General features: G+C 40.3%; 3 protein-coding genes across 8 annotated transcripts in view; 2 read left to right on the top strand and 1 right to left on the bottom strand.

Annotated features, from left to right (window-relative positions):
- The window catches only part of NFE2L3 (NFE2 like bZIP transcription factor 3), a 31,275-nt gene extending 4,037 nt beyond the window's left edge, over positions 1–27,238 (top strand). The window contains exons 2-4 of the mRNA XM_068973005.1: positions 16,627–16,794; positions 24,781–24,864; positions 25,627–27,238. Of these exons, the coding sequence (XP_068829106.1) occupies positions 16,627–16,794; positions 24,781–24,864; positions 25,627–26,874 (1,500 nt within the window). The 3' untranslated portion in view covers positions 26,875–27,238. The remainder of the gene's footprint in view (positions 1–16,626; positions 16,795–24,780; positions 24,865–25,626) is intronic.
- A 3,428-nt stretch (positions 27,239–30,666) lies between these two features.
- Positions 30,667–40,427, bottom strand: HNRNPA2B1 (heterogeneous nuclear ribonucleoprotein A2/B1). 6 transcript variants are annotated; one of them, XR_011144943.1, is made up of 13 exons: positions 40,224–40,427; positions 37,461–37,496; positions 37,253–37,363; positions 36,940–37,086; positions 36,513–36,723; positions 36,266–36,367; positions 36,110–36,190; positions 35,546–35,608; positions 34,281–34,400; positions 33,919–34,041; positions 33,259–33,341; positions 31,747–31,882; positions 30,667–31,203 (listed from the first exon to the last, which is right to left on the bottom strand). XR_011144943.1 is itself a non-coding variant. In XM_068973187.1 (12 exons), the coding sequence occupies exons 1-11, from the start codon at positions 40,227–40,229 to the stop codon at positions 33,280–33,282; spliced, it is 1,062 nt and encodes a 353-aa protein (XP_068829288.1). In that variant the 5' UTR covers positions 40,230–40,427; the 3' UTR covers positions 30,668–31,203; positions 33,259–33,279. The 6 variants fall into 6 exon arrangements, 5 of the variants coding, with proteins under 5 accessions (XP_068829288.1, XP_068829289.1, XP_068829287.1 ...); XM_068973187.1 differs by lacking the exon at positions 31,747–31,882 and having other exon boundaries at positions 30,668–31,203; XM_068973188.1 differs by lacking the exon at positions 30,667–31,203 and having other exon boundaries at positions 31,223–31,882.
- A 991-nt stretch (positions 40,428–41,418) lies between these two features.
- Positions 41,419–52,291, top strand: CBX3 (chromobox 3). Its single transcript, XM_068972816.1, has 6 exons — positions 41,419–41,532; positions 42,673–42,724; positions 45,538–45,680; positions 47,768–47,930; positions 50,380–50,474; positions 51,031–52,291. Exons 2-6 carry the CDS (start codon positions 42,701–42,703, stop codon positions 51,155–51,157), a joined length of 552 nt encoding a protein of 183 aa, XP_068828917.1. The 5' UTR covers positions 41,419–41,532; positions 42,673–42,700; the 3' UTR covers positions 51,158–52,291.
- Positions 52,292–71,713: the final 19,422 nt, after the last annotated feature.

The following is a 71,713-nucleotide window of genomic DNA, read 5'->3' as shown; positions in this document are numbered from 1 at the left end:
GCTGCCCTATGGACTGAAGCCTGCCAGGCCCCTATGTCCATGGGATTTGCTAGAATACTGGAGTGGGTTGCCATTTCCTTCTTCAGGGGATCTTCCTGACCCAGGGATCGAGCCCATGTCTCCTGCATTGGCAGAGGGATTCTTTGCCCCTGAGCCACCTGGGAAGCCCATTAGTATCCTAGGGCTGCTGCGACAAAGTAACATGAACCAGGAGACTTAACAGGAATTTACTGTCTCACAGTTCTGGAGGGAAAAAGGTGGAGAAAGGGTCTCAGCAGTTCTGAGGTTCCAGGCTGTGATGGTGAGGCTGAAGGTTGTGAGGGAGAGGTTCCAGGCCTCGCTCCTGGTTTCTGGTCATTTGCTGACAGTCTTCAGCAGCCCTTGCTTTTTACTGCATCAGCCCAGTCTCTGCCTTCTTCACATGGCGTTGTCCCTGTACGCATGCCTGTAGCCAGATTTCCCTCTTTATAGGAAAGTATAAAGTACTGTATTCCCTCTATATACCAGTCATATAGGATTAGGGGCCCACCTTCTCATCCTAACCAATTGCATTAGCAATGGCTCAGTTTCCAAATAAGGTCACATTCTGGGGTACTGAGGGTTATGACTTCAAGCACATCAGTTTTGACGGACTCAGTTCAATCCGTTATGCGGTCACCATCTCCCGTTTCTGGGAACTCTTGGGGGTGTTCCACTTGCTTACCAACGAGGTACCAGTTGTTGAAAGTCCATGGTGTCTAGAAGCAGCTGGACTACGTGTGGGACCATTTGCAACAAGACTTGGTGTAAGTTCTTGAGCAAAGCTGGTTTTTGGCTGGCTTGTTGTGCCCCAACCCCAAGGAACCCCAGACTTCTTCCAGTCTGCCTTTGACCTAAAGTGGTAGGTTACAGAGACATCATCTCTGCAGTGTGTGAGTCTCCCCTTCGCTCACCCTGCTTCTCAGCTCCACTTGGAATTGGAGCGCAGGGCCCAGGCCTGCCCCTGTGGGCGACTCAGGCAGGCTGCTCTCGTGGTCAGTGTGCTGGCCCTGGAGCCTCACTGCTGACTGGTTATATGATCCGGAACACACTTGTTAACCTCCCTGTTCCTTGGTTCCCTTATCTGTGAAATGGGTTGGTAAGAGTCCCTTCAGGAGGATTAAAGAGATCACATGCGTTCTTTGGGGTTGGCACTTGGTAAGCCCTCCATGTTAGCAGCTGCTGTTAACTCAGTGGGGGCTGGAGGCGCTCCAGTGCCCCTTCCTAACTTATTCCTCTGTGCTTCGTTGCCACATACAGGTCTCCAGCGCATGCCTTGTTCTTTTCCAGTTTTCATCTGGGAAGTCCCCCAGGGCTCCTCATTGCCTGCCAGTTTGCTATTTTGTTATTCAAGGCTCCCCATCTGATGCAGCTCCCTGTTCTGAGTTCATCTCTCCAGCTGGCCCACACCTGTAGCCTACTTGGCTACTTTGACTTTCTCCCTTCCTCTTCCCCAAATAGCCGGTTCTTTCCTGCCTTTGACTCGGTTACCTTTGCCCAGAACGCATCCTTTCATTTCTTTCAAGTCTTTTGCTGTTAAGTTCTGACTTCTCTCCACTATTACCTCAAGCATTTCCTGTTCTTTCCTTTGTGCCCTACTGCATTTTGTGACATTTCTTCTATGGGACTTGCGTTCTCTACTTTGAACTGCACTGCCTTAAGTGTGGAAACTGGGTCTTCACTCTAATGTGCAAGTGGCACCCAGGGACAGGATTAGGAGCAGAAGCCCGTTCAATCAGCGTGTGTTGAGCTCCTCATTCATCCTCCATGTTGACTCTGCAGAGCTGCTCAGGTGCTGAGAGCTCACATGTCTTGAGACCTTCCAGGCCAGAGTCCCAACTACAAATATACAAAATATACGAAATCTTGATGGGCTATCTGACCGCTTAATGCTGATTTGAGTGGATGGGGCAGTGGAAAGTAGACTTTCAGGTTGGCATATAATTAATCAGGTGGTGAAACTCAGGATTGCCTAAAGTATGATCTTGCCCAGAATAGACAGGTTACTGTTCTTAAGTGCTGAGGTAGACTATGCTGCCCCCCTCAACACCCACTAAAAAATTGAAACATAAAAACAAGCTTCTTGCATTTGTGGTAGCCTTTCGATATAAATAGTTTATTCTCAAAATCTAATTAAAGATGTACAGTAATATTCAAATACACTTCTGGGCAGCTGAAGCAGGCTGAGGCTCCAGTACACACCTGGGTGGTTTTTGGTTGAGTTGCAGGTGGTGGTTGGCAGATCATGGTCAGTATTGTAGAGGCAAGGAAGGCATGGCCTTTTGTGATTGTGTGTGTGTGCCTTTTGTGGTTGTGTGTGTGTGTGTGCTAAGTAGCTCCAGTCGTGACCAACTCTTTGTGACCCATGGACTGTAGCCCTCCAGGCTCCTCTGTCCATGGGATCTTCAGGCAAGAATACTGGAGTGGGTTACCATGTCCTCCAGGCGATCTTCCCAACCCAGGGATCAAACCCATGTTTCCTGATGGAGGTTTGAGGCAAAATTTCTTCCCCAGGGAGACTTTAGTTTTGTTCCATTTTGTCCTGAAAGACTTTCAGTTGATTGGATGAGGCCCACTTGGATTATCAAAGACACTCTCTTTTACTCAGTCACCTAGTTGGGGGCCACTGTTACCCACATCTGCACAGTACCTCAGTACCTTCACAGCAACACTAGGTTAGCATCTGATGGAATTCTGGGTCCTGTAGCTTGGCCACACTGACATGTAAAACCAGTCATCACCCCATCCCAGCTCCGTATCTTCCTGGGCAACCTCCATGAGGCTTGGTGTCCAAATTGTAAAAGAATATTAACTTCTTTCCAGAAAAGTTCCTTGAGCATTAAATTATACTGTATGTTAAAGGGCTAGTGCAGGTTTTAGCATAGTAATAGATACTCAGCAAGTGATTTACTCTCATTGCTCCAGAGCTGGGGAATGTTGAACTCCCAGGAAACCCCTGACATATGGAGGAAATGGTAGATGACTGCCAGGTCTTGCAAGGAGGCCTTGGGCTTGTTGAGGAGGCAGAACCCTTAAGCTCATCTGAAAAAAGAGCTGCTTAGACTGAAGTGACTTAGCAGCAGCAGCAGCAGCCGCCTTACTTTAGAGCTGGGTTTCTCATCCCAGTGACTGTGTCAATTACCCAGTTGCTTGATACAATGTAAATTTCAGGGCCCGCCTGAGACTGGCTGAATCAGAGCCTCTCAGATGGGGCTTGGGATGGGTCTGCAGTTTCTCAGACTTCCACATGATTCTTCTGCCACCCCATCTTGATCTTAGCCACGGTTTTACTGCCTCAGGGCTTTTTGATGCCCAGCAATGTAGGAATGGAGGGAGGAGGGGGGTGGGTGGGGGACGGTGCCTGGTTGAAAACTATCCTTCTGAATTTAAAGCCCAAAAGAGCTCATAGACTGAGCCAAAGTTACCTGCTTGAGCAGCAGGACCTGGGCTAGAGCCCTGGTTTGCCAGGTGTTGTTTTAAAGTTAAAGCTTGACCTGTCTAGTTCCTTGCTGGGGATGAGAAACTAACTTGCAAAAATAACTAATAATGAATGCAGAACTAACTTGCAAATAAGTGCAGTTCAAAATTAACTCATGCTTAAGTTCTAGAATAGGTGAAGCTAGGGTACAAATGTGAGAACTTTCTGGGAGTGTCTGAGAACTTTAAATGTTCTTTCACAGTTGAGGTCCAAGTTAAATGGGTGCCTGCATTTGTCAGAATTGTGCAGTTAAGGTTTATACAGTTCTGGCCAGGTATACCCTACCTAAAAACTATGAGAGAATGATTGAGTAGTGTGGAGGGGAGGGGTGGTGGGATTAGTGATATAAGAACAACAGGTAAGAGACTTCCCTGGTGGCCCAGTGGTTAAGACTGCGCTTCCAACGCAGGGGGCTTGGGTTCGATCCCGTCTCTTCCTGGTCTCAATCCCTGGTTGGGAATTAAGATCCCATACCTCAGGGTGCAGTCAAAAAACAAAACCAAAAAAGAATAGCAGGAAATTGTTGATAATTTTTGAAACTGGATGATGGGTTCATGGAGGGCTTGCTATATTGTTTTCTGTTTATTTTGTGTGTTTGAAATTTTCCATTGTGAAGAAAATACAAAAACATCATGCATGTTGAAGGCCACTTGGCCTGTCCTGCCTGCTGGAGTAATGTAGCATTACATGAATCTCTCCTGCTCTCCCCTCCCCACCTCCCCTCTGCTCTGCCCTGCCCTCTCCTGGTCCCTCTGCTCCCACCCCCCCGACTGCCCTCTGCCCTCCCCTCTCCCAGGCCCTCAGCCTGCACCTGGGGATTACATGTGGGAGAAGCAGTTCCTTTTAAAATCAAAGCCTGCAGGTTGGAGTTCATGCCCTTGTGTCCCAGGTGTTGAGTCTCCTGTTTGGAAACACTGGCTGTTTTCATACCTGGCTTCTCCTGGTGGGCAGTCACACTGAACGGCTTAGTTTCAGCCTCGTGGAGGATGCTTGCCAATTTTTTTAGCTGCTTCCTCTAGGAGCCTTCAGAAGTGAGTTTAGTCTATAGCACATGTTAGGGTGAGCAGTTTCCAGAGCATAATAGCAAATGGAGAGAATGGAGATTGGATAATGGAGTCCTGTACTCCATCCTTGTCACCAGCATAACAGTCGCCAGTGCAGGGCCAGTCTTGGCTCATCTGTCACTCCCCTTGTCCCTCCCCCCATTAGTTTGAAACAAATTCCAGACATCATTTCTTGTGATTCTTGTGCCAGCTCTTTGCAGGGACTTAGTCAAGAGGAGAAAAAAGCCTGGATTTGTTCCTTTCCTGTTCTTCCCACTACTTTCATCAACTCAGAAAATCTTCTAAAAATACTTCAGGGTATATATCCCTAAAGGACCCTTCTAAACATTGACACAATGCCAAGACCACACCTCAAAAAATCAGCAAAAATTTGTTATCACTGAAGGTCCAGTTCGTATTCAACCCCAGTTATCTCATGATAAACTTTTTCACAGTTGGTTTGTTGGACTCACAATCCAAATAAGATCAGTACAATGCATTGTAGCCAGCTGTTCTGCTTGATATTCAGAGAGGGACTTGCTTTATTTGTATGGAGCGAACTCTTCCCATGTCTGCAGTTCTTATCTGTGTGAAGCAAGTGGGAGCCATCGTGGGTGGTGGTGCAGAAGGCACCCTTCTTCCTACAGAAGAGGAAATGAAGAGTCTTCAGTGAATGACTTCTCACAGCAGCAGACAGGGGTGTTGGGACACCCAGCGACTACAGTGAAAGGCGGAGCCCTGGGTAGGGGGAGAAATGTCCAGGCCTCTCCTGTTCCTCATCACCCCCTCCAGCCTCCTACTGTACCCTCTCACCAGTGAATCCTGTTGGGAGCCCCACAGTGTTCGGGGCTCAGCTTCTGGGGGACACATGGGGACCTGGGGGGCGGCAAACAAGAACCAGGACAGTGTCCATAAGCAGGCTGTCAAGTAAAAACACCTGCAGCCACACCCTGTTAAGTCACTTACCAGGTCTGTGACTTAACAGCAAGTTGCTTAACCTCCCTGTGCCTCAGTTTTCCCCTTCGTAAAAGGAGAAAAGAGCAGTACCTGGGATGCCAGGCAACTTCAGTGAGATCATGATTGTGATGCCTGGCCCAGAGTGAGTGCTCAATCAGTGTGAGCTATAATTATTATAAACAGCTGCAGCAAACCACCCAGGCCAGACAGGACACAGTCTCTCTTTATCTGGCTCCTCGTTTCTCTCTAGACCTGATGACTCCAGCTTGCCTCCAGCCTAGAGCCAGGGCCTCAGAATTCTTTGGCCTTCATCCCTCTCCCTCTGATGTCATTCTTCTCATAGGCCCCACACTGTTCTTGGTCTTTGAAGGTTCTTCCAACCCTAAAGGTCACAGCAGGTCTTAGTCTCTCCTCCCCCAGATCACTAAATGAAAGGCCCAGCCAGTGAAGCCCGCCGGAACTGTTCACAAAGAGTGTTTTCAGGGTCAAACTCTCCGTCGTCCTCTTCCGGTCCCAGCACAGGATAGTAAGTACCAAGTCAGAAATCATGCTGCCGGATACCAGAACTTCTAAGACTCAGCAAAGAGAAGAGGCCAGCTTTGCTTCTTTCTCCCCTCTCCACTATCCTTCATTGTCTCTGAAAACCTTCCTTTGAGGCTCAGCTCTGCTCCCTAACTCATCTGTGGTGGCAAAGATGAGTTAACAGCTGGAGGACAGGTGTCAGAAGGGTACAGCCCTTGTTACCAACAGGGAAGGATGTGGGAGAGGGGTAGTTAGGAATTGGGATTGATATGTTCACACTGCTGTAGTTGAAATAGATAACCCAACAAGGACCTACTGTATATAGCACAAGGATGTTTAGTTACTCAATATTCTGTAATAACCTAAATGGGAAAAGAATCTGAGAATGAATAGATACATCTATAGAAAAAGTGAAAGTGTTACTTGCTCAGTCATGTCTGACCCTCTGCAACCCTCCAGACTGTGTAGCCCTCCAGACTTTCTGTCCATCGGATTCTCGAGGCAAGAATACTGGAGTGGGTCATGATGTCTTTCTCCAGGGAATCTTCCCGACCCAAGGAGATACATGTGTCTTGCTGCCACCTGAAACTGAGACAAACATTGTTAATCAACTAAACTCGAGTATAAAATAAAAAAAAAATTATTTACAGCCCAGTAGGTAAGAAGAGACCCAAATAATTGTAATTTTACATAGAATAGAAGCCATGTCATAGGAGAAACCCTACAGGCCATGGGATTTTTGAGACAGAAGAAACCAGTTTTAACTAAGGGGCCCAAACTGAGAAGGTTTGGATCCATGCAGAGGATGGGGTGGCTAGGCTGCCAGCAGTCGGGGCTGTGGTGGGAGGGCCTGCCTTTTCAGCAGCTGCCAGTTCAGTGCGAGTCCCTGGGGGTTGTTGAGCACCCCAGCTCACAAGTTTACGATGGCTTCCTGTGGTGAGCATGGAAACTTTCTTCTCCTTTTTTTAAAAATTGAGTCCCAGCCTGAGAGTAAAAATCACCTACCTACACACAAATAAAAAGTAACTTAATGATGGGTTTTGCTTACCCATTCTTTAAGAGCATGGACCATAAATCTCCAGTATATACAACAATGCTTGTAAAACACTTGTACTGTCGCTCCTTGTCGTTGAGTTGAGGAAAACAGGAAAAGAAGAAAGCAAAGAGATAGTAATTACTGGCTACTAGGGGCTGGGGTCGCTTTCTCTTGGGGTTCTGATTGAGTTGTCAGCGGTTAGTCATTAATTATAGCTCTTCAGAATCAAAAAGCAGTAGAAAGTACTGATTAATGTTTGCATAGTATTTTAAAATGTATAAAGTGCTTTTCCTCAACCACTTCCTTAAAATATGAATTAAAACTATTACCCTTCATGTCACAGACAAGGAGACTGAGAGAGTGGCCCAAGGTCACAGCTGGTAGGATTAGGAGTGGCCTCTTTTACTCAGCTGTTTTTGGACATGAGCTGTCCTAGCCAGGAGGCTTTTGTGGTACCTTGTGGACTATGCAGAGTATACAAGTGCAGTAGCCCTTTTTCACTTTCTAAATAGAAATAATATTGGATCTTCCTCTCCTGTCTTGCGTTCCTGGTGTCTCCACCACCACCCCCCACCCGCCCCCTCCCCAAGATAGAATTGCTTAACTGTCACAAATCGGTCCCTGGGAAGAGGACTCTCTCTGAGCCCAAGTTGAGTGGGCAGGATGTTTCTAAGGGAGTACATTTCAAATTTACAGCTGTGGAAGGGAATACAAGAAAGCAAATTTGGACAGAAGCAGGAGTCAAGCTCTGGAGCAGGTTGGCAGTGCCAGGAGCACTGGGGCTTAAGTGGCCCTTCACAGTTGTCCCACGATGGGTGAGGTGGCCAGGCCTTTGTGCTCTCTCTGCTCAGTCCTGGGATGTAGGTGCCCCAGGAAGGGTGTGACCTTAGGTGAGGGGCCCCTATGTAGGTGAGGCATTCTGTGAAGGCCCAGCTGGAGGCTCTTCACTCCCAGGTCAAGGAGAATTCTTTCAAACTTTCCAGTGAGGAGTTCTAATGTTCCATAAAGCTTCCCAATTCTTTTCTCTTCAAAACCAGCATGACAATGATACCAAAAAAGAAAGGAAGAATCCAGGAATTACTCTTATGCATATTCCTGCAAAACATTAAATGCTAGCAAGTCATACAGAAATATAGATGCATAAAGCATTTTTTTAAATGGATGTATTAGTTATCCATTGCTGCAGAGGAGATTGTTCCAAAACTTAATGACTTAATACCACATTTATTATCCCATTTATTATGTGAGTCAGAAATTCTGGAGTGGCTTATCTGAGTGGTTCTCCTTCCTGGTTTCAAGAGGTTGTAGTGAAGATGGTGATTGGAGTGCATTTATCCGAAGGCTGAACTGGAGCTGAGAGATCCAGTTCCAAGGTGGACCACTGACAGCTGTGGTCAGGAGGCCGCAACTCTGTGCCAAGTAGAGTTGGAAGGGCCAAGGCCTCCGTAAAAAGCTTGAATGTCCTTGCAACGTGAGTGCTCACTTTCATCAGGACAAGTCATCCGAGGGAGAGCAAAGAGGAAGCCACGGAGCTGAACCATTACGCCCACCTAATAACATTCCTTTTGTTAAAAACCACTCATTTATTAAGTCTGGCCCCAACTCAGGAGGGGGGTTAATCTTGAAGAAGAAGAAAAGAGTGTTATATATAATTTGTGGATATTTTTGAAACACCTTAGTGTTCAATATCCATTTCTACTTTTAAAAATGCCCTTCAAAAATAAGGATAGAGCGTCATACTACCAAATCCTCAGATACAGTTTTGTATCCACTTTCTACTCCTTATCCTGAAATGAAGGTTTTATTTCTCTTTCTTTCAAACTCAGTCCTGCCATTTGTCCTTTGGAGTCTTTATCTACAGCTTTCTGAATGTTATCCTTTCTCCTCAGTCATTGCCTTACAAACATATTCCAGCGTCTCATCTTTAAAATATTGCTCTGACCCACTTCCCCACTCACTTCATAGCCGAAATTCTTGAAAGAATGGTCTGTATACTGTTCCCAACTTGTTATCTCCCATTTACTCTTCAACACAGTATCATTGGGCTTCTACCCTAAATTTTCGAAGGCCACCCACTGCTTTCTTATTCCCAAATCCATTGGATACTTTCCTGTCCTTACTGTGTGCAGCCTCCAAGCAGCATTCAACAGTGAACCACTCCATTCTTATTGAAACAGTTTTGGATTCTGAGACACTGCTATTCTGTCTGCTCTTGCGACTCATTTCTTGTCTTGAGTCTTTTCTCACCAGCTTTTCTGCTTGACCTCTGAATGTTTCATTTCTGCAGAACCCTGTCCTGAGCCCCTTCTTGCTTTGTGCTCACTTGTTGGAATCTCATTAGTTCCTGTGTGTGTGTTTATGTTGATGTGTTCCCAGTTTTTACTTCCAGTGCAAACCTTTGCTCTAACTTCCAGATTCTCATTTCATTCATGCAGATATTTCTGCTTGACTTTTTACGTCTCAAATTTGACATTTCCAAAATGGAAGACCTCCCACTTTCCCTTTTTAATGGCTGTTGTAAATATCCACCATCTTTATTCAAGCCGGAAATCTAGTAGTCATTCTAAATTTTCTTCCCTTTCCTTGCTCTCCCATTTCCAGTCCATCAACAAGCCCTGTCTCATTTTACACAGTGTATCATGGATTCTTCCGCTTCTCTGTCACCACCACCTTTTTCCAGACTCTTATTTCTGTGTGTGTGTGTGTGTGTGTGTGTGTACTAAAGTCACTTCAGTCATGTCCGACTCTGTGCAACCCCATGGACTATAGCCCGCCAGGCTACTCTGACCATGGGATTCTCCAGGCAAGAATACCGGAGTGGGTTGCCATGCCTTCCTCCAGGGAATCTTCCCAACCCAGGGATCGAACCTGGGTCTCTTATGTCTCCTGCATTGGCCAGCAGATTCTTTACCACTAGGCAATCTGGGAAGACTGTTACCTACTGTCAATTAATTATTGTAGTAACTTCCTAACTGGTCTCCCCATGTCTACTCTTGGATTTACTCTGTGGTTGCAGAGGAAGAAGAAATAACCTGTAGCTCAGATTCCTGCTCTGTGACTTTTCCTGCCTTGGCCCTTTTGCTCCACATGCTTCCGTCCTTAGGAGAACTCAGGCTTTCTCTCCTGTCTCGAGTCTCTCCCCTACTCCTGGCTAGGACTCTTCCCTTACTGTCTTCATAGTCACCACTTGTTTCATACATACGTTGATCGGAGACTGAATGGGAGAAGGTGAGTGAAAATGCTACTACTGTTCAGTAGTAGACCCCAGTAGAAAAGACCCCAGAAAAATGGACAGAGACCACAAAGACTTCACAGAAAAGGAAATACAAATGCTTTTAAACTTGTGAAAGATGTTCAACTTCACTCATAATAAGAGGAATAGAAATTAAAACTACAGCGAGATGCCAGTTTTCATCTATCACATTGGCACGTTTACTGGTAGGAGTGTAAGTTAATTACCAGAAACATTTTCAGAGGGCCATTGGGTAGAATCCATCAAATTAAAAAATGCATGTATGTGTTGACCTAGCATACATTCTAGGAATTTATTTTACTTAACACATGTGCAAAGAAGTATGCATAAGGACATTTAATTCTTTTTCTTTTTTAAGAAAGGATTGGAGACAAATACCCATCATTAAGAAACTAATCAAATCCATTGTGGTGACAGGAATGTATTGGTTGCTCTTTTCTGTACACAGCTCTTTCTGTTTTTAGAGCTCAGCTAAAATATCACTCCCTTGAGAGGTCTTCCCTAACCACTTGTATTTGGGGCTTCCTCTCCCTTCAGATCTATCTCTGAAGAGGCAATCTAGACTTTTTCACTGTTGTATCCCCAGCATCCAGTATACTATTTGGCATTTAATATGTATTGATTGAATGAGTGAATGAATAAGGAAAGCTGCATGATATCCTTATTGATGAAACATTATGAGTAAAAAATAAGAATGGCAGGTGACAATGTGATGTAATATGTATTTAGTCCTCATCTGCCCCCACCCCTGACCCCTATGTTGCAGAGCTCCCAAAGACCTTGGCATGAGACCTAAGCATGAGAGTGATGGGAGCATCTTTTATTACAATATTTGGTCTCTCAGTCCTCAGTTCCTGAAATAGTTCCAGAGCCCTGAAGGTGAAAGGAAGCTTTTCCTATTTATAACATGCCCCTTCTAACCACACCTGACTTACAGGGTTGTTTTTTGTTTTTTTTTTTAATATTTATTTGGCTGTGCCAGGTCTTAATTGCAGCATGTGGGATCTAGTTCCCTGACCGTAGATTGAACCTGAGCCCTTTGCATTGGGATTGTGGAGTATTAGCCACTGAACCACCAGGGAAGTCCCTTCATTCTGTTGATGAGGTAGCTTTGGGAAATCCCCCTAAAGATGGGGGCTGTTGCCAGGGGAACCAATCACATGATGAGAGGATTAGAACTTTAAATCCCCCACCCTCCCACCCAGACCTCCGGGGAAGGGAGGGCAGCTGTAGATTGAGTTTAGTCACTAACAGCCAATGATCAATCAACCATGCTTGTGTAGTGATTCCTCCATAAAAAGCCAGAAGGAGGACTTTGGAGATATTCCAGGTTGGTGACCACATGGAGGTGCTGGGAGAGTGGTGCAGGGCATGACAACTTATGACCTTTCCACAGTCCTTGCTTTTAGGCATCTGTTTGTTTCTGAGTTGTGTCCTTTTGTAATAAAATGGTAATCTAGTGAGTAAAATGTTTTCCTGAGATCTGTGAGCCACTCTAGCAAACTAATCACACCAGAGGAGGAGGAGGGTTATGGGGACCTTTAATTTATAGGCACTTGGTGGGAAGCACAGGTAACCACCTAGACTTGGAACTGACCTCTGGAGGGAGAGAGAGAGCAGTTTTGAGACTGAGCCTTTAACCTGTGGGATCTGATGCTGCCTCTAGGTAGGTAGTGTCAGAACTGAATTAAGTTATAGAACACAAAGGTGGTGTCACAGAACTGCTAGGTGTATGAACAGCCCACACATCGGGTGTCAGAAGTGAAATAGTAGACCATGGAGAGTGGAGGGACGACACTGTTTTCCTTTACATCCGATATCATCATCATTATTGAGCAGTATTCTGAAAGTATGAGCAAAGCAATGAGACGAGAAAATGAAATCAATTTAAATTGTGAGAAGGAAGAGGTGAAAAACAGTAAACCAATTGACATGACTGTATATATTTTTTGGGGAAAAATACAGATTAACAGGAATTATAATGGAAGAATAGTTTTTCTGAGATTACCTTCTGTGGTTGCCTTGGACAAAATGAGTTTGCCATGTAGGAATTTTAGGGGATAACTTTAGTTAGATATAATTTCAAACTTTAAAAAAAGTATATATCCTTTACTCAGATTTGTCTGTTGTTTACATTTGGCCCCATTTGAGTTACCTGTTTATAATTACATCTATATACACATACATTTCTTTCATTCTGAAACATCTAAGAAAGAATTGCAGCCATTATGTATAGGACTTCCTAGTATGGTCTATAACCAGTTAACCAGAATCAGGAAAATTTAACATGAATCTAAGACTATAATCTATTGTCCATACTCAGATTTCATCTATTGCCCTAGTAATATCCTGTGTAACTACTTTTTCTCCTGAGTCTGCATCTAACCCAGGAGTACATGTTGCATTTACTGTCAAATCTCTTAAATCACCTTTAAGATGGAAAAGTTCTTTCAGTTCTTGACCTTTAGATTTTGGAAGAATATCAACCAGTTATTTTGTAAAGTGGCTCCCAATTTTGAATTGTCTGATGTTTCCTCATTACATTGAGATTATGAACACCACAGAAATGGTATTGTATCCTTCATATTGTGTCAGGAGGCATCTTGGTTTATCGCCATATTGTGATGATAGATTTGACCGCTGGTTTATTTTTCTTTTGAGCTTATTTTGTGTTGGGGTGCAGCCAGTTAACGATGTTGTGATAGTTTCAGATGAACAGCAAAGGGACTCAGCCATACACATACATTCTTCCCCCAACCCCCGCCGTGACCCCATTCAGGCTGCCGCATAACATTTGACCACTTGGTTTAGATGGTGTTTGCTGGGTTTCTCCTAAAGGGTTATTATTTTTCTCTTTGTAATTAAAAAGTAATCTGGGGTGATACTTTGAGGCTGCTTAAATATTTTTATTTTTCATCAAGTTTTTATTCCCTAGTTTCAGCATTCATTCATGATTTCTAACTCCATCATTCTCCTTCTATATTTATTAGTTGCATTCTACTCTAAGGGAGATATTTCCCTTTTTCCTCATTTACTTGTTTATACTGAAATGAACTTGTTGGTCCTTTTATTTAACACATTTATTGAATTATGATCCATTATTATATGACACAATAGGATTTTTAACCTGTTTTCTGCTTCTTGCCATGTGATTTGTGGTCATACAGAATTTCTCTATCTTCCATTATTCTCCCGAGTTTTAAGGCAGGGCATCTTACAGACTTTTGTTACCGAGCTCTCATACACTGAAAGTTTCCTTATGGGCTTGATCTCGTTAGGTATTAGCCACTGGTTTCCTCTGTTATTGTTTATTTATGTATTGTTATAGATAACATTCTCATGTTTGCAAGTTTATGTGTCTCTCTACATGTGTTGTATTAATTCTGATATTACAGACTAAGGAGACCTTGCTTCATGGTTCTAAAATAGATCCTGTGATTTAGAGGTTAGACGCTCCTATGCCCACCAGCAGCAAATTTATTTGTAAACAAAGTTAACTGCCTCAGGAATCTAGAATTTTGAATTAGATTCTCTTAAGGCTTAACAAAAGAAACCTTGGCAAAAGATTGAGGTTAAAAGAGTGATGACCAGTCTTATCTTTTCCCTTTTTCCCTGAATTTAGATGGGAATCAGTGTTTCACTTGCAGAAAAGAGCAAGACTATGGAATCTCACTCATCAGAAATTGCATACAAACTCAGGATGTTGTATCTAGGAGTTCATCTGTTCAACAGCTATTATTAAGGGTCTGCTGTGTGCCAGGCTGTGGTGTAGGCAGAGGGCATACAGCAGGAATCAAGCAGAGTCCCTGCCCTCAGGAAACTTGCATTCTAGTGGGACAGATTAGACAATAAACAAATACAATAACATGTTCGATTCAGTCACTCAGTCTTGTCCAGCTCTTTGCAAGCCCATGGACTGTAGCACGCCAAGCCTCCCAGCCCATTGCCAACTCCCAGAGTTTACTCAAACTCATGTCTATTGAGTCGGTGATGCCATCCAACCATCTCATCCTCTGTTGTCCCCTTCTCCTCCCACCTTCAGTCTTTCCTAGCATCAGGGTCTTTTCAAATGAGTCAGTTCTTAGCATCAGGTGGCCAAAGTATTGGAGTTTCAGCTTCAGCATCAGTCCCTCCAATGAATATTTAGGACTGATCTCCTTCAGAATGGACTGGTTGGATCTCCTTGCAGTCCAAGGGACTCTCAAGAGTTCTCCAACACCACAGTTCAAAAGCATCAATTCTTTGGCCCTCAGCCTTCCTCATAGTCCAACTCTCACATCCATACATGGCTACTGGAAAAACCATAGCTTTGACTAGACGGATGCTTTGTTGGCAAAGTAATGTCTCTGCTTTTTAATATGCTGACTAGGTTGGTCATAACTTTTCTTCCAGGGAGCAAGAGTCTTTTAATTTCATGGCTGCAGTCACCATCTGCAGTGATTTTGGAGCCCCCAAAAGTAAAGTCTGTCACTGTTTCCACTGTTTCCCCATCTATTTGCCATGAAATGATGGGACCAGATGCCATGATCTTAGTTTTCTGAATGTTGAGTTTTAAACCAGCTTTTTCCACTCTCCTTTCACTTTCTTCGAGAGGCTTTTTAGTTCTTTTTCACTTTTTGCCATAAGGGTGGTGTCGTGTGTATCTGAGGTTATTGATATTTCTCCCGGCAATCTTGATTCCAGCTTGTGCTTCCTCCAGCCCAGCGTTTCTCATGATGTACTCTGCGTATAAGTTAAATAAGCAGGGTGACAATATACAGCCTTGATGTACTCCTTTCCCCGGAACCAGTCTGCTGTTCCATGTCCCATTCTAACTGTTGCTTCCTGACCTGCATACAGATTTCTCAAGAGGCAGGTCAGGTGGTCTGGTATTCCCATCTCTTTCAGAATTTTCCAAAGTTTGTTGTGATCCACACAGTCAAAGGCTTTGGCACAGTCAATAAAGCAGAAGTAGATTTTTTTCTGAAACTCTCTTTTTCGATGATCCAACAGATGTAGGTGTTAGTTACTGTGTGTTCGAAGGCTGATGGGAATTATCCAGTAGACAAGGAAGTATTGTTGACACAGAAAAGAGAACAGGGTAGCAGAAGCAATGTCTTGAAGCACACGAGCTACTTGTGATAGAGGATGTGAACAAGAGATCATTGAGGTAGGAAGACCAACATCTACAGTGTCAAGAGTTTGGTACAGTGAACAGAGAGGCAAGTAAAACCAAGTGGGCCATCAGCACATTAACCTCCTTTTTCTTCTGCTCTTGCTTTGATTTCTCTCCTTATTTTAGCATCTGTGTATTTACATTTCTTTGACTTTTGTTTTCTTTTTAAAGATGAACATTCCTATGGTTTAGAGTAGGGGGCAGTAATGCTGTCCTTGAGTTAGTCCAGTATGTTTTGTTGCTGGAAGAGAGAAATTAAAAACAGATCCTTGGAAAGAATTTAAGAGGCCTTGATGTTATTGGGCCATTGGGCTTCCCTGTGGCTCAGATGGTAAAGCGTCTGCTTGCAATGCAGGAGACCCAGGTTCAATCCCTGGGTCGGGAAGATCCCCTGGAGAAGGAAATGGCAACCCACTCCAGTACTCTTGCCTGAAAAACTCCATGGACTGTCGCCTGAGGAGCCTGTTAGGCGACAGTCCCTCAGGTGACAGTTCATGGAGTCGCATAGAGTTGGACACGACTGAGCTTAGTGGGGAAACAGTATACAGAGAATTTTTAATGTAATTGGAAGTATCCGAATATATATTATATGCTAAATGGCAACTGTTTGAATGTTCAGAAGAATTCTCTAGCCTTTTAATTATCTGTCTCCTTTTAATTATCTGTCTCCTAAGTTAAAGGTGAAGGACTCATCTGTATAAATAAGCATAGTTGAAAATATCAATGGAGATGTTAGTTTAAGCTTTTATCATTAAATTTTTTTCAAAATAAAAATTTATTTACCTTTTTCCTGATTGTAAAAGAAATACATGTTTGTGGTAAAACATTCAAACAGTATAGAAATGTATAAAATGAAGTCAACTCTCTTTACCCTCCTTGAAGTCAGGGGGTTTATAAATGCAAATAATTTACATTATCCAGATCAGAACAGCCTGTCTCACAGTGAGTTTTTGAAAAGGACAGGACACAAAACTGACCTTTGTTTCAGAATTAAAATGTTTCTTTGATACCAAAATAATGAAATGTCAGTCTTAGCTTTAGACTTGTGGGTTTTCCTTTTTCCTGATCACTGAGCAGTAAGTACAAAACAGTTTTAAAGATTTTACTTATTTAATAAAGTGTGGATTTGTACTTAGCACAGTTTGGGGTTGGTCCTTTTTATAGGAGAATGAGGTATTAAGAGGTGTGAGTCACAGTCCCCAGCATGAAGAAAATGAGCAAAGATCATCAACCCAGAAGGAAAAATCACTACAGCAGAAGAACGAAGATGAAAATAAAGTAGCAGATAAGCCTGCCTGGGAGGCAGAAAAAACCACTGAGTCTAGAAGTGAGGTAAGCATGTCGGAATATTCCAACCATACTATTTTGGCTTTAAGGTAGATTTTAGGACTTTTGACAATTTGTGTTGAGAATGGATTTTATATGTGTGCCTTACTAGAAGTAAATTTGATATATGAAAATACATATTTTTTAAAATTGTGGATGTGGTTATTTGGTTTAGAAAGGAATCAGCCATAGACCATTATATCTGGTTAAACTCTCACTCACCCGTCTAGAAACCTGCTAGCAGGTTTAGTTGTGTTTGCAAGGGATGTAGAGATGGCTGGCATCCTGAACCCTGGAATCTTCGATCAAGACCAGCCACTTTCAGAAGTAGTAGACAGGTTGGCTAGGTCTGGGAAAGTAAGGACAGGGCCCTACAGGGACATCACCCTGAATCCGGTTGGAACTTGGGCTCACATCCTCGCTCATTCTCCTGGTGCACCATGCTCACTTTGCATCTTTGGCCTAGGTGGAGTTGGATAGCCTCACTGACTCCTTGCAACTAATAACCACACTCATGAATAGCGGAGAGAGTGGAGAAAGGTGAACTCCAGGAGCCAGGCTGAACTCCTTCCTTCTTTAACATGGGACCTAATCTGGGTTCTACTCAGCAGTGACAGGTCTGGAATTCCAGAGAGCTTTAACCACTTGGTACTTCCCCTGGCAGGTGGCACCCTTGCAGGTCTTGCCCTGATGGGGCTCCCCGCCCTGCACTGCCCCAGGTGGAATTTGGGGCTGTGCCTTGAACACCCATGGAGGGTAAAGAGTACTATGCCTTGGCCCTTCTCAGGCAGCCCATCATCACTGCAGCCTTGACTTTCTAACATCACCCTGAATATAACATGATTGGCAGAATGAAGCCTGAAAACAGTTCTGCTCCCTCTGTTCACCCACCACTCCCCCTCTCCTCCAGCCTGTTCTAACCTGTTTTAGGGAACTAGTTCTTCCCTGCATGCTGGGTGAAATCTAGGACAGGCCATATGCTAGATAATCAGACCAAAAACCTCTCTGCTCATCCCAGTGCAGCCAGTTGGTAGACAGAACCAGTGTAAATTCTCAACAAGTCTGTAGTTTCCCCACTCTTATCCCTGCTGCAACCTCAAAGCCTGGCGGGGAGGAAAAGGGTGTGTGTGGCCTGCTTCTTGGGTTTCCCCAGTTCTTCCTCCCTTGTTTGTTCAGCCATCTTCTCTGAAGCTGAGGGTGTGATGGGTGGTAAGAGCTCAAAAAAGGTGTTCCTTGACTGTTGCCAGTCTGAAACTGGTTTCCCTGGACCGCAGAATATATTTAAAACCACTTCTCTGTTGGTTAGGCACTCTGATTTTGCAGGTTCTTTGGAGACCCCTACTGGAGTCCCCTACAGCTGGAAGTCTCTCACTGTCCTTCTCAAGGACACATGCACCTCCACCTCAAGTGGCCTCTCAAGCACCTGCTGGTCCTGGAAAGCTGCACCTCACCTCCTTTGTCAGTCATTTCTCTAGTTGCAGCCCATGCTTGGCCCCTTGCCCTTATTTTTCAGGCAAGCTCTGGATGCTCATCTGTTGTATTCCCTCAACACACCATGTTTCTAAGTGGTCTCTTTGAGTCCTTGTTAGCTAGTCTTTAGATGATGTGGAGTTCACCCCCAAGGAACCCCTTCCCATTTTCACTTTACCTCAGGCTATTCAACCCTTTTATGAGCTGCAGTTAAATGAGGTCCCACTGTAGCCTGGCATTTCGCTGTAACATGCAGAGGTGTGCCCAGCTGCCTGCTTTTACACACGGGTATTCTCCCCAGGCCAAGTGCTCCTTTGTAATCTGTGTACTCGCTATGTGGCTTCACCACCTCCTTATGCGCATGTGCGCGCGCACACACAAATGCCAGAGGATTGTCACATCAGTGCCAGTGAGTACTGAAATAACCATGTCTGTTTTGAAGGAGACATTTCAGACCACTTTACTGAGTGCCTCACAGACCATCTTTTCTGAGGCGAAAGATGTCCTCAGACTGGTCTTACTGCCACTTCATTCATGCTGTTGATTCATTTTTTTCCTGGGTTTGTCTTTGCAATTATACCCCTTCACAAGGCTTCCCAGAAAAGTAGGACCTTATTTTCTCCTTTTTTGAACTGCCTATAGTAACTCACTCACTGCTAGGTAACAGGCACTCACTATTTAGCTTCCTTGGAGAATTTAAAATATTTAACTGCAGACAGACATCAGTTTGGACAAAACTGTCTAGAAACACAATCACTTAACAGTGTGGAATTTGTGCCTTGGTTCTTAATTACCAGACTCAGCTACATTTTTCTAGGTCCATGTTTCTGTTTTGTGTTTAAATTACACTTCTTGTAGGAGCTTCTAACAAAGCAGAAAGGAGTTATCTGTGGCCACATTGAATCACTGGCATTTGAGAATGTTTAGGATGACTGACATAATTTACTCATTAACAGTGACTTCCTTTCAGCTGCACTGCAAGCCTAGACTGCTATTAATGAAAACTAAATACACAAATATATACAGGTTAACTGGTCTGAAGACACATTTTTCTCACTAAAGACAAGTTGAATTTATGTATTGTTGCATATTTTTAAAGGTAGAAAATGTGTCCATATTTTTTTTTTAACATTTCTAGTAACCTCTGTTCAAAATACAGTGATTTATTGGCCAAAAACAGAACTGATTAGGAAGGACTTTTATGTGAAGATGTATGACTGCAGTCATTTAGGCCCTCAAGTAAAAGGTACAGGCCCATGGGATTCTGAAGAGAAGTGAGGGGATTTTCTTTGTAATGGAAGTAAGGGCAGGCTTAAGGACAATACCAAGAAATAGGGAGACCCCTGTAGACTAGCAACTACCTGAACCCAAAACCACCCTCACAGCAGAAAGGAACCTGGGGAAAAATACAGCTCAGTGAGAGTGGACATAAGAGGTGGTAATGTGGTAATAGTGAGATAATGGGTGTTTAAGGGACCCTGTCACTTCTTCCTTCCATCTTCCCATCTCCTGCGGAATCAACCAGAATGCTGATTTTAAGGGGTTAGCTCCTCAGGCCTCCATCGACGGGCACTGAAGAGGAAAAAAACAGGTAAAAAAGCTCTAATGAGACAGATATTTCTTTGAATAGCCTGAAGGATCAGTCCATAATTCACTTTAAAGAGAATGATCTTTATACCCATATTTCCATGTTCTAAATATTAAGGCTTTCTTTTCTGCAAACAATGTTATTTACCCATAATTAAGGGTTGTTTTCTCAGGAATGAATATAGATTTGTGGTGATGTTACCCGTTCTCACACTTGTGACCATCAGGTAAAATTTAGTCAATGGTTGGCCAGGACGAATGAATCAAGTTTCTGAAATTTCTTAATATCTTTCTTAGTATCATTTAAAATATCATTTAAAATCTTCACCAATTGATGAAGAAGTTTGATACCCACTAAGGATGTGTAATTTCCAGAACAAGAAACACTATCCACCAGCTTATCTTAAATATGTCTTACAGTATCCAGAGACACACAGAAAGCCTTGAAAACATGGCATACCCAAGTATTTGTACCACATACACAACATCATGATATTAAAAGACGCTTGGTCCTTGGAAGAAAAGCTACAACAAACCTACACCACGTATTAAAGCAGACATTTGCCAGCAAAGGTCTGTCTAGTCAAAGCTATGGTTTTTCCAGTAGTCATGTATGGATGTGTAAGTTGGACCATAAAGAAGGCTGAGTGCTGAAAAATTGATGCTTTTGAACTGTGGTGTTGGAGAAGACTCTTATGAGTCGCTTGGACTGCAAGGAGATCCAACCAGTCCATCCTAAAGGAGATCAGTCCTGAATATTCATTGGAAGGACTGATGCTGAAGCTCCAATAGTTTGGCCACCTGATGTGAAGAACTGACTCATTTGAAAAGACCCTGATGCTGGGAAAGAGTGAAGGCAGAAGCAGAAGGAGACAAGAGGATGAATTGGTTGGATGACATCATTGATTCAATGGACATGAGTTTGAGTAAACTCGGAGTTGGCGATGGGCTGGGAGGCCTGGCGTGCTAAAGTCCGTGGGGACACAGAGTTGGACATGACTGAGTGAACACCACCACCACAAAATCAGTACAGCTGATCTGAATCTTCAAAAAAGAAAACTCTTTGAGTAAAAAGTTATGGGTGGGAGTTACACACAGCACAAGTCATGAATGTGAATTTACTAACATATAAAGACACTCCTTTGACACACCAGATACAGAAATCCTGGATGAGGCATAATGGATACTATCTTCAAATCAGGCACAAAAGCTGAAGCTATCCAGATGCCATGACAGAGGCTGGGGTTCAGTAGATCACAAGTCCATGCCTGTGGGTACCTGAATTCCCTGCTTTAATAAAGGCTCTTCTAGTTTAGGAAATGACAGCTAGGACACTTCTAGCCATGAGCTAGGAGACAGAGCAAGGAAGCTGTCCATCCAACTTTCAGAAATCAGACCACCACGTGTTGTGGATTCAGACTACCATCACGGTCAGGAATCTTGAGTCAAGAAAAGGTGTAGAAAGTGATAGAAAAACTGGTCCTTGAAGAGAAAAATATAAAACTGAGTTGGTAAACACTTGGTAAGTGGCATTCCTATAGAAAACAGCTCTCAAAGATGAGCTTTTGCATTAAAAATAAAAGACAATGATAGAATAAGAAAATCGAAATTACTGCTAATAGAAGTCCTAGGAGAGACTGGGAAGTATGAAGCAGCAGTATTCAAAGTTTATGCCAAAATATTTCCAAAATTAAAATGACCTTATGACTCAGATTAAAGGGATACACAGAATCCCAAGCAGAGTAAATAAAAAATTAAGTCCCAGACCTATCACAGTGAAATGACAGGACAACAAAAACTAAGAAAATAAAACTACCCAAGGGGGGAAATGGGTGAATTTAACTCAGATGACTATTATACCTACTACTGTGGGCAAGAATACCTTAGAAGAAATGGAGTAGCCATCATAGTCAACAAGAGTCTGAAATGCAGTACATGGATGCAAGCTCAAAAATGACAGAATGATCTCTGTTCATGTTCAAGGTAAACCATTCACTATCACAGTGATCCAAGTCTATGCCCCAAGCAGTAATGCTGGAGAAGCTGAAGTTGAACAGTTCTATGAAGACCTATAAGACCTAGAACACCAAAAAAAGAAAAAAATATGTCCTTTTCATTATAGGGGACTGGAATTCAAAAGTAGGAAGTCAAGAAATGCCTGGAGTAACAAGCAAATTTGGCCTTGGAGTACAGAATGAAGCAGGGCAAAGGCTAATAGTGTTTTGCCAAGAGAACACACTGGTCATAGCAAACACCCTCTTCCAACAACACAAGAGAAGACTCTACACATGGACATCACCAGATGGTCAACACCAAAATCAAACAGATTATATTCTTTGCAGTCAAAGATGGAGAAGCTCTATACAGTCAGCAAAAGCAAGACTGGAGCTGACTGTGGCTCAGATCATGAACTCCTTATTGCCAACTTCAGACTTAAGCTGAAGTAAGGGAAACCACTAGACCATTCAGGTATGACCTAAATCAAATCCGATTATACAGTGGAAGTGACAAATAGATTCAAGGGATTAGATCTGATAAGAGTGCCTGAAGAACTATGGATGGAGGTTCATGACATTGTGTAGGAGGCAGTGATCAAGACCATCCCCAAGAAAAGCAAAAAGGCAAAATGGTGGTCTGAGGAGGCCTTACAGATAGCTGACAAAGAGAGACACGAAAGGCAGAGGATAAAAGAAATGATATACCCATTTGAATGCAGAGTTCCAAAGAATAGCAAGGAGATAAGAAAGCCTTCTGATCAATGCAAAGAAATAGAGGGAAACAACAGAATGGGAAAGACCAGAGATCTCTTCAAGAAAATCAGAGATACCAAGGGGACATTTCATGCAAAGATGGGCATGAAATGGTATGGCCCTAACAGAAGCAGAAGATATTAAGATGGCAATAATACACAGAAGAACCATACAGAAAAGACAGTCATGACCTAGATAACCACAATGGTGTTATCACTCATCTAATGCCAGACATCCTGGAGTATAAAGTCAGACCTTAGGAAGCATCGCTATGAACAGTTAGTGGAGGTGATGTAATTCCAGCTGAGCTATTTCAAATCCTAAAAGATGATGCTGTGAAAGTGCTACCCTCAATATACCAGCAAATTTGGAAAACTCAGCAGTGGCCACAGGACTGGAAAAAGTCAGTCTTCATGCCAATCCCAAAGAAAGGCAATGCAAAAGAATGCGCAAACTACCGCACAGTTGCACTCATCTCACACGCTAGTAAAATAATGCTTAAAATTCTCCAAGCCAGGCTTCAGCAATATGTGAACTGTGAACTTCCAGATGTTCAAGCTGGTTTTAGAAAAGGCAGAGGAACCAGAGATCAAATTGCCTACATTCCTTAGATCAAAAAAGCAAGAGAATTCCAGAAAAACATCTACTTCTGCTTTATTGATTGGATCAAAGCCTTTAACGGTGTGGATCACAACAAACTGTGAAAAATTCTGAAAGAGATGGGAATACCAGACCACCTGACCTGCCTCTTGAGAAATCAGTATGCAGGCCAGGAAGCAAGTTAGAACAGGACATGGATCAGCAGACTGGTTCCAAATACAGAAAGGAGTGCATCAAAGCTATATATTGTCCCCCTGCTTATTTAACTTATATGCAGAGTACATCATGAGAAACGCTGGGCTGGATGAAGCACAAACTGAAATCAAGATTGCCGGGAGAAATAAGAATCTCTTAATGAAAGAGAGTGGAAAAAGCTGGTTTAAAACTCAACATTCATAAAACTAAGATCATGGCATCTGGTCCCATCACTTCATGGCAAATAGATGGGGAAACAGTGGCTTTTATTTTTTGGGGCTCCAAAATCACTGCAGATGTTGACTGTAGCCATGAAATTAAAAGACACTTACTCTTTGGAAGGAAAGTTATGACCAACTTAGACAGCGTATTAAAAAGCAGAGATGTAACTTTGCCAACAAACGTCCATCTAGTTAAAGCTATGGTTTTTCCAGTAGTCATGTATGGATGTGAGTTGGACTGTGAAGAAGGCTGAGCACTGAAGAATTGATACTTTTGAACTGTGGTGTTAAAGAAGACTCTTGAGTGTCCCTTGGACTGCAAGGAGATCCAACGAGTCCATCCTAAAGATCAGTCCTGAATATTCATTGGAAGGACTGATGCTCGAGCTGAAACCCCAAAACTTTGGCCACCTGATGCCAAGAACTAACTAATTTGAAAAGATCCTGGTGCTGGCAAAGATTGAAGGCAGGGTAAGAGGACAACAGAGGAGATGGCTAGATGGCCTCCCCGGCTCAATGGACATGAGTTTGAGTAAACTCCAGGAATTGGCGATGGGCTGGGAGGCCTGGCATGCTGCAGTCCACGGGGTCGCAAAGAGTCGGACACGACTGAACAACTGAACAGAAGGGGGAGGGGGAAGATTAGTTTACTATAGGTCTGTCATTTTATAACTAAATGCCACAAGACAGTGCTGAGGGTAAATATTAAGCCTGACCTAAGCATGAAGGCAAAATAATTCCAAATTACAAAGACTAAAGAGTTCATGAAGCCACTCTAGAAAACTATGAAATCATTTTTAACAAGAAACTTAATGAAACAATAGCGAATAAAGAGATTGATAAATCTTGGTAACTCTAAATACATGTTTGACTGAAAATTACAATATCCTCTCAATCACTCTGGAAGGTTGGCTGGGGAGGGACAAAATAATGTGGAACTAAGAACACAAGCCAAAAAAATGATGGAAAATTATTAGAGCAAGAATGGAGGAAGAGTTGAGTTAAATGTTGAAAGCAGGATATTAAAATACAGTACTAAAAAAGGAACTATAAAAATTCCAAAATAAAGATAAATTCAGCTTGGATATGACTTGGTTATCCTTTCTAGATTGTCTAAAAGTCCCAGGCAACCACTTTTAACCTTTTAATTTAAATGACTTTTTCTACAGAGATATCAAAATGGAACAGATGCATTTTTCTCTCTGGAAGACTTGTTTCAATTGCTTTCATCGCAGCCTGAAAATCTACTGGAGGTAATTAGAAACTTGGCTTTTACCCTTGCAGGAAAATATCTGCACTGACCTCTTTGTGAGTAAATGTTAACATTTTTATCTGGGATATACAGCTTTAATACTTAATGGTTCCTAGTGCATTACAGGAGAAGGCAATGGCACCCCACTCCAGTACTCTTGCCTGGAGAATCCCAGAGACAGAGCCGCCTAGTGGGCTGCCATCTATGGGGTCGCACAGAGTCGGACACGACTGATGTGACTTAGCAGCAGCAGCAGCAGCGCATTACAACCCCATGGACTGTAGCTCGCCAGGCTCCTCCATACATTGTTCCCCCCTTCCAAATAATCACAAAGTATAATCAAATTCATAAAACCCATGTTAAATCAATACAACAGTACAGACTTGACAAAGTAAGGCACACCTTAGTCTCTGGTAGCACTGTACTCCCATGACAGTCCACAGGGTGGATTTAGCTTAGCTTATAAACAGCTAGGATAAGTAATAACAGGAAGATAATATTCAAGACCAGCTTTTATATTGACAATCTATTTTAAAATCTTCTGTGATGTTCAAAGACCTAATCGTTCCCCCACTGTACAATAGTCTCATTTGAGCTCACATTGTACAGCCAGTTGCCTGCATTTAAGAGAAGTTATTCATAGCCAACAGCATATCCTTATTTGTATAGAGGAGTTAAAAAAGAGAACCAGAAGTAGTGCTTTGTGTATTAGAACTGGTGTTGAAATAGTTTTATTTACAGCACTTTTCCTCTCCTTTTTCAGGGAGTCTCACTGGGAGATATTCCTCCTCTCCCCAGAAGTATCAATGATGGCATGAATTCCCCCACACATTATAATGTAAATTTTAGCCAAGCTGTAAGTCATGATGTAAGTCTCCACGAGGCCATGTTACTATGTTCTGACAATACATTTAGAAGGGATCCAGCAGCAAGGACTTCACAGCCACAAGAACAAATTCTACAGTTAAATTCTCCTACTACCAACACTGAACAGACCCTTCCTGGAACTAATTTGACAGGATTTCTTCCATTTGTTGACAATCAGATGAGGAATCTGAGCCAAGACCATCTGTATGACCTTGATATAAACATACTTGATGAGACAAACTTAATGTCTTTGGCCACAGGTTTTGAGCCAATGGAAGTTTCTTGGCTGCTTGAAGAAACAGGTTATGATTCTGGGCTTTCCTTAGACTCAAGTAACAATAGCATCTCTGTTATCAAGTCTAATTCTTCTCACTCTATATGTGAAGGTGCTACAAGTTCTAGCAGTGACCTCTCCCACCATGACCTACAAGGGGCTGTAGGAGGATACTATCCAGAGCCCAGTAAGCTGTGTTACATCAATGACAGAAATGATTCTCATTTTCATGGGGACCTTGCATTTCAACATGTATCACATAACCACACTTACCACTCACAGCCAAGTGCACTAGAATCCACTTCAGAATCTTTTTCAATGCCTGGGAAGTCACAGAAAATAAGTAGATACCTGAATGACACAGACAGAAACTTAAGCCGTGATGAACGACGTGCTAAAGCTTTGCATATCCCTTTTTCTGTGGATGAAATTATCCGCATGCCTGTAGATTCTTTCAACAGCATGTTAAGCAGGCACTATCTAACAGATTTACAAGTGTCGCTCATCCGTGACATTAGACGAAGAGGGAAAAATAAAGTTGCTGCTCAGAACTGCCGAAAGCGTAAACTGGATGTAATTTTGAATCTGGAAGATGATGTATGTAGCTTGCAAGCAAAGAAGGAAACCCTTAAAAGAGAGCAATCCCAGTGTCACAAAGCTATAAACATAATGAAACAGAAACTGCACCACCTCTATCGTGATGTTTTTAGTAGGTTAAGAGATGATCAAGGTAGACCAGTCAGTCCAAACCAGTATGCTCTTCAGTGCACCCACGATGGAAGTGTTGTGATTGTACCCAAGGAATTAATGATCCCAGGCCAGAAAAAGGAAAACCAAAAGGGAAAACGAAAAAATGAGAGAAAAAATTGAAGATGGATTACACCAATATACATAAAAGCAGTTAGAAACTGATACAGGCTCACAAATCTGCTTCCAAGTTTAGCTCGTGTTAGCTTTTAAGTACTACAACTTGAATCACTCAGTTAAAACTGTTTTCAAGCTTATGTGGACAAGTTTAGGTATCAGTGTCAGACCTGGGGCAGAAGCCACAACTTCATGAAGTCCTAATAGTATGTACAGTGTGACATGGAAAGAGCCTACTTTAGTAGCCATCTCTTAAGATGGTCTTTTAAAAAGAAGCAAACACTGGATGCAATGATTTCAAAACATGTTTTACTCAAGGTTTGTTCACTTAGCACTGAAGTTTAGTGACTTTTCAAGAGCCTTTTAGCTTAATTTTTATGAATCCTTAACTTATATAGCTTTTTCTGTGGAAATAAACTTTATATTTGATTTTATAAAGTGTTCACTTTTGCCGTTTATAAATTCTAAGCAAATTTATAGTTCTCTAAAATACCCACATTCAAAAATACAGGTTAATATCCAGCAAATAGGACAGCAATAGTATTAAATTACAAATTGATCAGACTCTAGCCAAACTCAAGTCAGTATGCTGAACTATTAGCCTCCCCCACCTCTCCAAAATTAACACATAACATGACATGAAATAGACCAGGTTCTACTCTAGGATACACCCTGCCCCGCCCAAATAATCCAGGAGCTTTCAAAATAATGCACTACATTAATGTCTTGAGGACAGAGAGTCTTCCCCCACATAACTACCTGCATATGGGGAACTGAAACTCCCTGGCAGTAAATCCAGCCTGTAGGGATGGCTCTCTTATCTAGAAAATTGACAAGTTCACACCAAAAAAAACCCCCCTTAACCGTGAAAACATTATGGATCATACATGAACTCAAGACTTACACTAAATGATAAATCAGTAAATAAGCAGACAACAAATAAAAGCAAAATGAAATGCTTTTATAAAACAACTTGGTCATCTTAGAAATGGCAGCACTTGAAAACAAGAACATGAGAACAGTTGTCCAATCTGTCCGATAGGGCTCCCTGAATGGTGCTAGTGGTAAAGAACTCACCTGCCAATGCAAGAGATGCCAACTTTGATCCCTGGAACAAGTGGCTGCCCACTTCAGTCAAGTGTTCACAACTGAACACCTACATACACACAGGTTCAGATATTAGAATCACTACCTAGTATCACAAATCAGTTATTTTAGGTTACTGAAGTGCAGAGTAAGTTACAGAAAACTTCCATTTTAAACTGAACCTAGAAATCTGTGTCAAAGCAAAATGATTCCTGATCAAAGTTCAGCTCTTTTGACCAGTTCTGAAAAATGCCCACTTCAGTGTTGACCCACTTGGTTTTTGGAGGGCAACACACCTCGTGTGTTCTGGCTTCTTAGAAGCACAAGTTATTTCAAGTTGTGTCCACAAAACCAATTTACTTGTGAAAGTTTATGCAACTGTATAGATACCCTGGTTTGCTCAATTGAGTGTCCTTTTCAGGCTCAGCATATTCCCCAATCCCTGAAATGTCAAGATCACAAAGAACTATATAGAACATCAAATGAGGAAAGGGATGCAGCTAAAGAGTTGGAATTCAAAACATTCACCGTAAAATTTAAACATTTTGAGATCTAAGGTATTTGGTGCACTGTCCCCATAGGTGAATGAATGAAGCCATCAGCCAGTTCAATCTCACTTGCCATGGGCTTGTCTGGACAGTCACTTCATACAAGACACACATTGGACTCTCTGGTGCAGTACTGAAGCTGTTTACTCTCCAGTTGTTATCAGCAAAGCCTCCTCTCAGCATTTTAGTCGAAGTTCCCCACTTACCAATTCATACCTTAAGACTGACCAGACTTCTAGTTCTGAGATCTTCCTGAGTTCACAGATCGACCCAAACATTTCATTTTGAATTGCTCCCAACATGAAAGTACGCCCTTTCCTTTCCTATAGAACACTGTTGGTCCTGAAATCCCTTTGTGATAAAATTACATCAGTTGAAAATCAGGTGAAATCTGGTTTAACCACTTTTTCTTCGTATTAAAAGCTTACAACCCTTTTGTCACCTAACAGGCCATGATGAAATCAAGTTACTACTGTACGTAGTTCAAGCAAGGCATGTATTAAATCAGTCATCTTTTTGACCTCATGGACTTGCTGGCATCCTATGGAATTCTCTGGGCAAGAATGGGTAGCCATCCCCTTCTCCACCCAGGGATCAAACCCAAATTTCATGCACTGCAGGTGGATTCTTTCCTGTCTGAGCCACCAGGCAATTGAAACAATGGGTGCTCAATAAGATCTGTATATTCAGGGCCCATTTCAAGGCTGGCTCCAGCTCAGCACTAACCCTTAGGATACAGATGCCATTGAAAGCCTAAATGCCAAACTTCCTACCCCAGAAAAACTCATCCTGTGGGACATATATCTGTGTTTGACAATTTAAACATTTTTCATTTAAATATTAAAATACCTGGATTAGTCTCCCTTCAAAGACCTGAATTTGCTTCTTTTATTACTTGCAGTAACAGCAGAGCAGCATTAAAATCATTGGGTATAACTACCTGAGAACATGTTTCAAATTTTGAAGACATTTAAGTGAAACCAAGACAAAATTGTAAACATCCACTTCAGATATACTGCAATTTCTGCCTCCTGCAAAGGCACCATATACTCCACACTTGAACAGTAACTGAATACAATTAAAAGAATTTGAGACCAACTTTAACTTATACTCACACACTTACTTGAGATAATGAAAACCAAAGAATATCCAGTTTCAAAACATTTCACCAGAGGGACAGACACCAGGGGTGGGAGCCACCCACCCAAGAAGATTCCCAGTAATGCTTGCTTTTTATCATGTGAGCAACTCCCCCAGGCCCCCTGATGTGATCACAAGAACACTTTCAAACGTGTTGCATTTTAAAAAGTCTGTTGCTTCACTATGGGTGAAGGAAATAGCCAGCACCTTAGATTCAAATTTTCAAGCCCCAATCATGTTTTCAAGCTCAGGTTATACAACCCTGAGCTTCAGCGAGAACCACAGCTAAGCTGTTCCCAAACACTTTATGTATAAATACACTGTGAGGTGAATGTATTTAACAGTACTGATTCCCCTCTTTCAGGAAACTTCCTTAAATCTCATTTCTAAAAGAAAATTAGCAGCTCAACACTTAAGACACAGAACATTCCATATTACCTATTTCAAAGTTAGTTCATTTCAGCCTGTTCATTCATATTAAAATGCCTTCCCCTATTTGTGCTGGTGTTAAACCCTGGGTGTTCTAAGATCTTATTATACCAACTTGATTTATATTCAAAGTTTAACTTCTTCACAGAGATGGACGTTTTTAAGATCTTATTTTCCCTAATAAATCTACAGCCAGATGTTAACAAGTTTATAGCTAATAATGGATGCAGATTTTAAACAAAGTTCATCTTCTGTTAACCATCATTATTTTGACTTACCTGTGAGACCTCATTAAGACCCAAAATAGTAAAAAGTCAACTTTACTCTGTCCCCTTTGGTTTTTCATTGTTTCAAGTGAACATCCAGGTATACCATCATGTTTAACCCTCAAGACAACCATGATACTAGCGTAATACAACAAAACAAACCTAATTCACAGATTTTATGTCTCCATGCGTTTGCATAGCCACCTCTTTTGGACCACATTAGCTGGTTAAAATCTGTAATTATTTTAAAACCACCACCAGCAACGTTAAACATACAAGGCAAAGCCAGAAATCTATAGCATTATTCAAACGCTGAATATACAGTGTATAAAGAATGGGATTTTATTAGGGACAGCCAGTAATGTCCACAATGCTTTTCTCATGTCTATCAATATCGAAAGGAAAATGGCAATATGCATTTGCTTTGTGAAACTGCTTTAAAAATCTAGGGGATGGCAATCCTTTAGACAACTTAATGTTCATAGAACAAGATTCACATTTTATGTGTAAACATTACACCAATTATTTGAATACAAAAGTATTTATTTGATAACTTTATATTTAAAATAGAATTTTAATCTGTCTACTCACAAAACCTAATTCAAAACATGATAACATTTCTCTCTAGCTGACTTGATGTTTACTCTTTTACAAACAATACTCAATTTGTAATTGTTTTATATTAAGACCCTATAACTAAATGAAGTCTGTTTTATCAGAAAACATTTCCCTTTAATCTTAAAAGAGTGCTTTTTTAAAATGAAGGCACCAACAAGAACTACTTTCAGATGGTACAGAATTTCTTATTTCTTGAAGACTCTGTGGTTGACCACTTCTTCATTAGTTACCTGCAGCAAGACACCTTCCTGCCAAAGGAAAAAAAAAGTATCTGAAGAAGTTTATCATGTTTGTCCAAAGAACCTAAATAACTTCAGTGGTGGTCTTAGGATCAAAGAAGACTCAGGTGCATACAGTAGAATATGCCCTGATTATCACATTCCTGAAAAGGCAATAAAGCCAGGCAATCAATCTCTGATGACATCTAAGAAATGAAATTTCAGCAGCCAACCTATATCTCTCCTATAGGGTAGGGATTGGGAAAGAATTACCGCATTTAAACCCAAGTATTTAGAATTGGATATGTACAGATTTATAATGTAGACACTTTATTCATAAATACATATTATCTGAAAGTAGATCCAACCATCTTGCCCTACCTTTTTCTTAGCCTGATCCTGTTATGCATGTAAAGCTAGAACAGTATCGAAATAAAAAAAAAGTCTTTTATTTTTAATTAAAAAAACCCCTAGTTCACTCAAAATGCTTGATCCAAGAAATGTGAATACAGAAGGGTGTTAACGATGGGAAATCTCATGATTTATTTAACTTGCAGCCTAACTTTTACCTACCATTTTACTACCAACACCACTGAAGGAACCAAGAAAAGCTTTATTAATGATCACTTGGCTTGCCTCAGCTGTTGAAATGAAGCACTTTACAGTCTTTGTGGCAGCAGAATATACTTGTCCATGGTTCATATCAATGCTAAAATTCCAGCAGGGAAAAAAATGATATGTTAAGCACCTGAATCTTCATAGAGGGGGAGGGGGTGGGAAAGAAGGAAAAAAAGGGAAAAAAAAACACAACCAAAATAATATAAGTAAAATGACAGATTGGAAAACAGGGTTTATAAAATTATTCTCTTGAGTTTATAAAATTGTTAAACTCAATTTATAGCTATGTTATACTACATAAGAACCAACTATACTGAAAGACCATTGAAGAGTATTAGTTTATCTTTGGGGGAGGAAAATTAAGAAAGGAAAAGTAAATGAGATCTTACCTAAAGAAGTTTAACTGAAGCTTAGAACTATTTTGCTCTACACCCTCAGCTTTCGTTGGCATCCTTAAAAACTACTGTAGTTAAAGCTTTGTAGAAACAGCACAGTTTTTTAAGACTGGCTGACCTTAGTAGCCGTCAAAGAGTTCTCTTGTACTAGACCTGTATCCCTGAAGAGTACCTCGCTGGGGTTATTTTCCTTTCCTTGCATTGAAGCAGCAGCATCTAAAAGATCTAAAAAGGTGTTTCTCCTTGCAGAGATATCCCTTAAGTTATCTAGATAATTTAATCCTCATGAATTGCAGACAACACACTTACATCTGACCAGCATTTATCTTACACAAATATAACAACAGCTTTGCAATAGACCTTAATTATACTACCCACTCCTTAACTTATTTAAAATAAAAAGTCTATAATTACACAATTTCCTTTAGAATTATTTTATTAAATCATAAATGTACAACAGCTTCTTAACTCTACACACGCACTTAAATTTTTTTAAAGGAAAAACGTTATGTCTTATTACACCATGATCCTGGCTAATAGCTTTTCAAAACTTTGAGAAAAATCTTAAAAAAGGTTTCACATGTCACCTGAAACTTACAAATTTAACATTATCAAAGAAGGAATGCTTCTACACTCTTACAAAGACCACTAAAAAGAAACAACAATTAAAAAGCTAAGAAACTGTCTCAAAGGCATTTTTTTTTTTACAATCCTTCCTCCACAGTAAGGTAATGTTATTAAATAATCCAATCCATTCACAAAATGGCTCTCTGCATCTGCTCTGGTGTCTTCTGCCATATCACTGCATATTTATGCATGACTGAGATAAGATTTTCCTTAACATTGTTATTTCGATAACCTGAAGCTGTTCTGTTACCTCTGGGCTCTCATCCTCTCCTATTTATACAGTGAAGCCTGTTTCAACAGAAGTAAAGAGTAAAAAAAAAATAGGTTATGAAATTATCCATCTAACCAGATTTTAAGGAAAGATAACATGATCCTAAAAAGCTTTTAACTCCTGGCAGCTAGGTCTCCCAAGACATTAACAATGTAAAACTTAAAAGCTACTTACCCATGGTAAATAGGAAGAAGCTCAGTATCTGCTTCTCCCTCCATAACCCCCACTTCCTCCACTGCCTCCTGGACCATAGTTTCCTAAAATTAATGGAATAAGAGAAAACAAACTTAATTTCCCAAATTATTTTATAACCACTCTTTAAAACAAGCAGATCACAGACCATTACTTGTTTCTAGTTAACCTCTTTACCCAAGAGACAAATTATCCAAATTCATAGATTATCACTGCTATTCTTTTAGAGGGCTCTTTCCCATAATCATACAAGTTAAAAGATTTTAAAATATACCCAGCTTAAGAAAATGTAAGAAATCTATCTCAAGAGTAACGATTTGAACTAAAGTCAGATTTACTAAGCTAGCTTTCAAAGATACAAGTCATACAAAATTTATACCACTTGCAAAGTGCTCTCAGCAAATTTGGCTTTTTCTTAGTCCGCCAAAAGGAAAAATCCCACTGAAAACATGTAGTTCATTTATTTTGCACTACTAGATACCCCAACCTCTACAATAATTTCCCAAAGTGATGTTACATTCTTATTTTCCCACAACTTTTTATTTGGTGGGACGTGTTACCCAAACATAAATAATGAACAATTGTCATCTTCAAGTCATGAAGTTATTAACATTTCATCACGAATCTGAAAAATGTAATTACCTCCACCATATGGTCCCCCCATGTTCCTGCTACCACCAAAATTTCCACTCTTCATTGGACCATAGTTAGAAGGTTGTTGGTTATAATTTCCAAAATCATTGTAATTTCCACTCCCGTAATTTCCTGTAAGAAAAATTTGGAAACTTTTGCACAATGAACCTCGTACAAGTATTAAACCGATGATACATGCTAAGTATTTTAGACAAATTTCCCACAAAAACAAATCAGAATACAAAACACCTATCTACAGTTCTACATTTTTAAAGACAACTACTGACAACAATGAAATGAAAAATCTTACGTGTTAAAGCCATTAATTCCAATCCAAATTCCCACATAAAGGTTGCAGGTGAATTTATTACCTCCTCCATAGTTGTCATAACCACCTCCGTAGCCCCCACCCTGGTTGCCATATCCAGGTCCTCCACCACCATATCCTCCTCTTCCTCCTCCATAACCAGGGCTACCTCCAAAATTGCCACCTATTATAAAATAAGCCTTTAAGTAATTAGTATTTTCAATGCCATTTGAACTGTCTTATTACATCCATTTCCAGCTTTCCAAAACTCAATTTTACAGGTAAAAGACTCTTTCTATAACATCTTCTCTAAAATAGCCTCAAGGGCAGATTCTGAATATCCACCTTGGTGAACAGTTGCCAGTGAGGAAGGCCTACCCACAAACCAACTGGATAAAACCTTTGCAAATACCTGTAATGCCACTGGTCCAAACTAAAGATACTATGGATTCTCTTGACAGTATCTTGAAATACTTATTGTGTTAAGTTTGTGGGGTAAGTCGGGGCAGACAAGATGTGTGGGCTAATGCAAATTACCTACCATTTCTCGTAAATAAAATACCCACCATACCTTTCTCTTCAGTAGAAATGGGGGGGGGGGGAGAACCAGAAATTAGCAAACTCACGCTGACTTAAAAATTTAATCGGTAGTTTCAGATTGCTTGCAGTTAACTGTAAAAACTCCTCTTTCTCATAAAACCAAATCAATATTTGGATTTCAAAACAAAGCTGGAAATAGTGACATGTAGGAGTATAACTTAAGTCATGCCTAATCAGTGCAAAACCAGAAATGAGGTCTATCCTGAGCTCAGTTTCAAACCTCTTCTTTTGACATTTGTCAGTAGGTACCTATCTTTTTTGTACTTCAATGAAACACATGAACTAATGACAGTGGCTTAAAACCTTAGCTAGGCATGGAAGCAGCACACCAGGTATGTTCTGGAAAAATTCTCTTGGGGACTTTGGGGATATTGTCCTGATAGATTCATCCTGGTAAGAGATGAAACAACACAGTGCTCCTACAGACACTCCCCTGTCATCATGTTCATCTTGCTCATAACCACTTTTTAATACTTTTGAGGAAAACACTATACAAAATATTACTATCTCCAATTCTTTTGCTTGAGAAATAATAGGGCATCTTTTAAATTCTCATTTAAAATCTACCCAACTGATATTGCAGAAGTATAACACCTGCAAGTAATTTTTTCGGTAATTTTCAACAGCTAAGATGAAAATTTAGCAAAGACATTTCATGTTTATGCTCAAATAGCACACGGTATGATTAAGATTTTAGACACGTATTATCAAAAAGTAGAAGAAACTGACCTCCAGGTCCTCCTCCATACCCATTATAGCCATCCCCAAATCCACGGCCACTTCCATATCCATCTGTTAAGGGCAGAAGAAAAGGAGGATTATTTTATTCTGGTTTATGTCACTCAATTTTTTAGCCTCTACTTCCTCCAGGTTGTCCACTTTTAAATCAGTTAACAATGGACAATGGCAGTTTTTCGATTTATTACATAGTTAACTGAGATTAACCCATATATAAAGCCTGGAGCAAAGAAACTTTTAGATCTCTTCAAACCTCTACTGTATTTCCACTCACTATTCATAGAATGTCTCCTAAATTTAAAATGGCTACAATGTCCTTTTAACTCTTCCAGAAACTGAAGACCATGAAACAATCTCTGCAATTATCTGTCCATGATTAAGAGCTATACAACTCTGATTTTAAATGTTACCTGTTGCCAACCAAATTAGAATATCCCATTAGGACAGATCTCACCTTAAAGTCTTACAGATAACAAAGTAGGTAGACTTCCTAGATTCCAATCAAAACTGTTTTTCAAGCACATTCACCCTCCTAAGCTTAAAAGGTGGACTTACCAGATCCTCCTCTAAAGTTACTTCCTGGTCCTGGTCCAAAATTTCCACCGCCACCACGAGAATCTCCAAAACCAAAGTTGCCTACAATAAACACCCTGGTTAGTAACTAACATTTATACAAATAAATCCTAAGAAAAAAATGGAATTAAAAGTTACCTCCTCTTCCACTTCTAGAACTTTGGACTTCTTGCATTTCTTGTCTAGACAAAGCCTTTCTTACTTCTGCATTATGACCATTGATAGTATGGTATTTTTGCACTGGAATGAAAAGTTCAGAGTCCATTAAGTCAGTATCCTATAATAGTTAAGTTACAAGCTTACTTTTTAACAAAGTTGTAGGTGTTAACATAACCAAAACCTAAAATGTTCAAGAGCTACAATCCTAGCACTTACAGACACTTACACACAATCTTATCCACAGGATCATGGTCATCAAAAGTAACAAATCCAAAGCCTCTTTTCTTTCCAGACTGCCTGTCAGTAATTATCTCAATGGTATCAATTTTTCCATATTCCTCAAAGTAATCTCTAAGATGATGTTCCTCAGTATCTTCCTTAATTCCACCAACAAACAGCTTCTTCACAGTTACATGAGCCCCTGGCTTTCCAGATTCCTGAAATAAGAGGAAAAAAGTCATCCTGACAGAAGAAACCACAAATAGGAGTAAGAGCACACTATCTGGGTAATAAGCATGGCTTCTATCTTATGGCCAAATACTAAGTAAAGCACCTTTATGGTAAACAACCTTGTTCTTTGAAAAGCCACTAACTGTGAAACAGAATTTCAGCCCAAATTGTTTACTGAACAAACAAGTTGCCTATTTGCTCACCTCTCTTGCAACAGCACGTTTTGGCTCAACCACTCTCCCATCAATTGAATGAGGTCTTGCAGCCATGGCAGCATCAACTTCAGCCATGGAAGAAAAAGTCACAAAACCAAATCCTCTTGATCTTTTGCTTGCAGGATCCCTCATTACCTTGAAATACAAAGTAGTGATGTTACCATTTAATCTCATTACTTACAGCATTTTAAAATAATCAACATAAATTTAAGTGAGTTTCTCTAAGTCACTTAACATCTTCAACAGAGAAATCCAACAGTTAAAGGATTAGTACCCCTAAGGACTTCCACAATTAACGTACCACACAATCTGTAAGTTTTCCCCATTGCTCGTAGTAGTTCCTCAAACTTTCTTCTGTAGTTTCAAAGCTCAAGCCACCAATAAAGAGTTTACGGAATTGTTCCTTTTCTCTCTGCAAAGGAAAACAGCATTTCAATTTTTATTTACATTTTCTCTTTGTATGCTGGAAATAAAATTCTTAAATATGAGGTGACCTGCTGGCAGAGTACCTTTTTCCTCTCCAAAGGAACAGTTTCTAAAGTTTTCTGGGGGGAAAAAAAAAACTTACATCAAATTTAAACCATATGTTAAACTGCATATTAGTTGTGTTACACCAAAAAAAAAATTGCCTCAGCCAAACTACACGTTTCAAAATCATTATGCTTGATATAAATTTACTTGACATTCAATGAGTTTAAACAAATATAGCATCACTTAGTTTTAAAAAAAATCTTTCTGAAGAAAAAAGAGCAAATCTATTCCCTGGTGACTGTAAAGTTAAGAGTCTTATCAACATCTGCATTCGATCCTATAACTCAGAACAGAGTTCACTTTTACATATTCAAATACAAATTTTTAAAATATAACAACTTTTGCTTTATAACCCACAGTTCCCATTTATTTCTGGATTTAGCATTTAAGAAATGAGTTTCCCTTCATTGCTCCCTCTGGTGGTAATTATAACGTAACTCAATTTTCAAAACCCTGAAAAACTTAGTATTGACTTTCTTTCCTCATATACCAACTCTCCACAGAAAATCTTAAAACGTTCAATATATGTGGCAAAATAGCCTCCAAATTTGTTTTCTGACCAAGGTATAAAAATGACTTTTATGATTGACGGTGTCTAAAGCACATATTTTAACATAGCTGGTTTTGTTGACGGCCCAATCAACTATTACTGAACCAAAAGACAAATACAGTAAAAGACACTGTAACTTCACTTTTCAAGAACCATAAAAATATTTAAATGACCACTGTGACTATCCTCTCTACTTACAAAGTATCACTACTACGACTTACACTTCACCATGTAGAACTCAGTGGTCTTTTGGCAAATTACACAGCATAAAACAACTTTCATGTGAGAAGAGAGCCTGAGCTGAAATCTCAATCCTTACAAACCAGCACGCATATAAGCTACATTAATAGCTCTGTATTTTGGGCTATCAGTTAAGGAAGCTTGGATCATTTTATTTGGTTTTCAGTTGACTAGGTTAAATAACATTCAGAAACCAAAGTTAGCCACCAAGTGCACGTAGGTAAATTAAATAGAACTACAACACTCAACCCATAGTTCCATCAAGTTTGTCTCCATGCATGATAGATTCTCCCAACATGTTAGCAAACAGTAATAATGCAGAGATTTCTTTGCCTGTATAGTTACTTTTAAGATTCTGAAATTTTTGAAAAGACAAATTCTCAAACTAGCTTATCAAACACTTAAAAGAACAATCTATTAAAACGGTAACTTGGCATACTGGTATTTGTACACTTCACTTAAACATATTTTATTTATTCCAAACACTTGTCAGTTAACTGGCCTTTTAAAACCCAAATAAAGAGACTAAAATACATCTACAACGTTACAAATCACTAACAAAAGGCAAAAACTCATTACTTACCTCATTTTCCAAACTTACCCGCTGTCCACTATCGATTACAAACAAAGTTATTTTATAAGCGTGCTTAGGGTCAATGAAAATACCCAGGCAGACCCCCTTCGCTTGAGACCTTATGCTTATCAATGTAATCATCAACCATGATTGCAAACATAAACGAGAAAAGCAAGTGACAAAGTTCAAAAACACAGTGGCTCAGCCTAATAAAAGTTTTGTATACAGCAGAACACGCATTGAGGGACCGAGCCATGTTTTAATCAGAGTACAACTAAACTCATAATTTCAAGTTTATCACTAAAAAAACACCCATAACCTTACCCAGTAAAGACTAAATTCCCCGGTAAAAATACTACTTAAAATACAAATAAATTATACGATTAAAAAATAATCCGTCAGGAAAATAAAGGATTCTGAACCGAACACCGCCCCCCCGAGACCACCTTCCCCACGGCCTCCCGCAAAACCGATAATCTTCTCTAAAATTTTCATTTTAGGTTTTCTACGATTCAACTGCCTTTTCAATCACCGGAAACGCAGGTAAAACTGTTACTCAAACAAGGACTGAAAAACAAAATGTGAGGTCTTTATACCGTGGCACGCGTGAAACCGGGCCCAACACCCTAGAGGCTTTTACCTCCTAAGCCGAGCGAAACCGCCCAGGAGAACGCCGCCCCTCCCCCCGCCCTTCGGTGCGGCTCCTGAACGCAATGGCGCCATTTCATCGAGGGGAAAGGAGCGAGCCTCTAACGAGGTGCGCAGGACTTTAAAGATTCAAGCTCCCTACCCACTCGGAATCCACCTCGAAACAGCATGAAAACAGTCCGAAAAGAGAAATAAATAGTTACCCACTTCTAGTCCTCACTGAAAAAGTCAAGCTAGTCAAATCTAGAGAATTAAAAAGAAATCGCTGCGAGGAAGGAGAGAAATGAAAATGGCGGCCGCCAAATCCGGTTCCCGGGAGGGGGGAGGGGAAGCTCCGCAGCCCGGTTCGCTAGGACCCAAAACCCGCCGAAACGCTCCAACGCGGGGACACCAGGACCCCCAGACCACCCTTCTTTAAAAACGGAGTAGGAATTCCTGCCTCCGCGCCCCACTTTTCAGTAAAGTGGGGCTGCGTCCGCCATGTGGAAGCTCCCCATCCCCCACCCCCCAGCAAAGGGAAATGGCGCCGTGAGGCTGAGGGTGGGGAAGGTGCTGTACAATTAGGCCTCTGCTAACGACCCCTCTCCAAAAATATCCTGAAACCAACCGCTTATGAAGTGGCCCAATTTCGCTGCCGCTCTCCCACGGAGGCGGATGGCCGACTTCCAGTAAGGCGCCAACGGCCTCGCCATGCCCTTTCCAACAACTCATTGATTTCAAACCCGTTACCTCCATCGCGGACTCAGTCGCTTCAGCCCGATTTCCCGCAGCCGAGCGAGATGAGAGAGATCTCCGCGGACGAACACGAACCGGACTCGTCCTGGCGCTGTAGTGAGAACTGCCGCTGCTCGAGAAACAACACCGCTGGAGCACCTCCACTCCAGACCCGGCGCTGCTGCTACTGCCGCTAGAGCCGCTGCCGCCGCTTTTCTAGAACCTTCCCCCGACCAACGCGTCTTCCCTACGTCAGGCCGTTGCGTAAACGTCCTAACCGCCGCCAATGGCGGGAACGCTCTACGACCTCCTAGCGCCAAGTACGTGCCCCTCCCCCTTTAAGGCCAGCACTGGTGCTGGACGTCAGTTGCGTAAAAGGGCTCTGTAAATTGCGGAAGGCTCGAGTCCTGCGTATTTCTGTCTCTCGGAATTGGGGACTGCCCCCGCAGGGCAGGTGAGAAACGGTCGCGCAGTTTGAAATTAACGCTGTTGGGAGGAGCTTAATCCTCAACCCAAAAGTCCAGCCCCCTCATCCCGGGAAGTGGTCCTTACAGCTACGCTTCGATGGCTTTTCCTCGGTCCCCAGTTTTAAAAAAATCTTTGTAGTCTCTAACACTGTTTTCCCTCCCCCACCTTCTTCTATCCTCCCCTCTCTGCGCGGAGAACCGACTGGCCCCTTCCGGAAACACCCGAAGCGACTTCTAGTCAACAAATTACACTTAACGATCCACCACCCTAACCCTGGCCAATGTTTTTGGGGCCCACATTTCAGGTAGTCGAAAGTGGTGCTCGTTCTTAGTTCCCGATTCCTCCCACCCACCCCCAACGTTTGGAGGCACCCAACCCCAGGGGCGAGGAAGTGGGCGGAGTCCTGTTTTGGCGCCAGTCGCTAAGGCGGCAGCAAAGCAGGAAACACCTCGGCTGAGTAAACTTAGGTCGCGGCCCTCAGCTCCCTCCTCGCCCTCCCTTCGGGCGACCACCAGACGCCACGCCGCGAACTCTAAGAGCCGCTGTCACCACCCCCTGCTTTCCCCCCTCCCTCGGGCCCGGGCTCGGGCTCGGGCTCGGGCTCGGGCTCGGGCTCGGGCTCGGGCTCCCGGCGGGCACTGCGCGGCGCGCGGCCCCACCCCCCGGGGCGCGCGCCCACCCCGCCCCTGGCGGCTGCCTGGCGTGGGCGGTGCCACCTTCCCCTCCCCCCAGCGGCGGCCCCGCGCGCAGCGCTGCTCCCCAGCCCCCCTCCCCCTCGGATGTGACTGGAGCTTGAGGCGCGCAGGGCCGGAGACGTCGCAGACCCCGGGACCTGGAGCAGCTCAGAGGCGGTGAAGTCGGTGTCTTTTTTTTTTCTCTAGCTTTCACTCGGTGGTGTTGCTTAAGATACCACATAAGCCCCAGAGACCCGCATTTCCCCGCTTCCTATCCTTCCTCGCCGGACCCCGAGTCAGGACCTGGCGGGAAGGAAAGGAGAAGCGAACAGAGACCCCGTGGCGGGCCTGGCTTCGGGCCGGCGTCTGCAGTTGGTTTAGGGGATGAGACTCTTCACAAGGTTGAAAGCTGTGGCGCCAGCCGCCTTATTTCTAGACAAAGCGCATTTTTTCCTCCCCTCCCCCATCCCGGACGAGGTTGAGGGGGCCTTCCTTCCCGTCCCGTGCTTGGTCGGCGACTTGGGCCTCCAGGGAGGGCGGTGCATTCTCCCGCATCCGCGCAGCCGAGTGTCCGCAGACTGCGGCGTGCGCTCCGTTACGTGGCCGCCGCCGGGTGGGGAGAGGCACGGGCCCCGTGGCGCAGTGCCCTTGAGCCCCCGCGCCGCGGCCTTTGTTTCTCCCCGCGGATGCGCTGACCACGAGGCCCGCGCTCTCGTGTGGCGGGGTTAGGGGCCGGGCGCTAAGGCCTCATTAAGCCGGGTGGGGTAGAGGTTTAAGGGGAGCGGATGAAAGTGCAGAAATAACTGATTTGTTTTCAAAAGTGGCACGAAATGTAACTGGAGCATCTCGGTATGTTTTAGTTTTTCAACTAGTGATTGGGAAGGTCTCTAAGAAGAAGTTAGAATTAAATTACATAGACGACTCTTCCGATTGTTAATGTCTTAGAGGGAAAATTCACACTAATTATTGTAATCGATTGGGCACTTGTCTGATTTTGAACCAGGTTATTTTGCTAGTTTTTTAAAATGCTGACTATGGTTTAAATGGGATTCGGATTGGAAAAAAAAAATTTGTCAAATTTTTACCCTGTAAAGCTTTCGCGGATACTAGGTTCTCAGGTTGTATAGATAAGTTACAGCACTGATATTCTCTCAGGCACGTATCGCTAGTTTACGCAGAATCTTAAAACTGCTTCTCTATGGATTTGTATATACGTTTGATGACATGAGCTAACTAGGTGGGGATTGGAATCCAAACAAAAACTTATGTGTAGCTATCTTTTTATGTGTTACAAACTTCTTAACTGTCATGCATTTTTCTAGTAATAGCTCTTCAAGTCTGCAATAAAAAATGGCCTCCAATAAAACTACATTGGTAAGTTAATGAAAACCTAAAATATTTAAGGATCTAACTCAAACTTTTTTCCTCCCAAAATTATAACTGCATCTCTGTGGTTGGGAAATTACACCCATATATAGTTCCAAGTCCCCTCTCCCCCACAACTTAATGGGGAGAAGTTAGGAGCATAAAAGGAAATTATTACATTCACTTGACTTCATAGTGTTTCGATTCATTTAAAGAAACCTAATTTTGGGAGGGTAGCACAATGTGAGTTTTACCAAGTATTTTTATTTTGGAAGAAAGATACACAAATTTATGTGACATGGAAGAAGGTTACAGGTATAAACAGACAAAGTAATAAAGCCTTGTTGATTACTGTTCTCTAGGTTACTCTATACTGAATTCTAGAGAAAGCAGGTATTTTCAGTATTGCCCTGTTTAAAAAACGGATATCTTGTACAGTTAGATTGAGATGAAAGTCGTTGTGTCTTTCAAATTGTTTTGGTTACTGTCATGTTTCAGACGTGCTTATTCTAAAATACAGAAGGACTTTAAATCATTGCAGTGCAGTTTTTTTAAATACTCAGCATGAAAAACATCACACATGTCCAGAAAAGAGAGACTAGATCTTCTGAGCAATTTTTTTTCTCTCCAGCAGTTCTTAAACCCACAGTTTGCATTCTTAGGTTTCATTAAAAGTTCTACAGATTGTTGATATGTGTTTTCAGCCTTGTTAAGTTACAGATTTTAACTTAAGCACTGAAATATTCACATAAAAATCACGAAATTCAGTTATGGTTCCCACAGTATGTAATTCTAATACATTGTGTTAATAATTGCAAGTATATGAAGGTTAGTGTTTTAACATCTAAATGAGCAAAACATTTCGTTTTGGTTTGTAAATTCTCCCCTTGGGTTTCACAACAAAAGGATAAGTTGGTGGGTTTTTTTGTTTGTTTCATTACATTTGCACTTTTAAGTCAGACATCCTGAGAAATGTTTAAATATGAAATATAAAGCCTGTCTGGTGGCATTCTTTATTCCCATGCTTTTGGGAAAGCCCAAAGCATCTTCGAACACTTCTCAGGAATGAACTGTCTTTCAAATTTCGTAATCAGTAAACCAAAATGTAGATAATTAAATTGGCTTTACAATCACCAGTATCTTTAAAGTATTGGATGGGAAAGGAGCTACCTGTCCCTGAGACTGTGGGGATAGATATATAGATACAAAAAGCAAATAGATGGTTCTGTTAAATTGCTCCTGCTTACAGTTTGATAGTCTTCAGTATCTACCTTTCATTTTAAAATAATTTTGTTAAGTGTTGTGAGGTAATGTGTGCTTTAAGTAGGAAAGTGAGTGGATTTTCTCTTGAAAAAGATGAGCATTTGAAACTAGCTTATGAGTGCTGTAGTAGTAAATATTTTGTTTTCTCTGCTAAATTTTTTTTATCTTTTAATTTTCTGTGTTTATTTTGTCTCTTCTTTACTCCATTAGCCTCTTAACTTTCTTGGATGTAGTTTTGTTTTTCATTTAGGATCAGTATCTAGTAAGCTTTTGTTACGTTAATTTTTCTTCTTTCTTCCCACTGCCACTACCTTTGTTGTACTGTACAGAGGCAGAAAGTTATTGGACTGAGTACAATATCCAAGTATCTTGACTAATGAGAGTTGTACAGCCTAACATGGAGAATGATATCCAGCAAAATCAGATGCTGGCTGCATTATTTAAATTTCACAGGATTTTTATTTCTTTCATAGGATATTTATTCAGAAGTGTGTGTATACACTTCTAAATGATTATATGTTTTTTGATATCCTTTGTAATCTTGAGGCATTGGTGTTAATTTTCCCTGCTTTCATGCAATGTGCGGGATGACTTTAGTAATTGGACAATTAATATTTTTTTAAAAATAGCACCTCTTTTAAGGTGAAATGATTCCAAGATGAGCATAATGTGGGGTTTCCCCCGTTAGTCTCCATTTTGAGTTATTGGAAAGTAGAGGGATCTTGGTGTCCTGCTTCTCTCAAATAGTGGTAAACACACACAGACACACACACTTAAAACCTTGTTTTAAGTGAATTTTGTAGACCAGTTTAGAGTCTTTCTCTTGAGAAACCAGGAAAAAAAGGGTTTTTTTTCTCATTAGAGAATTAAAATGATCCAGCATTTTGGCCTCTTGAAGTTAACAGTGTTATAGATTGTTCCAAGTGGTCAGTAATATCTACCGAAATTATGGGGAAACGATTTTGTCCTTAACCTACTTATGGTCTCCTTGGTTGACCCTGCAATTGATATCAGGGTTCTGAACCACGTTTTCGTTCTGCAGCTATCTTTTCTCTTTATTGTTCAGATTTTAACGGTGGTGTTTGAATTGAAAAAGGGGGTCTTACTTAGTGTTTGGGAGCTATATTTTTAATGGGTCTATGGTTCACCTAATAAGACCTGTCGCTGTTATTCTCCTTTGTATTAGTCTCTAGTAGTTTTCTAATAGTCTTTTTTTGCTGTCTTGTAGTTACAGTGAGTGAAAACTCTACTATACTTGGTCTTGTAGACTATGTAGAAATAAAACTAGGAAAAGATAAAACAATTTTCAAGGGAAATGTCTTTGATGAATTATTTCAGTGAAGGGTAGTGGGGGATAGGTTTGAGCTAAACCCACAGAATCAACCATTCCTTTATTTTGCTGATTATCTGTTAACTTTTTCAGAAAGTGGTTTGCCTTGGGATATAAAAGTGAAAATTTAGGTGTCAAATGCAATGATAGTATCAGCAGTTTTAGTCTTTAAAATGTACTCAAAAATCAAACAAAAAGACATTTCTTAAATCTCTCTCTTTTGTTTTAGCAAAAAATGGGAAAGAAGCAAAACGGAAAGAGTAAAAAAGTTGAAGAGGCAGAACCTGAAGAATTTGTAGTAGAAAAAGTGCTGGACCGCCGTGTAGTGAATGGGAAGGTGGAGTATTTCCTGAAGTGGAAGGGATTTACAGAGTAAGAAATCTCAGTGCTTTTATAATATGTTTAACTGTACTTAAGTAGTGTTTAAAATTTGTTTTTAGCTCAAAAATCGTTTTATCCATTTTTTCATAGGTTTCTTTGAATTTAAAGGCACCTATAATTCAGGGTATCTTGTTTAAAGAGTCAAGGCTTTAGCCTGCAATTGTAAACAAGTAGATTTGAGACTAGTTGATTACCTTGGAGAGTCAAATTTATATAATTATATAGAGTACAGGTTGCTTTTTTTAATGTAGTTGGATACTGTGCTAATTAATTGTTTCCCTACAGTGGACATTAAAAAAATATTGAAGCTATATAAGGTATACTAGTGGGTCTTAAACAAAAGTGCTTATCATGATTCAGATCCTACCCTAGGCTTAGTATTCTCCTAATCTCTTAAGTAGAGCCTAGGTATTTTTTAAGCGACCTGGTTCTTGTATATTCCCTGTTACTAACTGCTAACAAAACAGTCTTTATAATGTTACTGTTTTGTGAATAACTTGCATGCAGAAATTATACTCACTTTATCATGTACAGTTTACTTGAATTCTAATCTTAGACCACAAAAACAGCAAGACTGAGCAGTGACTATTGAAAATGGATAGGTGGAAGTGGACAACAGTTTTCTGAGCTTGGTTGAGATGGGGAGTATGATGGTTCTCTTATCTACTGCTGCTTTTACCATTCACATTTAAAATCACCTCCACAGCAATTTGGGAATTATGATTTGAGTGGAAGGTTTATGTTTCTCTGTTCTATTTTTGCAGTACCCTTAGTTGAGCTTAAATATATATATATGTAAGTTTGTGATTTAGGCACTAGAAAAAAATTTCTTACAATTAGAACCAAGTCTGCAGTATTTTAAGTAAGACTTAACCAATTTGCTAAAGAAGTGATTACCCTCATATGGCAGACAGTTTTGTGGGGTTTTGTTTATTTTATCCCATGAGGCATTAAAAGCTGTTTGTCTCTGTATCTTACCCATCAAAACATTGGAAAATTAACTCCTCCCTCTTTCTCTCCATGGTTGAGGCCACTAGTGTGACTAAGGACCTGCTATCTTCTGTGTAATGTATTAGGTAATATTTTATTGAAATAACATTACAGAACAGGGGCTCCACTTTAGCTCTTTCATCCTCCACTCTTAAGTCTGCCAATTTTAGAGTCTCGGGACATCAACAGACCTTATTGTAACCAGAGGTTTAAAGCATCTTTCCTAGCATCTCTAAAATGATTCATTTCGTTGTGTGTAGTTCTGTAAAAGTTTTTTGGATCAAAGCACACAAAGTTGGCAATCTTGTCATAAATGTTGTAGGCTGATCTCACTTTCACATTTGGTAATTGACATTCATTTTCTTTCCAGCCCTTCTGAAAAACATGAAAATGGTCATCTTGGCCTTATATCAGAGATTGGCAAGCTTTTTCCCTAAAGAGCCCAAAATAGAAGACAGTCTGAGCTTTTGGGGCTTTGGCTTTCTGTCCCAGCTACTTTGTGACTATAGTACAAAAGCAACAATAGGCAATATAGTAAACAGTGTTCATAATAATGCTTTTGCTTATGGGTCCCAAAAACATGATTTTTATTTTGAAATTTTTCCCCAACCAATTAAAAATGTAAAAAAAAATTCTTTTTTCATTTCCCACTCTGAGTAGAATTGAAATACTGCAGCAGAAATTGAAAATACTGTCTCATGTTTGAGAATGCTTCTGAATTACGTTTTTTAAAACACAGTATTGGAGGCCTTAACCCTAGGCACTATCTGATAAAGTAATTTGGGGTGGGATCCAGAATTCACTTTTCTGAAAGAAAGAAATTCCAAAGTGAGTTGTCCATATAACTTGGAAAAATATTAGCTGCATTTATTCCGATAGTCAGGTTCAGTTACTTGGGAGGTAATACAACACATTACCCGCTTAGCACAAACTGTGGAAGTAGACACAAAATGAAGTACAGATTCTTCATGTATTGGGTAGGAGGTAGGGGGAAGTATCTGCAGTACAGAGGGCTTTTTGTCAGGTATTATTAAATTGATCTGGACAGTGGTTATTAACCAAGAACTTTTTTTTTTTAAATGACACAGTGCAGACAATACTTGGGAACCTGAAGAAAATTTAGATTGTCCAGAGTTAATTGAAGCATTTCTTAATTCTCAAAAAGCTGGTAAAGAAAAAGATGGAACAAAAAGAAAATCTTTGTCTGACAGTGAATCTGATGATAGCAAATCAAAGAAGAAAAGAGATGCTGTAAGTATGAAACATTGGCCAGCAGACTGGCTTCTTTGTAAAAGGATGGCTTGATTTTTTAAAATACTTTTTAAGACATGAGTACTTCAAAAATATTAAAAAGGCTCTTTAAGTACTTAGGATGAAAGGAGAGGCATGATTTAACCCTACATTGTGTAAATGTCCAGTAAGCACTTACATTTCTTTAAATCATTGTGCTACTGTTATTTTGGGTACATTGATGGATTTGGCGCCAGATGAGACAATTTCCTCTGATCTAAACCAGCTGTATCAAATAAAAACAATACAAAGTTATTTCATCGAAAATCACTTACAATACAGTGAAAACAATCTACATCACACGTTCTGATTATCAGTCATTAGTGAGTGGTAGTGACCAAAACTTTGGTATATGATCCTTGGTATTCCCAAAAAATACTTTGATTTTGAAGTATATAATCTTGCATAATAGTTTTTTTATTGGCATGAATTGAGAAAACTGGTTCATTCACTGCGTGTGTATTTTGAATCAACCTTTGCTTTATTGGTTTCTCTGTGGCTTTGGGCAAATTATATCCTTGCTTCTACCCTCAATTTTAAAACTGATTATACTTGCCCTGCCTTTTGGCCTAACATGGTAACTTTGGGAAAAATCTTGGGTCTGAATTATATCTAGGCTTGGGGACCTAATATACAATACAGATTTATTGATCGGGACTTTGGATTTAAAAATAGGTAATTTGAACTATAAGTACTTTACAGGTAGTCCAATAACTTAATGTCAAGTCTGTCAAGATCGTAGGTATGTTATCTTTGTTTTTATAGAAGGAAAACAGATGGGGGCTACAGATTTGGTTCTGAATGCTTTAGCAACCAAAGCAAAAAGGTGGCAATGTTAAGAATCATTTATAAGTAAATTGAAAGTCTACCACGTGCTCCATAGAAGCACCATGTAATAACAGTGTTGTTTAGTTGCTAAGTCCTCTGGTACTCTCTTGGAACCCCATGGACTGTGTAGCCTGCCAGGCTTTTCTGTCCATGGGATTTCCCACGGAAGAATACTGAAGTGGGTTGCCATTTACTTCTCCAGGGGATCTTCCTGATCCAGGAATCAGACCTCCATCTCCTGCATTCGCCAGTGAATTCTTTTACCACTGAGCCACCAAGGAACAATGGTTATCCTGTATTGTGCCCATGTAATGTGCCAGGGAGTGTTCTGAATAACTAAATTTGCGTTTCAGATACTTTGAAATGTCTATGAAACAGATAGTATTAATAGTATGTATTTTATGGAAAATGAGCCTGAATCACAAGTTAACTTTCCCAAAGCCACAAAGGTTAGGGGCATCATTATAACCTAGGCAGTCGGACTCCAGAGCTTGAGGTAATGATGTAAAAGTCTCATGGGGAGAAAAAGGATTTGTTACACTCTAGAAAATGGCAACCCACTCCAGTACTCTTGCCTGGAAAATCCCATGGATGGAGGAGCCTGGTAGGCTGCAGTCCATGGGGTCGCTAAGAGTTGGACACGACTGAGCGACTTTTCACTTTCCTGCATTGGAGAAGGAAATGGCAACACACTCCAGTGTTCTTGCCTGGAGAAACCCAGGGACTGGGGAGCCTCGTGGGCTGCTGTCTATGGGGTCACACAGAGTTGGACATGACTGAAGTGACTTAGCAGCAGCAGAAAATTCTCAAGGATCCCAAAAAACTTGTTTATATGGATTGTAACTGTCAGTACTAACTGCATTTGAAATTAAAGTAGAAATTTATAAAATACCATATTTTCAGTTAAGAATAACAAGGCCTGGCATTTTACATTTTTGCGAATTTTGTCAGTGTTTGTCTTAATAAGACTTTAGTTCAGTATTCAGTTTGCTGTGATATGTTGCTTGGTAGAAGTATGTGAATATTATGTGAAGTCACAGATAGATGAAAAGAGATCATGAAGATAAATAGTCCAGAAGATTTTCAGCATCCCTGGGGGTCCCTCAGACCACACTTTTGAGAGCCACAGGTTTATTTTTATAAGGTTTGTTATCATTCAGATTGATTACAGCACTGATTACTGTCGGTTTTTTAAAACTTTTTACAGATTTGCTATTTATAGTTTATGCTTTTAAAAATATGTAATTTAGACTGATTCCTAGAAGTAATTTGAAATACTACTTTCAAGAATTTATAATCATTAATTAAAAATAAGAGATTTGGGTTTTTTCCTGCTTTGTGTCTTTGAAAAAATTTCTGTTTTCTTGATTTATGATTCAGAATATTTTTATAGACATCCAGATTTATTTTTTCTGCTTATAAGTTTAATGGAAATTAAAAGGTGTTTAGTACTCTTGCTCTAATCATTGTTTCACTATCAGAAGGCTATATGTCCTGAAGACAAATTGGAAGTTAATATTAGTTTCCTCTATGATGAAATATGTGGAAACATTTATATAATCATTTAACTTTTTCTGAACAGGCTGATAAACCAAGAGGTTTTGCCAGAGGTCTTGATCCAGAACGAATAATTGGTGCCACAGACAGCAGTGGAGAATTAATGTTCCTCATGAAATGGTGAGTGTGAATTGCTGTTACATTTTAAAGTAAGAATAGATATGTTTTTTATTTAAAAAAAAAAAAAAAAACTTGTGAATTTTTTAAAAACCTATCTATCTAGGCTTTATAAATAGTTCACAATCATTAGGTAGCAAGTTGGTTTTAGTCACCAAGTCGTGGCTGACTCTTTGCAACCCCAAGGACTATTGCTCACCAGGCTCCTCTATCCATGGATTTTGCAAGCAAAAATTCTAGAGTGCTTTGCCAGGGATTAGACCTTTGTCTCCTGCATTGGCAGGCAGATTCTTGGCACTGAGCCACCAGGGAAGCTCTAGGTAGAAAGTAGTTATCTGTTGAAAGAATGATTCGCTTTTACTTAGCTAAAGCAGAGATTGGCAAACTGACCTGTCTTGGAAAATGCAATTTTATTGGAACACAGCTACAAGTAACCACATAACCCTCTTGAAGCACTTAAACATGTTTTGATTGAATTACGATTTTTAAAATGCATGGTTATCACTTGACAAAAAAATGTTTAGGCTTTTTAACTGAATACTTTTTTCTCTCATGACAGGAAAGATTCTGATGAGGCAGACTTGGTACTGGCAAAAGAGGCAAATATGAAGTGTCCTCAAATTGTAATTGCTTTTTATGAAGAGAGACTAACTTGGCATTCTTGTCCGGAAGATGAGGCTCAATAATTGTTTGCATTGCCTTTTATATATATTTATATATATATATAAAATGTGGGTCTTGGTTTTTTGATTTATTAGTGTGAAGAAATAACTACAATCTAATGAAAATCAGGTTTGATACGTTTGTTTTGAAGTAATATTGGGGAAGTTACATTGGGTTTTTTGTTTTTTTTCCATCTGTAGCACTGGTTACTTTGAACAAATAAAAGCTTTCTGTAGTTGCCTCCTTCAGTAGGAAAGAATTTGATACCATGGTATGTTGTTTCCTCAGCATTAGAGAACAGTTTTTCTAAATGTTGGAGGAAATCTCCATAGTCATTACTCAATCAGAATTTAGAATTTGCATTTAACTCATATATGCCTGAGGACCATTCTAAGTTTTTTATATGTGTATACATAAAAGACATGTAAATTGTTTGGGAGTTAATTTTTTTTGTGGTTTTTGTTTTGGTAAATATATTTAAACAACAGACTTTCATAACCATGGATAAGCCCATGTTCTGGAATTACATCATTTTGAGCAACATATGAACTTCAACTTAGATTAAAAATTTAAGTCTTAACCTTTCAAATTAAATAATTTTCCAATTAATTAGATAAATTAAGGAGTTTAAATTGGGTAATTTTTTAAAGCATCCTTATCAGAATCTGCATATAAATGCAGTTTTATATGCAGAAACCCTGGAAAGAGAATTTTTATCACTATCAACAACCTTCCCAACCAAATGAAAAAAGTAGAAAAATTCTAGTATGTTTTAATACAGCAAAGCAAAACTTAGTTAAATGGACACTTGATGGTTCCTTTTGGTGAACCATTGTTTTACAAGAAATTGAAGTCTCTGTGCTATATTTAGGAAATGTTGTGATACATGGGATGTCTCAGATTTGTTCATTGAAACCTAATCAGATAGTTTTAAAATATTGGCAGTTTACGATCTACAGGAATAAATGAGTGAACAAACTTTTCTAATCTATGCTTGACCTACATGTTTTTTCAGACTTGACTCCGATCCATTCCTTACACGAAGGCTCAATTTTCTCAGTATATTGGGTTACTAGTTTAGCAGAAGCCAAGAAAAACAATAACTTTGTAGTAATCAGAATGTTATTCAACTGTATATTGTTTACTTTATTGTAAATACTGGTGAACAGTGGTCAATAAATAGTTTTATATTCCTTTATGTGATTAGACTTTCTTTTTTCTTTATCTGGTGACCTTTATGGTGGGAGTAGAGACATATTCATTGAATTAATAACATCATGTTTATAAATATGATCAGTGATATCACTGATAGCTTACCATGAACGATGTTGGATTTGTGATCTCCAAAGATTTAGCTCTGGGACCAGGGACCAGGCTTGATCACTCAAGAGCTTTTGTGTAGCAGAGTTTTATTAAAGTAAGAAAAGGGACAAAGGAAGCTTCTGACACATCAGAAGGGGGATGAGGAATGCCCCCCTAGCTAGTCTTATCAAGGCCTTATATACTCTTTTCAGACCCACTCCCAACAACATCTTAAATTAAGATCAGAATGAACAATTGATTTTACTAGACCCACTCCATAATATACATTTTAAGATGACAGGATTCGTCAGAAGGTTTTTTGTTAAGGAGAAACGTCCTCTAGCAAGATAACATTGTTATATTGTCTAAGACAAAGCAACGTAGAAAAGAATTTGTCCTTTTCTCCTTGAGAGCCCCAGACCCCTTTTCTCCTTTTCTAGGGCTCCAGACCTGTTTGTCCTCGGGAACCCTGGACTTCTTATCAACCTACCTAGGAATTGACTCACCACTTAAGGCATTAGAGTACCTGTTTTAGACCCTTTGAGTTTAGCAGTTTTAACTGGAATATGTATTAACATGAAAAGATTTTCTTACTAAAATACAGTTTCTAGTGATGCTTAAGAGGAACTTTTTTCATCAAAGTGAAGTTTTGATATTTGTATCTAAGGCTGTTGAAACTGCCATCTTAAATCATAGGTATTCTGAGGACTGTTATGACAGACACATTTCTACTAATTTTGAAAGTTTCTACAGAGAAAAGGAAAAATACTAAACTGTTTGTTAACCTTTTTGTAGACCTACTGTTTGCTCTGAACAGTGGGTTTGTATGTGATAAAGAACTTTTTGTTTTGATCAGAAATTGATGACCTGCATTAAGCGTTAGAGCATTTCTGCAAACTGTGTTGTCCATGTATTTTAATATTCCTTATGTTGTATGTTTCTTGTGGGTACTTTAAAAAGTCACAAACTTGAATGGCCTAAAACAACACATTTGTTCTAGTTCTGGAGGCCAGAATTCCGAAGTACAGTGTGAGGGCTGGTTCCTTCTGGAGCCTCTGATGGCAAAATCTGCTTATCTCTGTTCCTAGAGGCCATCTCTTCCTTGGTTTCTGGCCCCTTCTTCAAAACCAGCAGTGTAATGTAGTGTCTCAAATTATTTGACCTCTCTATACTTCAGTTTCCTCATCTGTGAAACATAAATCATGATGAAATAATAATTGTGTGAGACACTTAGTGTGTTGTAAGTGGTAATAAGAATTTTTTTATCTGATTTTAATAGGGACACTGTAAGCTGTTGTATGGAGATTCCCCAACTGAATCAGTTACTGGGTATGAACACTTAGGTTGTTTGTAGTTTTCTGCTTTTAGATGATTGTGAACATTCTTTTACATAATGTATAGTAAGACTTGAGTAGATACAGATGGATTCCCAGAAATTTTTGAAGTCAAGCTTGTACTGGTGTACTCTTCTATCAGTAGTCATTATCCCACATCTTCATTTGTACTGTAGATTAATACTGAGTCTGATTTTGTTGCAAGTCCAGTGGCATCTTGTTTTAATTTGCATGTCTGATATTTTTGTTGAGCATCCTTTTCATACCGTTTGCATTTCCTTATCAATAAATTGGTAGTTTTACAAATTTTTTTTAATTGGTGGGAGTTACTTACGTAATATTTTTGTGTTGCAAATAATTTTCCTGCCAATTTTTTTGACATGATTTATGAGATCCTTTTGTTGTAACAAATGTTATGTAGTCAGCTTTTTAAAAAAATGTATTTGACTACACCAGGTCTTAGTCACAGCACGAAGATCTTCTATCTTTTTTGTGACATGGGTTCTTTAGTTGTGGCATGCAGGATATAGTTCCCTGTCAGGGTTCAAACTCTGGGCTCCCTGCATTAGGAGCACTGGATCTTACCACTGGACCACCAGGGAAACTTGTCAGTCTTTGTCTTCTGGATTTCATGTCATATTTTTATAGTCAGGTGTTTAGTCAAAAGATTTGTTCCATATTGTGAACATTTCTGATTTTTGTTTTCCAAGATGGACATCAGTTCCTCTGAAGAAGTCAGATGTGTAGATAGCAGTTTCCCTGATCTCATGGATCAAAAAAAATAATGCCACTACAAAAAAAAGACTTGCCCCATATATAAAACTGAAGTTTTTCATAAAAGGCCTGAAATGTGTTCAAATACCTGGACAGATTGGCATCAAGGAAAAGATAAAAATCTCTATAAGTTGAATGTGAATAGTGTGTGTGTGTATGTACACTGTATGATGTGCTTAGCTGCTCAGTTGTGTCCAACAAATTTTCAACTCCATGGACTCTGTGTAAGCCTGTCAGGTTCCTCTGTCCATGGGGATTCTCCAGGCAAGAATAGCAGAGTAGGTTGCCCTGCCCTCCAGGGGATTTTCCCAACCCAGAACAAACCAGGGTCTTCTGCATTGCAGGCGGATTCTTTACTGGCTGAGCTACCAGGAAAGCCCAACCGTATATGATACATCAACCCTTTTCTGTTAAATAAATGAATTTGTACCTTTGAGCATTTGCTAAACAAGTGGAGCAATCCTAACAACTTAAAGCACCAGTAGGTGATTTGGTATAACTAAGAAGGTTGTAGTAGGTGCCTATCTATCCCATTAATAATACTTCATGGCTCAGTTCTCCTTATGAATGTATTTCCTGTAAATGTGCTGCACTACTCAGATACATAACAATCTTTAGCATATCTGCTAGTAGAGTATAAGGAAGGAGGATTTAGGGTTGTTGGGTCTTATGGTGGGGTTTTATGTGTGTGTTCTAAGAATTTATGTTAAAAGATTTCTTCAGGCAATCATGTTAACTGGAAAAGCACAAAAATATGAAATTGTGTTCATCGAATCTTTACCATTACAACCCATGTTTTTACTGTAAAAGCAAGCAGTATGAAAATCTCCCTGATCACGCATAAGAATGGTTTCATTCTTAGAAGAAATACTCTGATAGTTGAATGACTACTGGTTTTTATACTTTATCACATTTAATTCTCAAAATAGCCTTCTGCAATAGGTATGATTGACCCCAGATTACAGGTGAGGAAAAAGGGCACAAAAAGGCTGAAGGAAGGTCAAGGTCAGTTGTATGAACCAGAGCATTAACTATGGGAATAAAGAGAAGGGGACTGGCTTGAAGGTAAGAGTTTTGTCCGTATTAACTGCCCAGTATGTGCTTGTATAATAAAGTGGTTTTGCATATAAAATGAGGTGATGTGGAGGTTAGGAAGAAAGGGATCCAGAACAATTCCTAAGATGCCATTGTTTTCTGTAATGGATGACAATGTCATTTAGTGAGAAAGGGAAGCTAGGAAAAACCTCAAGGGGGGGATATTAAAAGTGGCTTTGGACATATATTGAGATATTCCTTTGGTTAGTGCATTAGTACACATATTACATAATTTGGCCGAAAGTGGGAGATACCCAACTCAAACATTGATAAGGGAAGTTACTTGCTGGCCTGGAAACAAAAGAATAGTGGTTCAGAGCATGCGTTCTGAAGCCTAACCTATTTTTCAATATTCTCATCCATAAAACTAGGAGGATGATCATGACAGTTTTTATCTCAGGATTTTTCAATATTCAGTGAATAACACCTAGAGCTGACTCTCCAGTACTTAATAAGAACCAGATACATATTACCATTCTCCACTGTAAACCTCAGGATGACTGCAGCCCTGGACTGGCACAACCCCAGGACTCACCATCGCTGGTTATTGGCTTTCTTCTTTGGAACTGATTTCTGCAAATCAAAAACAAGTGCTCACAGCTCCCAGGTCTCCAAGTCTGCTTCTACAGAAACTGAATTTTTCTTTCTCTGATGGCCAATTCAAAATCCTGTAAGAGATCTGCTTGGTTAGATGCCCTCCCTGGAACTATCAACTGTAACCAGAGGTATGGAGAAATACAATTAGATCAATCACTGGAAGAGTGCTTTCCAGAAAAAATGGTAGGTATTTTTTATGAACAAAATGTATAATTATTGGGGGAAAATTGACCTGTAAGAGTAAGACAAGAACATTCATATTTAAAACTGCTTTTAGCTCTGTGACTGCTACAGGAACTGGAAGTTCAAAGGAGACCTCTCAGCATGGCCATGTGGTGCAGGGGTCTCACTCTCATGATCTAGGATTCTCTCAGTGATGTCTTATTCTTCAGTAGTTCTAAGTTGTTCTTGTCAGGGGGACCAAAGTCAGGAATGGACTATCCTGCCGTCTTGGTGATGTCATTCCTCACTTCTTAAAAATAAAACCATACATTCAGTCTTTTATCATTATTCATAAATCCTGCATTTTAGCTTCTTAAAGGAGAAAATAACGACACTGAAACTAAAGTGACCTTTCATAGGAACCTTTTTCGTTACCATGATACTCCAATGTGACTATATATATCAGGCTCATTGGTATCTACCATCTCCTACCTCTTCCCCTGATGCCTTTACTGGATACTGATAGCACCCTAATACAATGTCCTGAAGTAGTTGTTGTGGTATGTTATATTACAGCTTATATTTTTCTCCAAGTTCTCTTTTTAGTATCTCAAAGCTCTTAGCCATTGATGAGCAGTAGGAGAGAATCAAGAGGCAGATGTCTGGGTATGGGCAGAATCTAGATGAGAATGGGCACTGAAAAATTTGAGAATGTGATTAATAAGCCAAAAAAGATACATATTACATTCAGGATTCAGGCCTGCACTTAACAAGGCCTTTTGGTATTTGAATAACTCAGTATCTTTGGATAGATCCCAGGGTGGACTCACTTTTAAGTAAATTGATCTTTCTAGCAAATAGTGTCACCATAAGGTTCCTACCACACCTTCTCATTCCTCTGGTCTCTTTATTTAGCTTTCATGGACATTTAATTCCTCTGCACCAGGAATTTCAGAGTTCTAGAAATTTATCTCTGATGTGCTGAAAGGGATAAGAGTCCGTAAATTTTGCAGAGGGAATACTGTAGCTTTCATGCATTTTGCTGTACAGAGTGGCAATACAAAGGAAAACTCAGTTTTACTCTGAAATCCAGTTTTTCTCCAGAGAAAGCCATGCTCAGCAACTTTCTAGCACCAGAGCACCTAATAGGAGAGGCTTCTTAAATTATATTTTCTTATACTATCATAGATAAATAGAATACTGATCTCACTACAGGTGGGTGTTACCAATTGAAGGCAGAAAAGAACTCTGAACTTTTGTTTTCTCTTCTAGAATGTAAGTGTCATGGAAACAAGTACTTGGCTTTTTCACTTTAGTGTGCCTAGCCCCTATAAGAGGGCCTGGCATCAGCTTGAGGAAGGGAATGATAGGGGGGTGGGGGGAGACTGTATTTAAATTTCGGCTTGTAATAAATATAGTGTTGCTACCATTCAAAAATTCCAAAAGGATCTGTCAAAAGAGTAAAACAGGTATGGGGAAAAGGGAACCCTCCTACGCTGTTACTGGGAATGTAAGTTGGTACAGTCACTATGGAAAACACTATGAAAGTTCCTCAGAAAACTAAAAATAGAACTACCATATGATCTAGCAATCCCACTCCTGGACATATACCCACACAAAACTATAATTTAAAAAGATATATGCACACCTATGTTCACAGCAGCACTATTCACAAAAGCCAAGACATGGAAAAAATCCCCTGATAGATGAATCGATAAAGAAGGTGTACATATATATCATGGAATATTACTCAGCCATAAAGAAGAATGAAATAATGCCAGTTGGAACAGCATGGATGCAACTAGAGATTATCATACAGAGTGAAGTAAGTAGGAAAGAAATACTATATGATATCACTTATATGTGGAATCTAAAATAAGACAAATGAAACTACAAAGCAGAAACAGATACACACACATAAAGAACAGACTTGTGGTTATCAAGCAAGAGGGGGAGGGACTGGGAGTTTTAAGCTTGGAATAGATGCAAGTTATTGCATTTAGAAAGGAGAAACAAGGTTCTACTGCATAGTACAAGGAACTATATCCATCCTGGGATAAACCATAATGGCAAAGAATATAATAATGTATATACGTGCATAACTGAGTCATTATGCTGTATAGCAGAAAGTAGCACAACATTATAAATCAACTATACTTCAACAAAAAATAATAGCTTAATTTTTAAAAGGCAAAAAATAGTAAACCCCTAAATTGAACAAGCTCTGTGTATGGGCCTCAAATTAAGACTGAAAAGGGCAAAATTATATATTTTAAAATTTAAAGTTCTGTAGTTTGGGAGAGTCAAGTACCTGAATTAATAAAAATACATCTGGGAATATTCATTCTTTTTCTGTTTTTTCAAAATCATGAAGCCTACTTTCATTTACCCCCACATAATTTGCAATGGTCTCCCTTGTGCTCATCAATGTTTTTTAAACTTCTGATAATTTCTATTCTCATTTGTCTAACCAGAACATAAGTATTTGTCTTCAGTAGCAAATGCACATTACCCATCCAGCATATATATTCCAAGAAAAGGGGACTCAAAGGTCCTAGTTTGCGGTTTTGAGCTGAAAGAAATAAGAGGAAGGAGGAAAAGTAAGAACTTAGAGATTGTGAGAACATACTCATTTTCACGGATTAATTAAATCTATGGTGGAAATCACAATCATCCCTTCCAACAAACAGGTTCCAATTAAAAATGGTACAATTATTATGAAATACTTGCTCCATTTGCTCTGTTCTTGTTTGGTACTGTCCTAGGTGGTGGATGCAGGTCTATTTTAGACATACTACTTTTCCTGGTGGCATTTACATTTTAAGATGGACACTAGTGAGAATACCCAAGCAGGTTGACCTAAAAATAAAGCATTGAATACAACAGGCATTCAGTTGTGAAACCATGTTCAGTCAACCGAAAAAAAATATGCCACATTTAAGAATCATGCCTCTGGTTGAATATATTGAAAGTCATTGAATCGTACACTTTAAACTGGTGAATTTTATGGTATGTAAGTTATATCAATAGTTTGTAAAGAAAAGGTTGGTATATAAGAAGGCTCAACAATTTTTTAACTTTGGCAGACTTATAGATTTTCAACAGAAAGTTAAAAAATAACCCACTTTTTTTTTATCATTCGTTTATGAATTGATTTTTACTGATTTCTCCTTGACCCTTCCCCTGACCCACCAAATTTCAAAATGAACATGCAAAGCAATCTCTAACCCAAAGAAAAATCCTACAATAAAGTATTTTTTTAAAGTTGGCAAATTTTTAGAATAATTTCTCCTAAGGTGTCAAATTAACTATTATTACCAACTTGTTCCTATGCAACAACAAGCCAGCAGTTTAATTCTCAAACACAGGAAACAAATATCTTTAGGATAACAGGCTTTCCTGATGGTTCAGATGATAAAGAATCTGCCTGTACTGCAAGACATCTGGGTTTGATCCCTAGGTTGGGAAGATCTGGAAAAGGATAAGGCAACAACAAACTGGTTCCAAATAGGAAAAGGAGTACGTCAAGGCTGTATATTGTCACACTGCTTATTTAACTTATATGCAGAGTACATCATGAGAAACCCTGGACTGGAAGAAACACAAGCTGGAATCAAGATTGCCGGGAGAAATATCAATAACCTCAAATATGCAGATGACACCACCCTTATGACAGAAAGCAAAGAGGAGCTAAAAAGCCTTTTGATGAAAGTGAAAGAGGAGAGTCAAAAAGTTGGCTTAAAGCTCAACATTCAGGAAATGAGGATCATGGCATCCGGTCCCATCACTCCATGAGAAATAGATGGAGAAACAGTGGAAACAGTGTCAGACTTTATTTTGGGGGGCTCCAAAATCACTGCAGATGGTGATTGCAGCCATGAAATTAAAAGATGCTTACTCCTTGGAAGAAAAGTTATGACCAACCTAGAGAGCATATTCCAAAGCAGAGACATTACTTTTCCGACTAAGGTCCGTCTAGTCGAGGCTATGGTTTTTCCAGTAGTCATGTATGGATGTGAGAGTTGGACTGTGAAGAAGGCTGAGCGCCAAAGAATTGATGCTTTTGAACTGTGGTGTTGGAGAAGACTCTTGAGAGTCCCTTGGACTGCAAGGAGATCCAACCTGTCCATTCTGAAGGAGATCAACCCTGGGATTTCTTTGGAGGGAATGATGCTAAAGCTGAAACTCCAGTACTTTGACCACCTCATGCGAAGAGTTGACTCATTGGAAAAGACTTTGATGCTTGGGGGGATTGAGGGCAGGAGAAGAAGGGGACGACAGAGAATGAGATGGCTAGATGGCATCACTGACTCGATGGACACGAGTCTGAGTGAACTCCGGGAGATGGTGATGGACAAGGAGGCCTGGCGTGCTGCGATTCATGGGGTCACAAAGGGTCGGACATGACTGAGAGACTGAACTGAACTGAACTGAACCCACTCCAGTGTTCTTGCCTAGAGAATTCCATGGACAGAGGAGCCTGGTGGGCTATAGTCCATGGGATTGCAAACAGTCAAACATGACTGAGAGACTAACACTTTCACTAGCTTACGAATCATAAAAGAATCCTTAGATCTTAACTGAAATTTTCCTGAGAGGTATCATATTTCATGCTCATTGAAAGGATTCTTGTACCAAATTGGTCAACTAAATTTTAGGAAAAAAAATTTTTTTTAAGTTGTGTGATTGTCACAGTACTCTGATTTGTAGCATAGAAAGATGTTAGAGATGCTAAAATAAATAATGACAGCGCTGAAGTTTGCAGAATGACTGTGCATACTAATCAGCAAACAGGCAATTCTGTTTGTTAAGGGGATGGAAAGTAGAGTGAGTCAACTCTAAAATTATACCTTGATGTTTATATCTCTTGATTTTCCCCTGTATTTTAAGTAAGGAATGACCCTAGATTAATAGTTAATATGTAGATTTATTGCATTTTTTAAGCTGTTTTAGTTCTAATGATACATTCTCTAAGAATTAATATGAAAGTGAGTACATAAGAAAGATCTTTGTAAAATCTCTGTCTAGTACAACTGGTGTATAAGAAATTCAGAAGTCTGTTTTTATGAGAATAATTATTTCATTGATATTAGCCCCAAATAATTCACCTCATCACTTAAGTCTTCTGATGCTTATTTTTAAAAATATTTGTTTATTTTGCTGCACCGGGTGGGTCTTAGTTCCAGCAAGTGGGATCTTTAGTTTCACCATGTGGGATCTAGTTCCCTGACCAGGGATTGAACCTGGGACCCCTGCATTGAGAGCACAGCATCTTAGCCACTGTACAACCAGGGAAGTCCCATGCCTTATACCTTTATTTAAAGCAGAAGATGGCAAACTTTGCCTATAAAGGACCACATAATACATAGTTTTGGGTTTTGTGGACCATATGATTTTTATGGTAACTACCAACCCTGCCACTGTAGCCGGGAAGCAGCCATAGATGAATGAGTGTGGCTATATTCCAAAAAAACTCTTTATTGATACTGAAAATTGAATTTCATGTATTTTCAAGTCATTTTCAATAAATATGTCAATATTTTTTCAGCCATTTAAAAATGTAAAACCCATTCTTTGCTCTTGGATCACTGAAAAACAGGTTCAGTTCAGTACAGTTCAGTCACTCAGTCATGTCTGACTCTGCGGCCCCATGAATTGCAGCACGCCAGGCCTCCTTGTCCATCACCAACTCCTGGAGTTCACTCAGGCTCACGTCCATCGAGTAGCCATCTCATCCTCTGTCGTCCCCTTCTCCTCCAGCCCTCAATCCCTCCCAGCATCAGGATCTTTTCCAATGAGTCAACTCTTCACATGAGGTGGCCAAAGTACAGGTAGTTGATCAAATAAGCACAGGCAGATTTGCCCTAAAGGCAGTAGTTTGCCAATGCCTGTTCTATAGCCTAAAGTGTGTGAATAAACCTTCTCTCTAAAAGAATGGTTAAGAATCTTTACCCTACATTATCAGTGAGGCATAGCTTTCTTTTTATTCATTGTACACTACTACCTTCCAGGGCCAATATCTGGAAAAATCATTAGATTTCTAGTCCCTCATCCTCACTTCCTGAGATTCTCCTTTCCTTCACTGATTCCTAAACAGCTGCCCTGGGTATCCTCTACAGGGGACTACCCATACCTGTGCTTTAAACCAGACATTCCTAACCTGATGCCAGAGGCCCAATGCAAAACAGAGAGAGTGAGAGAGAGTGTGTGCGTGTGCGTGTGCGTGTGCGTGTGTGTGTGTGTGTGTGTGTGTGTGTGTGTGTGTGTGTCAGGGAGAATGGCCCATAATTGGAACACATTCTCAAGTAATTCTATAACTAAAAGTTGGTTTAAGACTACTATTTTAGTTCTTTTCTGCAGCGTTTTTCAAAGCCACATGTCCTGTTTCTATCTTTCAGAACCATATCTAAGTAATATTTGCAGGCATGTTAAATGAGATGTAGCCATCTCCAGTGAGGGGAAAAGAGGTTTGTGGGAAGGGACATGGACACAGCTGGAGCTCCAGTGTGAGTGTTGTAGCTACATAAGAGTGGCCACAGGAGGCTCCCATGAAGTCTGCAGAGGGGAGAAAGGCAGATTGCTTGCGAAAGAATTTTTATTCAATTGTATTTGTTAAATGGAAAAGTGAAAAGAATCTTGCAGTGTCTTCTGTGGTGGAATTTAATTACTATGTTAAAAAGAGTCCCATTACCCATTCCAAAAATATTTTTTCACAGTAAAATAGGCAAACTAAAGAAATACTTTAACCCTCCTTCCCCATCCTTTTTAATATGTATGTACTTTAACAGTGTCATGGAAACAATACCCAAACCCAAAGTTTCCCAAGTGGCACTAGAGGTAAAGAACCTGCCTGCCAATGCAAGAGACGCAGGTTCGATTCCTGGGTCAGGAAGATCCCCTGGAGTAGGAAATGACAACACACTCCCATATTCTTGCCTGGAGAATCCCATGTCAGAGGAGTTTACAGTCCATGGGGCTGCAAAAAGCTGGATACCGCAGAGTGACTCAGTCAGTTCAGTCACTCAGTCGTGTCTAACTCTTCGTGACCCCATGAATCGCAGCATGCCAGGCCTCCCTGTCCATCACCAACTCCTGGAGCTTACTCAAACTCATGTCCATCAGTGATGCCATCCAGGCATCTCATCCTCTGTCGTCCCCTTTTCCTCCTGCCCACAATCCCTCCCAGCATCAGGGTTTTTTCAAAGACCTTCGCATGAGGTGGCCAAAGTATTGGAGTTTCAGCTTTAGCATCATTCCTTCCAAGGAACACCCAGGACTGGTCTCCTTTAGGATGGACTGGTTGGATCTGCTTGCAGTCCAAGGGACTCTCAAGAATCTTCTCCAACACCACAGTTCAAAAGCATCAATTCTTTGGTGCTCAGCTCTCTTCACAGTCCAACTCTCACATCCAAACATGACCACTGGAAAAACCATAGCCTTGACTAGACGGACCTTTGTTGGCAAAGTAATGTCTCTGCTTTTGAATATGCTCTCTAGGTTGGTCATAACTTTTCTTCCAAGGAGTAAGCGTCTTAATTTCATGGCTGCAATCACCATCTGCAGTGATTTTGAAGCCCCCCAAAAATAAAGTCTGATACTGTTTCCAGTTTCCCCATCTATTTCCCATGAAGTGATGGGACCGGATGCCATGATCCTCGTTTTCTGAATGTTGAGCTTTAAGCCAACTTTTTGACTCTCCTCTTTCACTTTCATCAAGAGGCTCTTTAGTTCCTGACTAACACTTACTTAAACCCAAATTGGAATTACTGGTAGGCTAGAGGTCTCAAAGTACCGCTTACAATGCTCACACAGACTTAGACATGCCCTGCCCTTCTGTGATCTCCCTTCTTTTACTTATCTCCTCCATTTCTTATGAAATCTTTCTGCCTTCTGTTACCTGCTACTTTACATTTCCCCCTCTGAAAAGAAATTTATAAGTTAGACTTCCTACCGTGAGCTTCCTGCTACTGCCCCATAGCACCTCTTACCTTGCATGATATTATAATTGCTGGTTCATTTGCCTGTCTTCCTATGACAACCCCCTAGGTGGCAGGGATTATATCTTGGTCACTGTTTGATCTTCTGTGTCTAGCACACACACAACTGGTTCTGATTAACCATTTGACAAAGATGTAAATAAAAGCTCAACTAGTTAATCTGCTCAAGCACCACACACATCCACATGCTCCCAGAGCCTAAAGACTATTTCCGTCTAAACTTGTAGGTTTATCCTTTGTAATGTCCTTACCTGCCTTTGACCAAAAATTTTCAACTCACTTCACAAACCAGACACTTCCAGCCCTAGTCAGATGCAGTTCATGTATGTATACATCTTGTAAAATTCCAAGTTGTGTAACATATCCTAACAGTACATCTATATTAAACAGTGTCACTGTATCACAGTGACAAAGGAAGCACAAGTTTGATTATGTATTAATTCCATATCAATAATTCACAACTCATTCATAACTCCTATGTACAGATGCATTGTTCATCATCTATAAGCATGAGATAGATGCCTCTGAAAGATAAAGAAAACAGCTCTTCAAAAAACAAATAGGGAAGACAAATTTCTTGAATTTATAATATTTTTAACTAAAGGGCTAAAAACTCTAATTCTGAAGCATCCTAACAGTATTTTAAAAGGGCTAGTAAATTATAAGTTTTGGGGATTGTATAATCCGATTTCTCACTCATCTTCAGCCCTCTTCTTCAATTTTTCCTGTCTCTGAATTCCATGTGTGCTGAGGCTGATCACTGCACTGATTCTTAAGGGAGATATGAACTAGAATCACCAGAAACCAGGGTATCACCTTTGAATGGAATGACTGACTGGGATGTTGAGGGGAAGGAAGTTCCCAGAAAGATCAGGTGGGTCACTTCTACTATTTGTATGACTGTTGCCTAAGCTCCATTAGAACATAGTTGTTTTGTTCTCCACTGTACCTTTTGGAGAAGGCAATGATACCCCACTCCAGTACTCTTGCCTGGAAAATCCCATGGACAGAGGAGTCTGGTGGGCTGCAGTCCATGGTGTCACTACAAGTCGGACACAACTGAGCGACTTCACTTTCACTTTTCACTTTCGTGCATTGGAGAAGGAAATGGCAATCCACTCCAGTGTTCTTGCCTTGAGAATCCCAGGGACAGGGAAGCCTGGTGGGCTGCCATCTATGGGGTCGCACAGAGTCAGACACGACTGAAGCGACTTAGCAGCAGCAGCAGCAGTGCCTTTACCATCTAGAACAGGTCCAGGTGGAGCAGATGCTTAGTAAATATTTGATGAATGGATGATTACTGCAGAGATAGTGTGTCCAGTATACAATCAACCCAGTTTTACTTTTCTTTCTTATCATCCATGAATTAGATCAAATTGGCTTCATTATCCTCAGGGATTATGGCTAAGGATTTCTTAATGGGTTATACCCACAACTCAGCAACTATGTGGAGCAGGCTTTTCAAACATTTTGATGGTGAATCTTCAGAAGATATAAATTTCACATAAACAGAAGTGTATATACCCACCCACCCACATATCTGAAATTAAAGTTTCACAAAACAATACTACATGTTTTCTAATATTTTTCTTTTATTATTATGATTATTATTTTGCTGATCCCAGACCACCACTAATTTTGTGTACAACGTATTAACAGATGGGAAACTGCAGTTTGAACAGCACTGGCACAGAGCATGCTCTGTCCTGCCCAGCTGTTCCTGAATGGCAGTCAGGAGAGCCCTGCTCCTTGCAGGAAGTAACAGAAAAAAAGACCATAGCTTTTCTACACTGAAACATGAGTGCAAATTCTCCTACCACCACAGAGTGGAACTGCAAAAACTTCTCAGCCTCAGTTTCTTAGGAAAGGAAAAGCCTCCTTATCTGGAAAAAAGGGGATAAGATCCTTGTGGGGCTTCTGTGAGGACTAAATGAGACAGTGTATAGCACGGTTTCTCAACCTTGCCGCTACTGACATTTGGAGCTGGATAATTACTGTTGTGGGGGCTGTTTCATGTATTGTTGTTGTTTAGTTGCCCAGCTGTGTCTGACTCTTTGCGACCCCATGGACTGCAGCATGCCTGGCCTCCCTGTCCCTCCCCATCTCCCGAAGTTTGCCCACGTTCATGTCCATTGCATTGGTGATGCCATCCAGTCATCTCATCCTCTGACGCCCTCTTCTCCTTTTGTCCTCAATCTTCCCCAGCATCAGGGACTTTTCCAATGAGTCAGCTGTTCACATCAGAGGACCAAACTACTGGAGCTTCAGCTTCAGCATCAGTCCTTCCACTATTTGGGATTGATTTCCTTCAAGACTGACTGATTTGATCTTCCTGCTGTCCAAGGGACTTTCAGCAGTCTTCAGCACCACAGTTCAAAGGCATCAATTCTTTGACACTCTGACTTCTTTACAGTCCAATTCTCACAACCGTATGTGACCGACCACTGGGAAGACCATAACTTTGATTATACAGACTTGTCAGCAGAATAATGCCTCTGCTTTTCAATACAACTGTCTAGGTTTGTCATTGTTTTTCTGTCAAGAAGTAATTGTCTTCAGATTTCACGGCTGCAGTCTCCATCTGCAGTGATTTTAGAAGCCAAAAAGAGGAAATCTGTCACTACTTCCACCTTTTCCCCTCTATTTGCCAAGAAGTAATAGGGCCAGATGCCATGGTCTTAGTTTTTTTAAATATTGTTTTTAAGTCTATTCTTTCACTCTCCTCCTTCACCCTCATCAAGAGGCTCTTTAGTTTCTCTTTGCTCTCTGCCATTAGACTAGTATCATCCACATATCTGAGGTTGCTGATATTTCTCCTGCCTATCTTGATTACAGCTTGTAACTCATCCAGCCTGGCATTTCTCATGATGTGCTCAGCGTATAGATTAAACAAACAGGGTGACAGCAGACAGCCTGTCATACTCCTTTCTCAATCTTGAACTAGTCAGCTGTTCCATATAGGGCTCTAATTGTTGCTTCTTGATCTACATGCAGGTTTCTCAGGAGACAGTTAAGATGGCCTGGTATTCTCATCTCTTTAAGAGCTTTCCACTTTGTTATGATCCACACAGTCAAAGACTTTAGCCTAGTCGATGAAATAGACGTAGATGTTTTTCTGAAATTCCCTTGCCTTCTCTGTGATCCAGCGAATGTTGGCAATTTGATCTCTGGTTCCTCTGCCTTTTCTAAACCCACTTTGGACATCTGAAAGTTTTTGGTTCACATAATGCTGAAGTGTAGCATGCAAGATTTTAAGCATGACCTTACTAACATGGGAGATGAGTGCAACTGTCCGATGGTTAGAACATTCTTTAGTACCATCCTTCTTGGGAATTGGGATGAGAATTGACCTTTTCCAGTCCTGTGGCCACTTCTGAGTCTTCCAGATATGCTGACATATTGAATGTTCCATGTATTGTAGGATGTTAAATAACATACATTACCTCTGCCCACTAGATGCCAGTAACACCCATTCCTGCTGTGACAGCCAAAAATGTCTCCAGAGGTTGGCAATTCTCCCCTGGAGGGTAACAACCCCTAATTTGGGATCACTGGTGTTATATAAAGTATCTGCCACATTCCCTGGCCACCATTATTCCCTAATGTGTCTTGCTTTGAAGAGACTGGTTGCATTTATGGGAGAGGACATAGAGGAAACATAGCATCAAGCTGTGTTTCCATCAGAGTAAGTGAGGACATGAGCATTGTGGTGGCAAAAAGATAGGCATGAACGGTGTGTCAGCTATGCCGTTACAACAGGGCCAGACTGAGTTTGGAGTCAGAGGAACATTATATGGTGAGAACACTATGCTAAACCACTCCCAGATCCTTGACTCTCAGAAAACAGTGTGAGCTAATAAATGTTTTCTGCTCTAAGCTGCTAATTTGTTATGCAGCAATAGATAACTAATACAGATGACTTCCTTGTCTTTCACACAGAGAACTCTAAGAAAATTGGATGAAGCTAATTTTGTTAATCTGGCAGAACACCAGCATGAGAAAAAATAAATAAACTCAGGACAGAAACTCAAGCAAGTGAAGGATCCTTTAAGAAGGAACAGTAATAGTACCTCATTAGATTGTTCCTATAGTGTTCATTTTTTATTAATGAAGTATTAACATCCATATCATTTTTTAAAAAATTTCCTTACACCCATGTAACTATGCTAGGTTAAAAATGTCCACTGAGACAAAGAAGAAAGATAAAACATTTATGTACTTCCCCTCACCTGTCTTCAGGGGGTAGGTGACTCAATAAGTGTATATTGAACTCTTTTTCCTGTAAAATTATTAAATGATGTATAAAAATGAAATTCCAATGCCACATGACTAATGAAATGTCAATCACTAAAGGAATGGTAAATTATGACACAGATATATTATGAACTCTTAATGGAGCCATTTGAAAGAATTTTGATGATGAACACTGAAATTGAGAAATTTATGGGTACACAGCTAATATAGAACTATATAGAATATTACACTATTTATATGTAGAACATGTAACATTAATAATATGCATTAAAGGAAAAAGAAGCAGAAGATATTAAGAAGAGGTGACAAGAATACACAGAAGAACTGTACAAAAAAAATCTTCACGACCAAGATAATCACGATGGTGTGTGATGATTCACCTAGAGCCAGACATCCTGGAATGTGAAGTCAAGTGGGCCTTAGGAAGCATCACTACGAACAAAGCTAGTGGAGGTGATGGAATTCCAGTTGAGCTGTTTCAAATCCTAAAAGACAATGCTGTGAAAGTGCTGCACTCAATATGCCAGCAAATTTGGAAAACTCAGCAGTGGCCACAGGACTGGAAAAGGTCAGTTTTCATGCCAATCCCAAAGAAAGGCAATGCCAAAGAGTGCTCAAACTACTGCACAATTGCACTCATCTCACACACTAGCAAAGTAATGCTCAAAATTCTCCAAGCCAGGCTTCAGCAATACGTGAACCGTGAACTTCCAGATGTTCAAGCTGGTTTTAGAAAAGGCAGACGAACCAGAGATCAAATTGCCAATATCCTCTGGATCATGGAAAAAGCAAAAGAGTTCCAGAAAAACATCCATTTCTGCTTTATTGACTATGCCAAAGACTTTGACTGTGTGGATCACAATAAACTGGAAAATTCTTCAAGAGATGGGAATACCAGACACCTGACCTGCCTCTTGAGAAACCTGTATGCAGGTCAGGAAGCAACATTTAGAACTGGACATGGAACAACAGACTGGTTCCAAAGAGGAAAAGGTACGTCAAGGCTGTATATTGCCCCCTGCTTATTTACCTTATATGCAGAGTACATCATGACAAATGCTGGGCTGGAGGAAGCACAAGGTGGAATCAAGATTGCCAGGAGAAATATCAATAACCTCAGATATGCAGATGACACCATCCTTACGCAGAAAGTGAAGAAGAACTAAAGAGCCTGTTGATGAAAGTGAAAGAGAAGAGTGAAAAAGTTGGCTTAAAGCTCAATATTCAGAAAACAAAGATCATGGCATCCAGTCCTATCACTTCATGGGAAATAGTTGGAGAAACAGTGGCAGACTTTATTTTTTCTGGGCTCCAAAGTCACTGCAGATGGTGACTGCAGCCATGAAATTAAAAGACGCCTACTCCTTGGAAAGAAAGTTATGACCAACCTAGATAGCATATTGAAAAGCAGAGACATTACTTTGCTTGTCTATCTAGTCAAGGTCTGTCTAGTCAAGGCTATGGTTTTTCCAGTAGTCACGTATGGATGTGAGAGTTGGACTGTGAAGAAAGCTGAGTACCAAAGAATTGATGCTTTTGAACTGTGGTGTTGGAGAAGACTCTTTAGAGTCCCTTGGACTGCAAGGAGATCCAACCTGTCCATTCTAAAGGAGATCAGCCGTGGGTGTTCTTTGGAAGGAATGAGGCTAAAGTTGAAACTCCAGTACTTTGGCCACCTCATGTGAAGAGTTGACTCATTGGAAAAGACTCTGATGCTGGGAGGGATTGGGGGCAGGAGGAGAAGGGGATGACAGAGGATGAGATGGCTGGATGGCATCACCGACTCGATGGACGTGAGTTTGAGAGAACTCCAGGAGTTGGTGATGGACAGGGAGGCCTGGCGTGCTGCGATTCATGGGGTCGCAAGGAGTCGGACATGACTGAGTGACTTAACTGAACTGATTCAGCAAAGCAACTTCTGGGAGTACATTAATTTCTTTATGATAAACTAATGTTACAAAATTGAAATCTTCTAATAAGTGTATAGTAATGAAATACTGGTTTCACTAGTTTATAAATGAGGTTCTTGTGAAGACAATATCCTGTTGCTAAAAATATTTGAAAACTACTTAATCAGACCATTGTAAATGATGCCAAAATCTCAGCCTCTGCATCAATGCCAAATCGAATCTCAGACAGAGCTTTGGGTTAAGTAGAAAAGAATAGCTTTATTGACTTGCCAGGCAAATGGGAACACAAAGGGTTTGTGCCTCAAAAACCCGGGTGTCCCAAACTGGGAGGATTTGGTGAGGAGTTTTATAGCAATAGTTCAAGGGTTGAGTTGCAAATAAGGATCACGGTGTTTGCAGGGCCTGCCCTCCCTTCAGTCTGGCCTCAAGTCATCTCTTTCTGTGTCTCTGCATATTCTCTCTTCCCTGATAAGCAACTGTTCCAATCTACCCTTTGGAACTCAGGGAAGGTCTTGGAGGCTGGAGTCTCTTCCCTGTAAACAAGAAAAACAGGGGCTACAGGAAAGAGTCCCACACAGTCCTGCTTAGTTTCATAAAGAGGCTATTGTAGGATTTTGAACTGAGAGTTTAGACACGAGAATGGAAAGCAGAAGGTAACACCAAGATCTAACTGAGAAGACATATACAGGACTTGGATCTGAGTGAATCAGGGGACGGGAGTTGGTCAAAGGTTATGCCAAAGTTAATAGGTTTGGGGTGTTAACTGGCAGAACAGTAGTCAATAAACACATAAGGAAGATGGAGGAGTGAGTAGATGGAGAAGTCTAAACCTCTTTACCTTACAAGTAAGTAAGCAGTCTCAAAACTTTTTTCTAGCTTTTTTTTGGGGGGATGGATGCATAAGAGAGGTATTTTGAAAAAACACATTAGATTGATCATGAGGAAATAAAAGCTCATATTCTAAGGCAAGTTAAGGAAAATTTAAACATGAAAAATTTTCTCTGGCCTTTGGCCTTCTTTTCCCACTCTACTGTGTGTTGTGTATCTGTGTTATACATTGACCAGACCTCCACAGCAGCAAAAATGCCTACTCAGTCATAAAGAACAACATTCTCCTAGCACCAAGAAGACAACTCCTTAAAGATAACATTCCT

Source organism: Capricornis sumatraensis, chromosome 5 (genome assembly GCF_032405125.1).
Source record: "Capricornis sumatraensis isolate serow.1 chromosome 5, serow.2, whole genome shotgun sequence".
Lineage (NCBI taxonomy): Eukaryota > Metazoa > Chordata > Mammalia > Artiodactyla > Bovidae > Capricornis > Capricornis sumatraensis.
The sequence above is the reverse complement of the archived record's forward strand: the minus strand, read 5'-3'. Positions and strand labels throughout refer to the sequence as shown.

Excerpts from the sequence above, each read along its gene's own strand:
- HNRNPA2B1 (XM_068973187.1), bottom strand. Across the intron at positions 36,724-36,939 it reads AACGTGCTGTTGCAAGAGAG|GAATCTGGAAAGCCAGGGGC; the intron begins GTGAGCAAATAG and ends CTCTTATTTCAG. Across the intron at positions 36,368-36,512 it reads TCCTGTGGATAAGATTGTGT|TGCAAAAATACCATACTATC; the intron begins GTAAGTGTCTGT and ends TTTTCATTCCAG.
- CBX3 (XM_068972816.1), top strand. The coding sequence starts at position 42,701 with ATGGCCTCCAATAAAACTACATTG. Across the intron at positions 42,725-45,537 it reads CCTCCAATAAAACTACATTG|CAAAAAATGGGAAAGAAGCA; the intron begins GTAAGTTAATGA and ends CTTTTGTTTTAG. Across the intron at positions 50,475-51,030 it reads TTAATGTTCCTCATGAAATG|GAAAGATTCTGATGAGGCAG; the intron begins GTGAGTGTGAAT and ends CTCTCATGACAG.